Source organism: Nicotiana tabacum, chromosome 14 (genome assembly GCF_000715075.1).
Source record: "Nicotiana tabacum cultivar K326 chromosome 14, ASM71507v2, whole genome shotgun sequence".
In the NCBI taxonomy this organism is placed as follows: Eukaryota; Viridiplantae; Streptophyta; class Magnoliopsida; order Solanales; family Solanaceae; genus Nicotiana; species Nicotiana tabacum.
This window is the reverse complement of record NC_134093.1, coordinates 88017878-88089966: the sequence shown is the minus strand read 5'-3', so window position 1 is coordinate 88089966 and position 72089 is coordinate 88017878. Positions and strand designations below refer to the sequence as shown.

General features: G+C 39.3%; 1 protein-coding gene across 1 annotated transcript; it reads right to left on the bottom strand.

Moving 5' to 3' along the window:
• Positions 1-47556: 47556 nt before the first annotated feature.
• Positions 47557-50918, bottom strand: LOC107818783 (methylesterase 10). The gene is made up of 3 exons (XM_016644833.2): positions 50442-50918; positions 49404-49541; positions 47557-47972 (listed from the first exon to the last, which is right to left on the bottom strand). Exons 1-3 carry the CDS (start codon positions 50808-50810, stop codon positions 47691-47693), a joined length of 789 nt encoding a protein of 262 aa, XP_016500319.1. The 5' UTR covers positions 50811-50918; the 3' UTR covers positions 47557-47690.
• Positions 50919-72089: the final 21171 nt, after the last annotated feature.

Below are 72089 nucleotides of genomic sequence, written 5' to 3'. Positions count from 1 at the left end.
GGGGATGGTTAAATAATCTTTGGCTCGATGGCAAATCGCTGATGGGAAGCAAATCTTGCCATCAAACCACAGACTATTTAACCATTCACAAGTTGTTTCCACCAATGAAGCAAAATATTTGGTGTTCCAATTCGCATACTTCGCATTCGAACACTGGGGGGAGAATAATATAAGATAAAACAACAAAAATGCCACGAAAATTGGGAACTGCTAGAACTGGGAACCATAATGCCTAATCGGGATAGGGGACTGTATCACTAGGCCCGTAGAATGCCACAAAAATCGGGGACTTCTAGAACCGGGAACCATAATGCCTCATCGGGATCGAGGACTGCATGACCAGCCCCATAGCAAAAGTTATTCAAATGCTTGTGACAAAATGAACATGAGACGTCATCTTCAAGAGCATCGTAAACATAAGAGGGCCCTATATTATGAAACCCTCATAGTAAAAGGTTGATTTCGGATGAATTTTATACCTAGAATCAAAATCTATCAGATGAAAGTGTACCCGAAGCTTTAACTAAATCAACGCAAAAGGGTGTATCTTGCGCAACATTTAAGCAAAAATGTTCTTTATTTATCAAAGTGCCAAACTCGATGAAACTATGGCATAATTACAAAGTATAAAAAAAATAACAAAAAGAAAAGAAGAGAAAAAAGAATCTAAGCATTATTGTTGTCGGAACCAGAATGGAGAGAGGGATCTGCGTCTCCTTTGGTGGAGGAAAGCGGATCCTCTACCAGTTCCTGGACTTCATCTTCTTCTTCTTCAACCTCCCCTCCGGTCTTCGAATAATCAGAACCTGTACTCGAGGAATCAACTCCAGTAGGAAGGCATTCTCGAGCAGACAACTCCAGTTCTCGACCTGGGCAATGAAATCGTCTATATTAGCAATGCCCGACTTGGCCTCTTCCAAGGTCTTCTTGATCATATGATATGTTGCATAAGTCTTCTCGAATATGAGGGAATCCTCTTGGTTCTGGAGCTTTGTCTGAAGGTTTTCAATTTCGGCCTGGAGGCCGTTTCTCTCAGATCTCAAGACATCGAGGTGAGCATCGAGCTCAACTTTCGCAGTCGAATGGAGCCGATTTTGGTCCATCCACCTCTTTATACTCTCCTCCAGTCGGGTCCTCTTCTCCTCAATAGCATTGGCCTCCTTGCTTTTAGAACTTAAGTTTGCCTTCAAATTATTTATCTTCTCCTCGAAAGCATACTCGTTCTTGGCAGTAGCAAGCATAGCGTCGTGGAGCTCAATCCACTTAGACTTAGACTCTTGAAGTTTCTCGTGTAGTTGAGTGGCTTCTTGGTTGTGGGCCATTTTAACTTGCTCACTCTGCTTAAACCGTGCCTCAAGCTTGCCTATCTCAGCAGCTTATGCCTCTAACACCAGGAGGCGCGCAACAAGTTGGTCCCTCTCGACCAATAGTTGATCCCGCTCAGAAGAAAATCCTTGCTTGTCAAGAATCAACCTTTGTAGGCCTTCGGAAGCAAGAAATTTAGCTTGTAAAAAAGAATATCAAGGTTAGGATTTCCGTTACAATAGAAGAATATAGAATAAAATATCAGTAAACTAGTTTGGTACATGCATCGCGCTATGTATGTTGTTGTTTATTAGGCACTATCCGGAAATGGGGGTGCATTTTCTTCCAATCTTTATCCGAAGCCAACGGCTTCAGGTAATTTGCATGCTTTACCGAATTGGACAAAAGATGGCACCTATTCGAAGTATAAAGAGTGGCACTTCTCCTCCCTCGAGGATTTGGAGAAGAGGTTGCGTAATTACTCCCTAAATTCCCATGGTCGGGAGACCGGGGAGGGGAAGCACCCATTTCTCGGTCGTTTGTTATCGGTGGAGGAGATGAAGTTAGTGTTGGCAATGAAGGAGCGACTTGTGTCAATGGGTGTGAAGTTGTTGGTGTGGAAGGATGAGAAGTAGTTGCGACAGGGGCAACAATTATTATTACTTGCTCAGGGGCCGAAGGTAGAATAGGCCCGGGGTCCGAACAATTTGACCGGAGACTGCAATGGGGATTGAAAAATGAGAATCGACACTTTCCACCAAGTCCATCTCTTCTCAAAGCGCTTGGGTTTCTTCTACAGACGGGTTTTGAAGCACCTCCAGTTGATCTAATGAAGATCTTTTCCTCCTTTGAAGGAAAGCCTCTCCATTACTAGCTTCCCCTTTATCATCGAGGACAACTGTAACTGTGGCCGGTTCAGTCGTTGTCTTCTTTATTTTCTTATTTTGAGCCCCAGCTGAGGAAGAACGTCATCTTTTTGGCTGCGTTTTCTTTGGTTGGGGACTCCGAGAGGAAGCACCCTCACCCAGAAGAAGATCTGCGGGCACTGCTTTGAGCAAGGGCAATTTGTAGCATCCTCCTGGCCTATTCGGGGTTAGTTAAAATATCGACCTCAGGGCAGGTGACAGAACCCTGTGGAAGTCCTGAATCAAGCAAAAAATGGAGTTAGCAAAGTTACCTATTTTTGTACAAAGATAAAAGGGAGAAGGACTCGATTTACCATTATATTTGGCCTTCCACGCGTATTTGAGGGCCATTTCCTTCCACCGACGAGATTTTGGTATTGTGATTTCCAGAATCTTCTGAACCTACTGGTTCAAGCCTTGAACCCATGGTGATTATCATCAGGTAGTTGGAACAAAAGAAACAGGAAAGTCAGTAACAACGAAAAACAATCTTTTCATGAAGGAAATGGATAAATCAAAAACTAACGAAAGCGGTTCCATGACTCAGGAAAAGGCGGAGTTGTGATCGGGATGATGTCCCTAGTAGATATGATGATGAATCTCTCCATCCACCTACGATTATTGTCACCAATCATGCTGGTAAGAAGAGCGTGGTGGCCATGTTTGGAGAAATGTTTTACTCCCTTACGGAAAACTTTGGGAGAGTAAAGGTTTACCATGTGTGTAATGGTTAGTGTTTTCTCGGTTTTCGTGCATAATTGACAAAGGCAAGCCACCGTTAGCCATATAAATGGGTATTATTGTGCTAAGCAGACCTGGTACCGATGGTAAAATTCCAAAATTATGGGGTCGAGCCCTTCATTCGGCCTCAGGGAAAATGGATCCAAGGTAAAGGGATACGTATAGACATATGTAAAATCATCCTTGGTGAAGGTAACCCGCTCTATCATGTCCGGAGCAAAGATGTCAAGGTTAGGGCAGTTGCAGTCCTCCTTCATAGTAGGAATACTAGAAGGGAGAATGGAGGAGGGGTATCTACTAACAGCCCAAGTCCGTGAAGATATAGAAGGGGCCTTCCCTTGGAAGTCATAACCAGTACTAAGTTGCTTTGGTATGATGGTGCTTACAGTGGGAGGATCAGAATCAACGTTAGTTTCTTTTCTTTGTTTCTCTTTGGGTCTCCAACGAAGAGGAGACCAGAGTTTCTAATAGGGACAGTGAAAGAAGCCATAGTAATAGTATGTCAGAAAAAACTTTTGCTAAGAACGTTGAAGAAGATGGAAAACTTGCTAAGAAAATGCAGAGTAAGTGCAGAGAAGAAGAAGGATTTTTGAAAAAACTTTGGAAGTAAAAGGTAATGAGTAGAAGTGAAGATATAGATGGAAAAATTCGTGGTCATGATTACCTCAAAAATCGGAGAAAATATTTGATGAATCGTGGGAGGAGGGGGGGGGGAAAATGCAAGAAGACTTGCGTCCTTTCAAGCGTCAAAAACTATTCAGGAACTTTCCCGCCAAGAAAGGATCTTCACCAACTTCCCGATAACATAAAGATGTGTCACCGGAAAGCAGGGGGACTATCTGTATGGGATAAAATATGATTATAATAAATGGTCGAATGATAGTATGACACGTGGAGCTAAAGACAGATAAAAAACTAGTAATGTAACAACCAGTACCGGGAACAACAACTATAATCGGCATCGGGTAAACCCCGAAGGGAGCATATTCAACAGGAGCAGATCGAGTGTTTGCCATCGAATAACATTCAATGAGAGAATATTCTCTAATATTAAATGTGCAACCGTTACAGAGAACATTTTTGATCATGACCTGCCATTACAAATTCATAAATGACTCCTTTATTATAGCAAATGGGGTCATGGTGGACAAATAACTAAGTCTGGTATTTCATTTGAGGTGGTGGCTTCTGTAATCAAGAAGTTTGAATGTGACGAAAATAGTTAGCTTGGAATGTAGAGGACCGTGAATGCTTGATTATCGTTTTGGGATGCTATATAGCTTCGAGTTTCAAATGTATTATGATCTTCAGTTAATGCTAATGGAAAATGAACGGACTCTTACAGCTGGCGGATGAGTGTAGACCTAGGAGAATTAACTGATTTCATGATGTATGTGGTTATGGCTCTGCCGTTGGACGATGTCGGTATGAGATTACACAGGTGGGCTATCTTCTGTGAGAAGGTTAGGGGTTGCATGACTTCTGATGAAGTTCCTTTAAAGAGTTCTGCCTTCTATCCAATGGGATGCATGTATTGCGATGTGAGCTTGGGTCGCTGGAAGAAGATAGTATGATTGTCAGGAGGTCGAGTGTGCGATTATGGCTAATAATTTGGAATGTGTAATGATCAGTGCAACAAGAACATATGAGGAATTTTGCTGAATAACAGTGCGAGATCATGGTAACTGAGAAGGAGGAGTCAGTGTGGGCTCTGGATTTATGTGATTGTGACTTAAAGCTAAGTGGGGGAGCCTACCATCAATGATTGAATCTCGTGGTTATGTGCCTTTGAGGTTTATGATTATTGGTACGCTGGTGAATTAGTTATGACTAAGGAAAGAAAACATTAGGGGCAATTCTAGTAAAGAATTTGATGGATGTGTGTTACGTTTAACCTTATTGATATGTGACGTTTGTGGAAAAACTCAAATCTTATACTTTTGGTGGATGTGATGTACAAGGGAAATGATTCATATGGTTGCTTCTTTGAAGTAGTCATGTTCTAACAGAGCACTAGTTGTTTGGTCAAATAATCGGGACTAGATTAGAGTGAGTGATGCTCAATAATGGTTCTAGTGGATTTGAGATTTAAGGTTGCAATACTTAAGGATTTTCGGGTTCGTTATATGGTTGAGGATTGGGTTTCACATTAGAGTGTGAATTTTACTTGGAGTATTTCTATGTTATCATCAGGTCTGCAGTGTAGTATTAGAGAAATGGGAGAAACGACTTTGGATTCGCAGAAGATCTAATCAGCGCAGGTGTATCAGTTAGATACTACTGAGTGCACGAGGAGGGCATAAAATGGCTTATGGGTATTCAGACGACGTGGTCTCATGATTTTGGGTCGCTCCTGATAAGTGGTAATTGAGGTATGTTATGTGTATAATATAGCTATTATTTCTAAGGAAAGTCAAGAGTAAATCGGAAGAAGTTGAGTCAGTTAGTAGTGGTTTGAATCAGCATGGTTAAGGAAATGATCAGTTTCTTTGATATGATAGGACTTTACAGCTGTTCATGGCTACACTTGCAGGCTTGAGAACCTCTGTAAGTTGGCGATTTGATGGGATTCAATCCTGGTGGTTTGGTTATATGCAAAGGGGCCCGAAGGTTTATGACGATATCGGCCACGACTTGAGTTCTGTTTCTTTTACGGTTATAAGGAGTTGGTTATGTGTTGCGATTCTTCTTCTAAAATGAGTTAAGTGAAAAGGTCCTGGCCGATGGAGTGTCTATTCCACTGGTGGTTCAGTATTTATGATGGGATTTTTGCACTCTAGTGTAACAACATAATTGGTACAGTGAGCGGTGTGGAAATTGGAATTTGAGAATCAAGGTTGTGGTCCAATGTTGATTGGAATGTCACAAGCTTAGAAGATGCGGGGGAGAAATTTCAGATGTCAAGAGTATGCTTTAGCTATTTTAGTGTTTGAAGCTTTTCTTGTGGTCATTCCATTAGCGTATATTGATGGTATTGTACTGATTGTGAATAGATTTGGAGCATTTGGAGGCCGAGTCCAGAGGCAAAAGCATTGCGGGGTAGATATTTGACCGGTTTGAGGTAAGTAACACTTGTAAATCTAGTCCTGAGGGTATGAAACCCCGGATTTTGTATCATTCTACTATTTTTAGTGACGCACATGCTAGGTGACGGGCGTGTGGGCGTGCACTGTTGGGCATTTGTGACTTGGTCCGTCCCATAACAACTGTAAAGTTGCATACTTTGTTGAAACCATATGATACTTATATGTTTTAGAACGAATTTCTGTAAATTGGGTTGAATGCCATTATTGGGCCTTGCGCGAATGCTGTTTGGACCCTTAGGGGCTATTTCTTACCATCCTCTCATTGTTTTCGATTGAAAATCTATACCCAGTCATGTTTATACTTGTTTACCGCATAACTTAGTTTTATGACTCTATTTTGATGCATATAAATGTTTTGGGCCGAATACCCTGTTTTACTGAAATGCCCGAGTGGCTTGAGAGGTTTATGACTGAGTGAGGCCGAGGGCCTGATTTGTGAGGATGAGTGTGGATCGGGGCTGCCTGCCTGTAGCATAATTTATTATTATGGCACGTGAGTTATCCGTGCAGATTATAGCGCGTGGGCTGAAGGATCCCCTCCGGAGTCTGTGCACACCCCCAGTGAGTGCAGGTACCTACTGAGTGCGAGTGTTGAGTGCCGAGTGCTGAGTAATTGGGAGGCATGAGTGATTGTGAGGTATGCCCGAGAGGCAAGAGTGATTGTGAGGTATGCCCGAGTGGCATGAGTGATTGTGAGGTTTGCCCGAGGGGCTGTTTATGAGTGATGTTTTGCCCAAGGGGCTGTTTATGATTTCATTATTTTTGCTCACCTTTGCATTTTTCCTCTGTCTGAAAACTGTTGAAAAATATCTTTAAATAATTTTTACTGGAACTGGGTTAAACGAAATGTTTTGATTCAAATCGTGATTTTTAAAAGCATGTGGTATTTTACTGAGATTTCCCGATATGAATGTTATATGCTTTATTGCTCGTCACTACTGCTCAGTCTTTATTTATTGTTGTTACTTACTGAGTTGGCGTACTCACATTACTCCCTGCACCTTGTGTGCAGATTCAGGTGTAGCTGGACACGGTAGCAGTTATTGAGTGTTCTGGTTGCAGATTTCCTTGGAGATAGCAAGGTAGCTGTTTCGCGATCGCATCCCCCTGCTCTTCTCCCTCTTATCTTCCTCTAGTTGTATTTAGCTATTTTTCAGGCTGAGTGAGCCTTGATATTGTTAGACAGATTGTAGTAGATGCCCATGACTAGTGACACCCCGATGTCGGGCTTTTCCTTCCCACTTTTATTTTGATTGGAACTCCTTTAATAAGGTTTTTATGTTAAATAACCTTGAAATTATCTTTAAAATAAAAATATCGATTTGTTTTAGAAATGAGTCGGCTTGCCTAGTTCCACGATATGCGCCATCACGACAGGGGTTAGTTTTGGGTCGTGACAGCTAGGTTCACATTTGCAAACCCAGTGTAATGATTTGAATGTACGCGAGGCGGTACCTCGGTTATGATTTCTTATTGTACGCGAGGCGGTACCTCGTTGTGATTTTGTTGTTTTTCTCATGTTGCAAAAAGTTTTAGTGGGAACATTTCTGTTGTTTTGTTCTTCCTTGTTCTAGCAGTTGTTGTCAGTATATGATCATTTTGCTTCTCTTCAGCTGCTTATTTTATGTTATTTCCATGTTTAGTTTCCAGTATTAGTTCATGCTATTATCTTATTCGTATCAGTTATTCCTCTACTTTCCATTACTATTCGCTCTTGTGATTTCATTCTGTTATTTATATCCGAGTAGGTGTCTTGACCTGGTCTCGTCACTACTCTATCGAGGTTAGGCTTGATACTTACTGGATACCGTTGTGGTGTACTCATATTACGCTTATGCATAATTTTTGTGCAAATCCAGGTACGTCTGCCCGTGCCGGACTCTAGAGTTGATTGAGTTGCTGCTTTGGAGACTTCAAGGTATACCTGCTTCACGTCTGCATGCCTTGAATCAACTTCCCTTATTCTTTTTTACTGTTGTATTTTCTTTCAGACAATGATGTACTAGACTCAATAGCTTACTCCGTAAAGCGTATGACTCTGCTCCACCGTTCTTGGGAAGTGTATGGCTGGGATACTGTTTTTTAAAAGGTTTATATGAGTTTATTAGACTGGTTTTTAGTATTTTGTTAATTATATCTGTTCAGTTGTTATTAAATGTTAGGCTTACCTAGTCGTGGAGACTAGGTGCCATCACGACATCCTTCAGAGGAAAATTGGGATCGTGTCAGCTTTCTACATATTTTTATGCAGATCCAGGTACTTCGGTGTTTTTTTATCATTAGCTAGCGGATCAGGATTTTCTGTTGAGACTCAAGGTATACCTGCCATCGACGCGTTCGCAGGCCTCAGAGTCACCTTCTGAAGTTATTTTGTAAAGTTTATTTCTATTCTAGAACAGTTGTACTTAGAAATTTTCTAGTGAACTCAGTAGAGCTTATGACTTGTACTACCGATTTTGGGATATTGTATCATGTTGGAATTGTTGGCTTTATATAGAAATATATGGTTTATGTTTAATAGTTGTTGGGTAAAATTTTGTCATTTAATTCAGTAGGTGTTTGGTTTACCTAGTCTAGAGACTAGGTGCCATCACGACATCTTACAGAGGAAAATTGGGGTCGTGACAAGTTGGTATCATAGCTGTAGGTTCATAGGTGCTGCGAATCATAAGCGAGTTCAGTAAAGTCTTGCAGAACAGTACAGAGATATCTGTACTTATCTTCGAGAGGCTATAGAACTATTAGGAAACTTCACTTCTTTCATTCCTATCATGTGAGTTTATTGATTTCGGAGTTTGAGCATTTGTCATTCTATTCTCTCACGGATGGTGAGAACACGAGCTGCAGTTACTAATGACGTTGCCCCCGGTGCTGGTGTTGCTAGGTGTTGGGGTAGAGGTATAGGCCGAGGCCGAGGAGGAGCACGTGCTATAGTTAGAACACCTTCCAGAGCAGCAGTTGGGGAGCCACCAGTAGCTTCGAATGGGGGACAAGCGCTGGAGGCGTCTGTTGCTACCCCAGGGCTTCAGGAAACTTTAGCACAATTCCTGAGCATGTTTGGTACATTGGCTTAGGAGGGATGGATTCCAGTTGCACCAGCTACTTCACAGACCTGGGGAGAAGCTCAGACTCCCGCCGCCCATACTCTAGAGCAGCGAGTCCACATTTGCCAGGTTCCAGGTGTCATGCCAACACAGCCTGTTATTCCGGTTCAGCCTGAGGTCAGGCCAAGGGCATCTGAGGAGGAGGAGCTAAGACTTGAGAGATTCAAGAAGTATCGTCTTCCTAATTTCAGTGACTTAGCTTCAAAAGATGCACATAGTTTTCTAGAGAAGTGTCATCGTATTCTCCGCACCATGGGTATTGTGGAGACGAGTGGGGTTGCTTTTACTATATTTCAACTGTCAGTTGCAGCGTACTAGTGGTGGCGGGCTTACGAGGAGGGTAGCCCAGCCGATGCAGCTTCACTTCCATGGACTCTGTTTTCAGAGATGTTCTTGAGAGAGTTTGTTCCCCAGACCCTTCGGGATGCATGGTGCATGGAGTTTGAGCAACTGCGCCAGGGTACTATGTTAGTGTTAGAATATGCTATTAGATTCAGTGATTTGTCCAAGCATGCACTTTCTTTGGCTTCCACAGTCAGAGAGCGAGTTTGCAGGTTTATTGAGGAGCTCAGTTAAGGTATCTGATTCAGCATGGCTCGGGAGTTGGAGACGGATATTCTGTTTCAGTAGGTGGTAGATATCGCTAGCAGATTAGAGGGTATGCGGGGTCAGGAGAGAGAGGACAGGGAGGCTAAAAGGCCTCGTGGAGCGGGAGGATCTACTAATCCCTATTTTGGAGGCAGGGTACATCATGGTAGAGGTTTTGTGGGTCAGCCAATTCAGTTTGCACTTCAGGCTTTGCAGAGTGTTTCAGATATCCATGGGTCCCAAAGTACCTGTACCAGACAACTTCCATAGCCACTTCAGCGAAAAGGTTGCTTTGAGTATGGGCATACCAACCACATGGTGAGAGATTGTCCCAAACTTCGGTCAGATGTGTCACATTGGGGTGTTCATGCTATGCGTTCTACTCTAGTTGTTGCTATACTTGCACCGCCAGTTAGGGGTGGAGGTCAGGCAGGTGGAGGTCACCCTAGAGGGTAGGTCGTGCCCATTGTTAATATGTGTTATGCACCAGATGATGTCCTTACAGGTATGGTTTCAGTTGAGTATAGAGATGCATTTGTATTACTTTGATCCGGTCCCATTTATTGGTAAGATTTACCCTACCTTGCTTCAGATATAGTTGTGTTTTATGATTCTTGTATTCTGTTCATGTGTTCACGCCAGTTGAGAATTTTATTATGATGGTATGTGTCTATTGTTGTAGTTTGGTTGCTATTGTAGGTCATGAGACTTGGGTGGACTTTGTGTTAGTTAAATACAGTAGGTTTTGATATGATTTCTGGATGGTTTGGCCACGATTTATGATCTGGATGTTCTACAGGTATGAGACGTTTGTTTTGTGTTGTGGTTTTGGTTCAACGGGGTTAGTTGGTAGAGTGTCTTAGTTGATGAGATATTTATTTTACTTGTGATCCCGAGTTAAGGAGGGGGACCTGGTGTTCTTTGTGAATGGGTGTGTGGGTGTCGGGCTATGCTCCGCGATGAGGTCTTATTAAGGTAAGATTTGTTATGGTTTTTGTGTGTGTCTTGCTTCTCCTTGTGGATTGTATCCGCAGTATGGTATCGGTGGGGAGTTGTGCCTCTTTGTCTTGTTTGACGGTCCTCTCATGTGTTCCTCTTTTCATATTCAGTCATATTCGAGTTGTGCTTGTTGGGTTTGGATTGCGATGTATGTGCCCAGGTGGCATTTGAAGCGGCTTATTGACCGGATGAGTAGTTATGAGACTCGCAGGTTTCTTGCATTATTTCCAGTGTTGTGAAGGTTTGGAACAAGGTTCTAGTCGATATGAGTCTATTTGCCAGTACTGGGATCGGTGATGGGCAGCTATTGTGGGTAGAGTTATTACTATGTGTTATGTTGTGTGGTTTTGCCTTGTAGGTGTATACATGAGCTGTTGTAGCCAGTTGAGGAATTTATGATGTGTTTGTGTGATAACAGGGCACTTGGTAGTTGTGGAAATTTGATTCTAAGGCTCTTCGGCATGAGTGGAAGAAATAATTTTTGGTTGAAATGGTATTGTTGGTCGGCTATCTTGTTTGAATTTCTGTTTCAGGACTTGGAATAATTTCGTGTTGTCATTTGAAACTTGTCCGCAAAGTTTGGCGACATTCCGAGTTGATTTAATAGGATTCGGATGCGCGGTTGAATTTTTAGAAGTTCTTGAGTTTCATGTTAAATTCATGTGTTTTGAGGTTTGATTTGTGATTTCAGATGTTATCTTGATGATTTGATCCCATGAGCGAGTTCGTGTTATATTTTTAGACTTGTATTGATGTTCGATTTGGACCCCCAAGGGGTCGGGTGAGTTTCAGACTCGTTTTGAAAGGGTTGGAAGGGTTTGGAAATTGCTGGTATGATCAGATGCCTCAGGTCTCGCATTTGCGAGTTTTGGATCGTAATTTTGATGTTAGTTGTAGTCTGCTAGGTTCGCATTTGCGAACCCAGTGTTTACATTTGCGATGGGGCGCCTGGGGGAGCTGGTTCGCATTTACGACCTTATTGGTCGTATTTACGTAGTGTCCATGTTTGCATTTGTGATGATAACAGGGGTGTGAGGGACGTTGCTTTTGCGATGGTTTCTTTGTATTTGCGGGGACCCCAGGTCGCATTTGCGACACTTGAGACTCGACAAAAAGTTGAGGGACGGGAATTTTGGTCTCATTTTTATATTTTGGAACCCTGGACTCGGTAGGAAGCAATTTTAAAGAGGGATTTTCATCTACAAATTTTGGGTAAGTGATTCTAATCTATTTCTAATCATATTCCATCAATATGTCTTAGATGTTTACATCAAAATCATGGGAATCAAAGTGAAGAATTGTGAAACTTTGTCAAGTTTTTGAAAAATAAGAATATGAGTTTTGAGAGTCGATTTGGACTCGGATTTTGAAATTAATCACATATATAAACTTGTGGTGTCATGGATAGTCGGAATCTACCATTGGACCCGGGTTTTGACCGGGCGGGCCACGGGTTGACTTTTGGTGACTTTTGAAGAATTATATAAATATCATAGCTTTATTTATTGGAATTGATTTCTTTTCCATTATTTGATGACATTGAGTTGATTTTGGTTAGATTTGAGCCGAGTGGTGGTGAAGTGTAAAGAAAAAGCTTTTTTTGAGTATTGATTGTGGGCTTTTAAGATAAGTATCTTGCCTAACGTTGTGTGGGAGAAACTACCCCATAGGGATTAGTTTTTTTGTACTATTTGAACTACGTGAAAGACGTGTGCACGAGGTGACGAGTGTGTACACGGCTTATATGTTGAAATTTGACCGGCTTAGACTCTGAGGTTCTTATGTACATTAAAATGAAGTTGTCTTATCATGTTAAATCCTCCATTTCTAAATTCACCCTTGCGTGTCTTATTTGAGGTTGATTGGTTCATGTTCTACCCTTTATTGCCAAATATACTCTTATATGCCTAAATTGAAGTTGTTACCTCTTTTATTGACATGTTATCTCATCCATTGTTGACTTATCCTTATTTGAAGTCATTGTTACATGTATCTCTCTTATCGTTGAGTTGTACTTATTTGGAATCATTGTTACATGTTATCTCTCTTATCATTGAGTTGTTCTTATTGGAATCATCGTTAAATGTTATCTCTCCTATTGTTGAGTTACTCTTATTTGATATCGTTGTTATATACTATCTCTTTCATTGTTGAGTTATTCTTATTTGAAACCATTATTACTTGTCATGCCTTTCATTGTGAGCCCGTTCTTCCGTTGCTTAGTGTTTTGTAATTCTTGTGTTGATTTGCTTGTCGTACTCTCGTGTTATTATTGTTGTTGTTGTACTAACTATTGTTGAGCCGGGGGCTATGTGTAGTTGTTGTATTAAAATTGTTTTACGGAAATGTTGTGGCATGTGGGCACATATGGTGCGAGTTATTATATTATGTTGTTATGTTTTTGGTACACATGATACTGTTGAGAGGATTGTCGAGGTGTTCACACGTGAGTTGTCCGTGCTATTGGTATTATTGATATTTGCATATGCGACGTGACAAGGCAGGCTATATATATATATGGGGAAGAGGGGGAGTTGCGCATGTGGCGAGACAAGGCGGGAATATTATTATGCAGGCGGCGAGATATTACGGGCATTTACTTTATTGTTGCACATGTGGCGAGACAAAGGGGTCTATGTCGGGGATGATTTGTGATAACTTGTGATGGCATGGGGACATTGTTATTGATGATATTTGTGTAATGGTATACCTACCTTGTGTGAATCATGCATTTTATGTTTTGTGGTGTTGTTTCCTATGTGCCATTCATTGTCTATGCTTGTACTTGTTGACTCGAGTTGTGATAGAATACTTATACAAGCATACACGTAATTAATCACTCATATCGGTTTAAGAAGATGAACCCTGATGTTTATTGATCATTTACATATATTCTCGTTTACTTTCCTTTTGTGTGAGAGTTGTACTATTGGCACGTGATTTGTCCGTGCGGTTAGGAGATATTGTTATTGCTGGCACGTGAGTTGTTCGAGCGGATATGAGTTATTGTTACTCTCTTAGCACGTGAGTTGTCCGTGCAGATACAAGTTATTAATGGTATTGGCACGTGAGTTGTCTGTGCTGTTGTGATTGGTAATATGGGCACAAGATGCCAACAGATTTGGGTTCGTGATTTTGGATTATGAGGTGTGGTGCCTCTGAATTTTTTTTTTTTGTATAAATCTTGTGTGAAAGCGGTTGTATATTGGGCTGTTACTTGTTTTCCTTACTTGGTTTTACTAGACTTAAACTCTATTCAGCTTTATCTACGGCGTTATTACCTATTGTGCCTTGTTGCTAATTGTTGCTTCTAGTTTTCTATTGCAAGTATTGTTTTTGTTATTTTTACCATACTTAGCTTTATATTAATACTAGTTAATTTGTCTGCGCTTCACGCGCTGCCAGATAATCTTTTTTATAAATTTAGTGACATAAAAGAGGGGGAAAATTATTAATCAAAATTTAAAAAAGAAAAGAAATTTATACGACATACAAATGAAAAAAATTGAAATAAAAAATATATAAGAAACAAATACATATTAAAACCCGTCAAAATAAAAGTATCACATACTTATCGTAAATTTATAATGGCAGAGTTCTCGTCCCTAAAAATATATCTAAACTAATCAGTTCCTTTTTTTCCTTCACATTAATAGAGTTCCACAACCTATAAACTCTGTCTTTGCAATGTAATCATCCCTAATTATAATCATTCGTATATTTACCTAGTTGTACTATATTCTATGAGAATAATTCTAATTACTATCCATTCATCCTGTTTTAGGTAATAATAAAGGTACATGGATCAATAGTGAATCACACGAATATCTGGTAATATAACTGCAAGATGAAGTGTTGGATTAAAGGTAATCTGATGTTGACATATTTTCTTCTTGTACCATGCAGCTCTACTGAGAAAGTTAGCTTAGGCACGTACATTTGGTCACCAATAACCATTTCAAATTGCACTCATATTCATCATTCAGCAGCAAATTTAAATAATCTTAAATTGCAGTAGCCCCTGTTCTTATGCTTTCTCAGACACTAATACACTCCAATCTCCTATTAGAGTCTTTAACGTCAGTTGTTTGCCCTATTGCTCACAGAAAACAAGTTAAAGGAAGCTTAATATACACCTTAAACTCTATACTGCAGAAAATATATTTAAAAAAGAAAAAATTATAGACTTGAATACACACTAATTATCCAACTTAATTACATAATAATAAAAAACTGTTAGGTTAGGTATATGAATAGAACCAAGAAAATATTATAAATTAATTGCACATAGTAAATGTATATTCTCAACATAAATAAAATAAAGGTAATAAGAAAGCACCACACTAAGATTCAAATAAAGTTTGAAGTTAATATTCCCTTGTTAAGTTACGTTGTTATCATAAAGTTGATACACAAGTAACGTTGCCATCCACAGTTGCCAAATCCTTTGTCTTTTTCTTCATCCACTGTATTTTACGAATCAAAATAACAAACGGCTGAAAATAGGACATAAAGAAGCTCCAAATAGGACATGCTGAAAATATAAAGCTTCAAAAACTCTTAATTCTTAAACCCAAGTGTTGCATTCTTTCCCCTTGTTAGTTATCGCATGTAATAACTTCTCTACTTCACCATCAAGAACTCAGAATATATAGATACATGAAATACCAACCAAACATGAGAGAGATATATAAGCAAAAATTCTAAATTTCAACAGTGGTACATTGCTTACTAACCTCCATAAAATCAAAAAAGTAAATAAAATAAACATGTTATGTGTCACAACCAATCTGATCCATCCATAAAGAGTACATGTTTACCAAAGGACTACTACTTGGCAAGATAAAAGCAAAACACGCCTGCCTATATCATGTCTATCACTTGCATACAATTTGTTTGATGCTGCTACATATTCGAGACATGCACATTGTACATAAATACAGCAAATTCAAACCAAATGACACACCTATATATAATCAATGAGTAAATCTAAGAAATAACTAACTTACTCAATTTTGAAAACAAATGCAATCTTGAAGGTTAGAGAGCCAACCAGATAGGATCGGATACATGTCAAGAAGGTTCTACATGACCACAACAACAAATATTACAGTAAATAAGAGTGATAGTTCATATGAGCATAAATCCTAAAGATGAATGGTATGATAAATGCAAGGTAAAAAAAGATGAACATTCAAATCAACCAAAAGTCAATAACTAATCTTAACAATTAATCCAAGGAAAAAATGTAGGAGGATTCTTAAAAAGGAAAATGTTGTGTGAGATCTTAATATTTTAACATGAAATGCACGTTCAAATAACAGAACACATATATAAAAGAATGAATACAAATTCAAATAAACAAATGAAACAAAGATAAATGTGCTAGAGCACTATCGGAAGCTACATCTAACTAAATGGTTGGATATATTATTAACTAACTCTTTGAACCTAATATATTTGACATAATTCCGCTAGAAATCTATTGTAGTCTGCTTTGACTTTCTTAATGTGTCCCACCTGAACAAACAAAATATGAAAGCAAGTCATTCATCAAAAGGAAAAAGACATAACTAAATAATCTTACTTGAGACAAAGAATCTATCACATCCAGAATCTCATACAGATATAATGCTTGCTCTAGAGCATTAAGACCAAGGACCAACAGCTCCAGGAAGGGCCAATGTATAGTTCTCTAAAACTTGGACGTAACTAAATCTTAGATTCATCAAAATATGGTATTGAATTTGAGAGGAAAGCAAGTGCAACTAACATGATATAAGCAGACATGAAATAAGCTGGTGAAGACTATAAATGCTCAACTTATTGAAAAGAAAACTACCAATGTTCTGTGGATATTATTGTATTTTAAAGTTTTCTTATTCCTTTATATAAATTTTATAGCCTTAATCATAAAAGTACAGTCTAAAATTCTCTGCCAAATGTGCAAACATTTTAAAGCAAATCCTATATTGATAATTAAAATGACTATAAAGTAGGAAACTGTTTGTTTTTTTCGTCTGAATTAAATTGTAGAGTGAAAGGAAGGGTGGAGTTGTGGTAATAGATTGGAAACATGATTTGTATGTAAACCAAAAGGATCATATTCATTAGAAAATATCACGTAGTAAAAGAGATAGGGTAACCTAAAAACTATGGCAAAACTATGGCAAAACTCATGGCAACACAATCATCAATTCATAGTTTTGGTCAAAACAGGGAAAACTAAACCAATAAAATTAAATACTGACATGAGTAGAAGGAAAAGCAAATCACAAGAAAATTAAAAACATACTGCCATTCATACTTGTACAGGTTATTAAGTCTAGTAGGTGTCTTGACTTTCCCTCGTCACTACTCCACCGAGGTTAGTGTTGATTCTTACTAGGTATCACTGTGGTGTACTCATGCTACGCTTTTTGCACATTTTTGTGCAGATCCAGGTACTTCGGAGTTTGTTGATCATTAGCTAGCTGATCGGGCTTTGCCGTGGACACTCAACGTATACGTGTCATCGCGTTCGCAGGCCTCCGAGTCACCTTCTGAAGTTATTTTGTACGGTTTATTTCTATTCCGAAATAGTTGTACTTAGAAATTTCCGAGTAAACTCGGTAGAGCTTATGACTTGTACTACCGGTTTTAGGATATTGTATCATGTTAGAATTGTTGGCTTTATATAGAAATATATGGTTTATGTTTAATAGTTGTTGGGTTAAATTCTCTCATTTAATTCAATAGGTGTTAGGCTTACATAGTCTTCGAGACTAGTTGCCATCACGACATCCTACGGAGGAAATTTGGGATCGTCATATGTCGCATTTGCAACTCCGCATCTATGGAAATATCATTGCAGATTCAGGTATACTAAAGCCCAGCAATTTCTGCTTCTGCGGACACAAAGTGCATCTCCGCTTCCGCTTCTACGGACCCAAGGGCGCATTTGTGCGTCCACTTCTATGAAAAATGACCGCACCTGCGGTCTTAAGTCAACAGACCAAACTCCGCTTCTACAGACGAAATCTTCATCTGCGGTTGCGCACTTGCGCACGATCGTCCACACCTGTGGACCCAGCTTCCCAGCCTAAATCTTGTATCTGCGGCTCAGATACCGCTTCTACGGTGCCACACCTGCAGCCCAACTATCGCAGGTGCAATTGCACCACACTCCAGCATTCTCAGCAATTCCTTCTAAGTGCCAAAAGGTCCGAACTCAAGCCCTCATACACACCTGGGCCCCCGGGACCCCGTCCGAATATACCATCAAGTCTCAAAACACAACATGAACCTACTCGAGGCCTTAAATCACATCAAATAATATCAAATCTATGGGTCACACCCCAATTCAAGTCTATTGAATCAATGAACATTCAACTTCTAAAACTAATATCGAATCATATCAAACCAACTAAAAATGAGCTCAAATATTGTGTGTAAGTCCCAAATGACTCAACGGACCTATACAAACTCCCGGAAACGCAATGCGAACCCCATATCAATGAAGTCAACCCTCGGTCAAACCTATCAACCTTTAACTTTTCAACTTTCGTCAAAAAGCACCAAATCGACTTATGGATCTCCAAATCAACATCTGGCCATATGTCAAAGTCCAAAATCACCATACAAAGCTATTGAAACCATTAAAATTCTGTTTCGGAGTCGTCTACACAAAAGTCAAACTCTGGTCTACTCTTCCTACTTAAGCTTTCAACCTTGGGACTAAGTGTCCTAATTCACTCTGAAACTCACCCGGAAAGTCCATAACAACAAATGAACATACAAGAAAATAAATAGGGGGATGAGGCTACAATACTCAAAATGACCGGCCGGGTCGTTACATTATCCCCCTTTTAAAACAAATGTTCGTCCTCGAATGAGTATAGAGACATACAAGAAGTGCTGAAAATGTGAGAATAACGGCTACGCATATCATACTTGGTCTCTTAAGTTGCCTCCTCGACTGGTTGACCCCTCCATTGAACCTTCACTGAAGCAATATTCTTTGACCTCAACTTTCGAACCTACCTGTCCAAGATGTTCATCGGCTCCTCAACATAAATCAAATATTTATCCAATTCGACTGAGCTGAAATCTAACACATGGGACGGATCACCATAATACTTCCCGAACATGAAAACATGGAATATCGGGTGAATTGCCGACAAGTTGGGTGGCAATGCAAGTTTGTAGACCACCTCACCCACTCTCTCAAAGATCTAAAAATGTCATGACCCCAATTTCCCCCCTTAGGATGTCTTGATGTCACCTAGCCTCTAAGACTAGGTAAGCCTAACATTCAATAATAGCTTAACAGAAATATCGAATTGAGATAATAAAATAAAGTCGATAAGCTCATATTAACTTCCAAAATAGAACATCAACAACATAATTCCCAAAATCGGTGCAACTGGGTCATACGTTGTACAGGATATTCTAAACCCACTACTACAATACTGTCTGATAAAGAAAATAACAGTAATGAGAAGATAGCGAAAGGTGATTTTGAGGCCTGCGGACGTTGAGCATGTATACCTTAAATTCTCCTGAAATGGCTGAAAGATCACTAATGTCCGGCACGGGTAGATGTACCTGGATCTACACAAAAAATATACAGAAGCGTAGTATGAGTACACCACAATAGTACCCAATAAGTATCAAGTCTAACCTCGGTCGAGTAGTGATAAGGCCAGGTCAAGACACCTACTAGGATAACAGAGAACTAAAAGAGTATAGCACAGTCTAAATATGGAAATCGAGCAAGTAAATGACAAGAAAATAGTTCAATAAGGTAAGATAACAACATAAGTTTAAGCGATAAAGGCAACAAGGAGTAAACACATGATGAAACAACAAGAAAACAAATACGGATAATTTCAAGTAAGACTGAAGAAACAACAAGAACTGTTCAATCAACAAGACTTTTTAACATATAGTGCACAACAAGAAATCACAATCGAGGTACCGCCTCGTTTCCACATTTCAAAACTTCAATCACAATCATTCCTTATATCACCGTGTGGGCCATGCATTTAGTTTTGAAAATTATTTTTTTCGAAATAGCTTTATGCATTTTAGCCCACCTTATCTCACTGTGTGGCTTCAAGTAGTTCCCCTACTAGAAACACGCATATCAAGCCCACCTTATCTCACCGCATGCGTATCAACCCCTAGCCTTATACCACCGCATGCGTATCGATATCACAACATAATCACAACTCGCACCACAAGTTCCCATATGCCACAACTTGCCAAAAGATCAACAATACCGATATTTCCACAACAAATAGTTGGTGGCTCAATCACAATGTATTCAATAATCTCAATAATAACAAGATGAATGAGGAATACTCAACAAGGAAAGATACCTCAAGAATTAACAATTTCACCTCAAAGTGATAACGTCTTTTACAACTTCAACACCAACAACTCAACAAGAAGATATTCCGCGAAATAACAACTTCAAGCAAGAGTAATTCAACAATAAAGAGGTAACAAGACAATAAAGAAACTAACAACTTCAACTAAAATATATGAGAGCAAATAGATCAAGTAAGAGGCAGAACAAGTGCTATCAACATCTAATAAAGCATGTAAGATTAGATTAACAAATGTAAGAGTAGACTAACAATGAAAGATATAACATGTTATGACAATTCAATTAAGGCATGGAAAAAGTCTAAATAATCTAAAGCGGTCAAATACCACATATAGACCGTATACACACTCATCACCTCGCGTACACGTCTTCCACATAATACAAATAGCACAATCAACCCAAATCCTAAGGGGTAGTTCCCCCACACAAAGTTAGACAAGATACTTACCTCAACTAGGCCAAGTCAACCCTCGAATATAGCTTTTCCCCTAAAATTATCCTCCACCCAACTCAAATCTAACAAAAATGACTTAATAACATCAAACAATGCAAGAGAAACTAATTACAATAGATATGATCTTTACACATTTTTCCAAAAGTCCACAAAAGTCAACCCCGGAAAAGCCTGGTCAAAACCCGGGTCCAAGGGTAGAGTATGACTACCCATAGCCCCAAGATTTATATATGTGTTGTTTGTTTCAAATCCGAGTCGAAATCGACTCTCAAAACTCAAATCTTAATTTTTCAAAACTTTGACAAAAATCCCAATTTTCCTCTTTGATCCCCATAATTTTGATGTCAAATCTAAGATATAATCATGAAACATAGTTGGAAATTGATTAGAATCACTTACCCAATGTTTATAGATGAAAATCCCCTCTCCAAATTGCCTCCTACCGAGTCTAGGGTTCTAAGATATGAAAAATGAGACCTAAATCCCGACTTTTCTTACTTTTGTTCAGATGCAGATGTCCTCACAATTACGAAGAATTTCTTGCAATTGCGGCATTGACAGACTTAAGGGGGACTTCGCAAATGCGATAGTGGGTTCCCAAATGCGAACCATGTTCCTATCGCAAATGCGACTAATGCATCATAAATGCAAAATGTCCTACCCAGACCCACACTTCGCAATTGCGAACTAGGCATCGCAAATACACCTGACCCCCCCCCCCCCCCCCCCCCCGCAATGTTAAGATGTTACTGGTGCTGGCAATTGCAACATCAGAGCACCAGCACACTAGCAATTTTATTTTCAGTCCAAATCATTCCAAATCACGTTTGAAAATCAATCGAGCCCTTGGGGCTCCAAACCAAACATCCACACAAGTCCAAAAACATCATTCGAAACCGCTCGTGATCAAAACACAAAAATAACATCTGGAACAACGAATCGGACACCAGAACACATGAATTACAAAGAAAAGTTCAAGAATCTCTAGAATTGCGACCAAGTGTCCGAATCCTTTTAAATCAACCCCAAATGACACCAAAATTTTCACACAAGTTCTAAAAGCATAACGGACCTATTCCAAGTCCAAAATCAAATTCCAAGCCCGATAGCCAAAAGTCAATCAATGGTCGTCTGAACCTCAAATTACCAATTTTCGACAAAACAACACAAATCAACCTATGGACCTCCAAATTCGATTTCAGTCATACGATCAAATCCAAAATTATGATACAAACCTATCAGAGTCATCAAAACACCGTTTCGGGGTTGTTTTCACAAAATTCAAAGTTTTGATCAATATTTCTAACTCAGGCTTCTAAGCCAAGAACCAAAGGGTCTAAATCAACCCGAAACCTTCCCGGAATGAAACTAATCAACCCCGTAAGTCATAAAACTAAAATTACACATGTGTAAAGCATCAAAAGGGGAAACATGATGCAAATACACAAAACGACCGATCGGGTCTTTATATTCTCCCCCTCTTTAAAAAAATGTTCGTCCTCGAACGTGCATACAGACATAACTAAAGTGACGAAAAGGTGAGGATAAGGACTCCGCATGTCGTGCTAGGTCTCCCAGGTCACCTCCTCGGCCGGATGACCTTTCCATTGAACCTTCACTGAAGCAATGTTTTCTTATCTCAACTTCCAGACCTACCTGTCCAAGATGGCCACCGGCTCCTCAACATAAGTCAAATCTTTGACCACTTGGACTGAGCTGAAGTCTAATACATGGGACGGATCACCATAATACTTCTGGAGAATAAAAACATGGAACACCGGGAGAACTGCCGATAGGCTGGGTGACAATGCAAGCTTGTAGGCCAACTCACCAACTCTCTCAAGGATCTCAAAAGGACCGATGTACCTAGGGCTCAACTTTTCCTTCTTTCCGAACCTCATCACACCCTTCATGGGTGGAAGCCAGAGAAAAACCCTCTCTCCAACCATAAATGCTACATCACCAACCTTCCGATCAGCATAACTCCTCTGTCTAGACTGGGTTGAATGAAGTCGATCCTGAATCAAATTGACTTTCTCCAAGGCACCTCGAACCAAATCTGTGCCCAACAACCTAGACTCTCCCTGCTCAAACCAACCAATTGGATAACGACACCACCTCCCTTATAAGGCCTCATAAGGAGCCAACTGAATACTCGATTGGTAGATCTTCTTAAAGGCGAACTCTGCAAGTGGCAAGAACTGATGCCAAGAACCCTCAGAAATCCATAACACAGGCTCAGAGCATATTTTCTAATATCTGAATGGTGCGCTCGGACTGCCCGTCCGTCTGGGGGTGAAATGTTATACTCAACTCAACCCGTGTGCCTAACTCATACTGCACAGCTCTCCAAAAATGCGATGTGAACTGTATACCTCGATCGGAGAAAATGGATACCGGCACAACGTGGAGATGAAAAATCTCACGAATATAGATCTGAGCTAGCTGCTCTAAAGAATAGGTAGTAACCACCAGAATGAAATGAGCCGACTTGGTCAACCTGTCCACAATCCCCCATGCAACGTAAAATTTCCTCAAAGTTCATGGGAGCCCAACAATGAAATCCATACTAACACGCTCTCATTTCCATTCGTGAATCTCAAGTCTCTGAAGCAAATCGCCTGTCCTCTAATGCTTGTACTTCACTTGCTCATAATTCAGGCACCAAGACACATACTCCACTATATCTTTCTTCATTCTCTTCCACCAATAGTGCTGCCTCAAATCCATATATATCTTAGTGGCACCTAGATTAATGAAGTACCTCCAACCGTGGACCTCCTCAAGGATCATCTCATGCAACCCATCCACATTGGGTCACACATAACCGGCCCTGCATCTGCAACACCATGTCATATTCGAAGAAACCTCACTGGCATCGTCGTGTTGTACCATGTCCTTAAGGACAAGCAAATGGGGGTCGTCATACTGACGCTCTCTGATGCATTCGTATAAAGAAGACCAAGAAACCACATAAGCAAGAACCCAGATGGGCTTCGAAACATCCAATCGAACAAACTAATTAGCCAAGGCATGGACATCCATGGCTAGTGGCCTCTCTACTGCCGGTACATATGCCAAACTGACCATACTCTCCACCTTTCTACTCAAGTCATCGGCCATTACGTTGGCCTTCCTGAGATGATACAGAATAGTGATATCATAGTTTTTGAGCACCTCTGACCATCTCCGTTATCGCAAGTTAAGATCTTTCTAGTTGAACAGATGCTAGAGACTCCGGTGGTCGGTATAGACCTCACAAGGGACAACGTATAGATAATTCCTCCAAATCTTCAATGCATGGACAATAGCTGTGAAGTCCAAATCGTGCACCGGATAATTCTTCTCATGAACCTTCAGCTGCCGAGATGCGTAGGCAATTACCCTATCATCTTGCATCAACATTGCACCAAGCCCAATACATGAAGCATCACAATACACAGTGTAAAACCCCAAACCTATAGGCAATACCAATACTGGGGCCATAGTCAAAGTAGTCTTAAGATTTTGGAAGCTCGCCTCACACTCCTCAGACCATCTAAAAGGAGCACCCTTCTGGGTTAATCTGGTCATATGTGCAGCAATGGATGAGAAATCATCTACAAAATGGCGATAATACCCGGCCAAACCAAGAAAACTCCGGATCTCAGTAGCTGAAGACGATCTGGGCCACCTCTGAACTGCTTCAATCTTTTTCGGATCTACCCTCAGTTGACACCACGTGAACCAAAAATGCCATCGTATCAAGCCATAATTCACACTTTAAGAATTTTACATATAACTTCTTCTCTCTCAAGGTGTGGAGTACAATCCTCAAATGCTGCTCATCATCCTCCCGGCTGTCGGAATACACCAAGATGTTGTCATTAAATACAATGACAAATGAATCATGATACAACTGGAATAAACTGTTCATCAGGTGTATACATGTTATTATGGAATTGGTCAACCCAAATGACATCACAAGGAACTTATAGTGACCATACCGAGTCCTGAAAGTAGTCTTCGGATTAACCGAATTCCGAATCTTCAGTTGATGATACCCTGACCTCAAATCAATCTTTGAGAACACTCTAGGATCTTGTATTTAGTCAAATAAGTCATCAATGCGCGGTAATGGGTACATGTTCTTCACCGTAACCTTGTTCAACTGCCGATAATCAATACACATCCGCATAGAACCATCCTTTTTCTTCAAAAATAGAACCAGAGCACCCCAAGGTGACAAATTAGGCCGAATGAAACGCTTATTGATCAACTCTTGTAACTGCTCTTTTAGCACCTTCAACTCCGCCGGTGGTGTACGATATGGTAGAATGGAAATGGGCTGAGTGCCCGGCAACAAATCAATACCAAAATCGTTATCTCTATCGGGCGACATGCCCGGAAGATCTACTAAAAATACATCTGGGAAGTATCTCACTATCAAAATTGACTCAACAGTAGGAGTATCAGCACTGACATCTCTCACAAAGGCTAGATATGCATCATACCCCTTCTCAACCATTCACTGAGCCTTTAAAAAGGACACAACCTTGCTAGGAATATAATCCAATGTACCCCTCCACTCTAACTGCCGCAAACCTGGCATAGCACGGTCTTGGCGTGACAATCCAGAATAGCGTGATATGGAGAAAACTAGTCCATGCCCAAGATCACGTCAAAGTCTACCATATTGAGTAGCAATAGATCAACTTTGGTCTCAAAACAACCAGTAACAACTAAACACGACCGATACACCTAGTCTACAACAATAAAATATCCTACAGGTATGGACACATACACATGAGAACTCAAAGAATCACGAGATATATCAAAATACGGAACACAGTAAGATGAAACATATGAATAAGAGGATCCCAAATCAAATAAAACTGAGGCATCCCTATGACAAACTGGAACCATTCTTGTGATGACAACATCAGATGAAACTGCCTATGTCGTACTCAAAAAAGCATAGAATCTGGCCTAGTCCCTCCTTTAGGGCAACCTCTACCCGTCTGAACTCCACCCCTAGCTGACTGTGCAGGTGGAGCGGAAACTTGGAGCAGCAACCATGGCATGTGAAGTCTGTGGACCAGGTGAAATTCGGGGAACCTGAGTAGTTTTTGGAGGTGCACCCCTCCTAAGTTTGGGTCAGTCCCTCACCATATTTCTAGTGTCGCCACACTTAAAACAAGCTCTCGGTGGGCGTGGCTGCTGAAGCTAACTCAGGTCTGGTCGGCCAGACTGTCCACTAAAGGCACCCCGCGCAGGAGGTACACTCGATAGGGGCTGAGCAAAATAGGCAACTTGAGACCTCAAAATAGCCAGAACACCACTAGAAGCTGAAAGTGATGAATGAGCTGGGCGGCTCAAATAGTCCCTGCCATGACGGGTTGCAGCTGGGGCGCGGGCACCACTATATCCAGAATCTCGAGGCCTTTTATCCTCCTTGTATTCTCTCTCACTGCCCCGTATACCCTCCAACCTCCGCGCAATCTCTACCACCTACTGATACGGAGTATCCTTCTCCAACTCTCGAGCCATGCTGAATCTAATACCATAGTTGAGCCCTTCGATGCATCTTCAGAGTCGCTCTCTGACTATAGAAACCAAAGTAGGTGCATGTCGGGGCAACTCACTGAATCGGATAGCATACTCGGACACTTACATGGCACCCTGGAACAGGTGCTCAAACTCCATGCGCCACACGTCCCGAAAGGTCTAGAACAAAATCTCTCAAGAACATCTCTAAAAGCTGACCAAAGTGAGCGAAGTTGCATCGGTTGGGCTACCCTCCTCGTAAGCCTGCCACCACTGATACGCTGCTCTTGACAGCTAGAATGATGTAAAAGCAAGTCCTCTTGTCTCTACAATACCCATGGTGCGGAGAATACAGTGGTATTTCTCTATAAAAGTCTGCGCATCCTCGACAGCTAGGCCACTGCAACTAGGAGGATGATACTTCTTGAACCTCTCAAGTCTCACCTGCTCCTCCTCAGATTCCACTGCCTGACCTCGGGTTGAACCGGAAAACCAGGTTGTGATGGCATAACCTCTGGGACCTTATCAACATGAACACGCTGCTTTGGGGTACGGGCTGCGGGAGTCTGATCTCCTCCCCCAGCCTGAGATGCAGATGGTTCAAGTGGAATCAACCCCGCCTGAGCTAGAGTACCGAACATGCTCAAAAGTTGTGATAGGGTCTCCTAAAGTGCAGGGATGACAACAGGCGCCTCAGGTGCCTGTCCCCTAGCCGGAGCTACTAGTGTCTCCTCAGTCGCTGCCCGGGCAGGTGCTCTAGCTACACCACGTGCCCCGACCCTGACCTCTCGTGGCTATAGCAGGGGGCGCAGGTGTTTGATCTTCAGATCTAGTAGTGCGTGTCCTCACCATATGTGAGAGAATAGAAAGTCAAAGATTCGGATTTCGAAGTCAACCAATTCGCATGATAAGGAATCAAAGAAGTAGAATATCCTACTTCATACTGATCCGCAAGAACTTGCGTATGACTCATAACACCTATGAACCTAGAGCTCTGATACTAACTTGTAATGACCCCAATTTCCCACCTTAGGATGTCGTGATGGCACTTAGTCTATAAGACTAGGTAAGCCTAACATTCAATAATAGATTAACAGAAATATCGAACTGAGATAATAAAATATAGCCAAAAAGCACATATTAACTTTCAAAATAGAACATCAACAACATAATTCCCAAAACCGGTGGAACTAGGTCATAAGCGCTATAGAATATTCTAAAACCTCTACTATAACACTATTTGATAAAGGAAATAACAATAATGAGAAGATAGCGGAAGGTGAATCTGAGGCCTGCGGATGCCGGATAGGCATACCTTGAAGTCTCTGAAAATGGCTGAAAGATTACTAACATCAGGTACGGGCTGATGTACATGGATCTACACAAATATATGCAGAACCGTAGTATGAGTACACCACAATGGTACCCAGTAAGTATCAAGCCTAACCTCAGTCGAGTAGTGACGAGACTAGGTCAAGACACCTACTAGGATAACAGAGAATTAAAAGAGTATAGCACAGTCTAAATATGGAATGAGAGGAAGTAAATGACAAGAAAACAGTTCAGTAAGGTAAGCTAACAATGAAAGTTTAAGCGGTAAAGGAAACAAGGAGTAAACACATGATGAAACAACAAGAAAACAAATAGGGATAATTTCAAGTGAGACTATGAAGAAACAACAAGAACTATTCAACCAACAAGCCTTTTTAACATAGATTGCAAAACAATAAATCATAACTGAGGTACTGCCTCGTTTTCACATTTCACAATTTCAATCACAATCTTTCCTTATATAATCACGTGAGCCTTGTATTTAGTTTTAGAAATCATTTTTCCCGAAATAGCTACACGTATTTTAGCACAACTTATCTCACCGCGTGGCTTCAAGTAGTTCCCCTACTAGCAACACGCCTTATCTCACCGCATGTGTATCAACCCCTAGCCTTATACCACTGCATGCGTATCAATATTATAACATAACCACAACTTGCCAAAAGATCAACAATACTAATGACTCCAAAACAAATAGTCTTGGCTCAATCACAATGTATTCAATAATCTCAATAATAACAAGATGAATGAGGAATACTCAACAAGGAAAGATACCTCAACAATTAACAACTTCACCACAAAGTGATAACAGCTTTTACCACTTCAACACCAATAACTCAACAAAAAGATATTCCACGAAATAACAACTTCAAGTAAGAGTAATTCAACAATAAAGAGGTAACAAGACAATAAGGAAAGTAACAATTTCAACTAAAACGTATGAGAGCAAATATACCAAGTAAGAGGTAGAACACTAAATCGACTCTCAAAACTCAAATCTTCATTTTTCAAAACTTTGACAAAAATTCCCAATTTTCCTCTTTGATTCTAATATTATTGATGTTAAATCTAAGATATAATAATTAAATATAGTTGGAACTTGATTAGAATCACTTACTCAATGTTTGTAGATGAAAATTCCCTCTCCTAATCGCCTCCTACCGAGTCTAGGGTTCTAAGATATGAAAAATGAGACCTAAATCCTGGCTTTTCTAACTTTTGTTCAGTTGCAGATATCGCTATTGCGAACTATCACAATTGCGAAGTATTTCTCGCATTTGCTACACTGACAAACTTAAGGGGAACTTTTCAAATGCGACAGTGGGTTCAAAAATGTGAACATTGTTCCCATCACAAATGCGACTAATGCATCGCAAATGCGAAATGTCCTACCCACATCCATACTTCACAACTGCAAAATAGGCATCGCAATTGCCACGCCTGATAACCCTCTGCTATGTTCGCAATTGTGATGCTAGTGCTCGAAATTGCAAAATCAGAGTACCAGCACACCAGTAATTTTCAGACCAAATCATTCTGAATCACGTCTGAAACTTAACCGAGCCCTCGGGGCTCCAAACTAGATATCCACACAAGTCCAAAAATATCATACGAACTCGATCGCGCGATCAAAAAACAAAAATAACATCTAGAACTACGAATCGGACACCAGAACGCATAAATTTCAAAAAAAAGTTCAAGAATCTCTAGAATTGCAACCAAGTGTCTAAATCCTTTCAAATCAACCCCAAATGACACCAAATTTTGCAATCAAGTTCTAAATAGCATAACAGACCTATTCCAAGTCCCAAAATCAAGATCCAAACCCGATAACCAACAGTCAACCTACGGACAAACTTCTAAACCTCAAATTTCTAATTTTCGACAAAACAACACAAATCAACATACGGACCTCCAAATTCGATTCCGGGCATACGCCCAAGTCCAAAATCACGTTACGAACCTATCGTAGTCATCAAAACACTGTTCTGGGGTCTTTTTCATAAAAGTCAAAGTTCTATCTAACCTTTTTAACGTAGCCTTCTAAGCCAAGAACCAAAGGGTCTAAATCAACCTGAAACCTTCCCGGAATGAAACCAATCAACCATGAAGTCATAAAACCAAAATTGCACATGTGTGAAGCATCAAAATGGGAAAAGAGGCACAAATACACAAAAATAATCGGTCAGGTCGTTACACAAAAAGACCAATATACCTAGGGCTCAACTTTCCCTTCTTCCTAAACCTCATCACACCCTTCATAGGTAAAACCCGCAGCAAAACTCTCTCTCCCACCATAAATACTACATCACGAACCTTCTGATTGGCATAACTCTTCTGCCTAGACTGTGATGTACGAAGCTGATCCCGCATCAACTTTACTTTCTCCAAGGTATCTCAAACAAGATCACTAACCAACAACCTAGCCTCTCCCCACTTAAACCAACCAACTGCAAAATGGCACCGTCTCCCATATATGGCCTCAAAAGGAGCCATTTAAATACTCGATTGATAGTTGTTGTTGTAGGCATAGTCTGAACCCCCAAAATCCATAACACATGCATGTAGCATATCCTCTAAGGTCTGAATGGTGTGCTCGGACTACCTATCTAACTGGGGGTGAAATATTGTACAAAATTCAACCCGTGTGCCTAACTCATGCTGCACAGCTCTCCAAAATTGCGATGTGAACTGCGTGCCTCGATCGGAGATAATGGACACCGGCACACCATGGAGACGAACAATCTCACGGATATAGAGCCAGCTACTCTGAAGAGTAGGTAGTCACAACCGAAATGGAATGTGCAAACTTGGCCAGCCTATTAACAATAACCGACATTGCGTCAAATTTATTCAAAGTCCATGGGAGAACAATAATGAAATCCATGGTAACACGCTTCCACTTCCACTGGGAATCTCAAGCCTCTGAAGCACACCACCCGTCATTTGATGCTCATACTTTACCTGCTGACAATTCAAGTACCGAGCCACATACTACACTATATATTTCTTCATTCTCCTCCACCAATTATGTTACCTCAAATCCTGATACATCTTAGCAACACCTGGATTAATGGAATATCGCAAACGGTGGGCCTCCTAAAGGATCAACTAATGCAACCCATCCATATTAGGCACACATATCCAGCCCCGTCATCTCCGATAGAAACCTACTTGGCATTGTCGTGCTGCACTATGTCCTTAAGGACAAGCAAGTGGGGGTCATCATACTGGCACTCTCTGATGCGCTCATATAAAGGAGACCGAGAAACCAAGCAAGCAAGAACCCGGCTGGGCTCCGAAACATCCAATCTCACAAAATAATTGGCCAATGCCTGAACATCCAATGCTAATGGTCTCTCACCAAATGGAATATATGAAAGGCTCCCCATACTCTTTGCCTTCCTACTCAAGGCATCGGCCACCATATTGGCCTTCCCGTATGATATAGAATAGTGATAGCATAGTCTTTTAAGAGCTCCAACCACCTCATCTACCTCAAGTTCAAGTCCTTTTGTTTAAATAAGTGTTGTAGACTCTGATGATCTGTGAATACCTCGCAAAACACGTTGTAGAGATAATGCCTCCAAATCTTCAATGCGCAAACTATAACTGCCAACTCTTGATCATGAACGTGGTAGTTCTTCTCATGGGGCTTCAACTGGAGCAAAGTGTAAGCAATCACCCTACCCTCTTGCATCAAGACACACCCACCCAATAGTCAAAGCAGTCTTGAGGTTTTGAAAGCTTGCCTCACACTCCTCAGACCATCTAAAAAGAGCACCCTTCTGGGTTAATCTGGTCAAACGTGCAGCAATGGACCAGAAAACCTCTACAAAATGGCGATAATACCTTGCCAAACCAAGAAAACTTCGGATCTCAATAGTTGAAGACGGTCAGGGCCAACTCTAAACTGCTTCAATATTCTTCGGATCTACTTTAATCCCTTCACTCGATACCACATGACCCAAAAACTCTATTGAATCAAACCAGAATTCACACTTTGAGAATTTTACATATAACTTCTTCTCCCTCAAGGTCTAGGGCATGATCACAAAATGACTTTAACTTTTCATAACAAAAATAAAAGAAAGTCAACCTATTCTTGAAATTGAGGTCTGATGCTCATGATCCTCCCGGCTATGAGAGTACACCAAGATGTTGTTAATGAATAAGATGAAGAATCAAGATATGGCTGGAATACATTGTTGATCAGGTGCATAATGCTCCTGGGGCATTGGCTAACCCAAATGACATCACTAGAAACTCGTAGTAACCATACTGAGTCTTGAAAGCAGTCTTCGGGATATCCGAGTTTCGAATCTTCAGCTGATGATACCCTGACCTCAAATTAATCTTTGAGAACATTCCACCACCCTGGAGCTGATAAAAAAAATCGTCAATGCAGGGTAATGGGTACTTGTTCCTGACTGTAACATTGTTTAGCTGCCTATAATCAATACACATCCACATGGAACCATCTTTCTTCTTCACGAAAAAAACTAGAGCACCTCAAGGCAAGACACTCGGCCAAATGAAACCCTTATCAAGCAACTCCTGAAGTTGCTCCTTCAATTCCTTCAACTCTACAGGTTTCATACGATATGGCGGAATAGAAATGGGTTGAGTGCCCGACACCAAGTCAAAACTAAAGTCAATGTCCTTATCGGGTGGTATGCCCGGTAAATCCCTCAATACCGGTACTAACTCAACAGTGGGAGTATCAGCACTGACATCCCTCACAAAAGATAGATATGTTTCACACCCTTCTCAACCATTCGTCGTGCTTTAAGAAAGGATACAACCCTACTAGGAATATAATCCAATATACCCCTCCACTCCAACCGCGGGAAACATGGCATAGCCAAGGTCTCGGTCTTGGCATGACAGTCCAAAATAGCATGATAGGGTGACAACCAATCCACGCCCAAGATCACATCAAAGTATACCATATTGAGTAGCAATAGATCAAATCTGGTCTTATAACCACTAATAGTGACTAAACATGACCAATAAATACGGTATACAATAATGGAATATCCCACAAGCGTGGAAATATATACATGAGCATTCAAAGAATCACGTGACATATCCAAATACGGAGCAAAGTAAGATGACACATATGAGTAAGTGGAGTCCAGATAAAAAAAAACTAAGGTATCCTTGCGACAGACCGGAAGAATACATGTGATGATAATATCTAAAGCAATAACCTCTGTCCTACTCGGAAAAGCATAGAAATGAGCTTGGCCTCCCCCTCTAGGGAGACCACTACCTGCCAGACCTCCACCCCTAGCTGATAGTGCAGGTGGGGCAGCAACTGAAGCAGCAACCATAGTCTGTGAACCCCTCTGGACCTTGTGAAATCCGTAGAGCTTAGGTAGTCTGTGGAGGTGCACCCTTCCTGAGTCTGGGGCAGTCCTCACCATATACCTGGTGTCACCACACTCGAAACAAGCTCTCAGTGGGTGTGGTTACTGAAACTAACTCTGGCCTGGTCGGCTGGACTGACCGCTGAAGGCACCTCGAGTTGGAGGTGCACTAGAAAGTGGTTGTGCATAGTGGGAAACTTGAGACCTAGAAATAGCCGAAGCTAAGCAAAGTGTGCAACTTGAATGAATTGGATGGCTCACATAGCCTCTACCTTGACGGGTTGTAGCTACAGCGTGGCCACCACTAAATCCTCTAGTACCTCGATGCCAAAGGATCTCCCTCCTCTCTCTCTCTCTCTCTCTCTCTCTCTCTCTCTCTCTCTCTCTCTCTCTCTCTCAGTTCTGCATACCCTCCAACCTCCGTGCGATCTCCACCACCTACTGAAATGGAGTATCCATCTCAATCTCTCGAGCCATGCTGAATCTAATAACATAGTTGAGCCCCTCGATGAATATGTGACTCGTTCTCAGACTATAGCGACCAAAGCAGGCACATGTCGGGATAACTCACTAAACCTGAGGGAATACTGCGACACTAACATGGTACTCTGGCGTAGATACTCAAACTCTATACACCATGCATCCCGAAGGGTCTGGGGAACAAACTTTCTCAAGAACATCTCTGAAAACTGAGCCCAAGTGAGTGAAGCTGCAGCAGCTGGGCTACCATCCTCGTAAGCCTGCCACTACCTGTAGGCATCTCCGAATACCCGAAATGTAGTAAAGGCAACTCTGCTCGTCTTCACAATAACAGATCTACTCGTCTTCACAATACCCAAGGTGCAGAGAATACGGTGACACTTCTCTAGAAAAACATGTGCATCCTCAGTAGTTGTCTCTCTATACGTAGGAGGGTGGTACTTCTTGAAACTCTCAAGTTTTAGATACTCCTCCTTAGATACCTCTGCCCTAACCTCGGACTGAACTGTGATAACAGGCTGCACTGGTATAAACCCCCAGGACCTGATCAGCATGGACCTGTTGCTCTAGAGTGTATGTCGCGGGAGTCTCGACTCCTCCCCCAGCCTAAGACGTAGCTGGTGCAAGGGGAATCAATCCCTCATAATCTAGAGTGTCGAACATGCTCAAAACTTATGTTAGGGTCTCTTGAAGTCCAGGGGCAACAACAGGCGCCTTCGGTGCTTGTCCCCCAACTGGAGCTACTGGTGGCTCCTCAGTCGCTGCTCGGGCAGGTGCTCTGGCTGCACCACGTTCTCCTCCTCGACCTCTACCCCGGCCCCGGCCCCAGCCTCTCACGGCTCTAGCAGGGGGAGCGGGTGTTTGATCTCCCGATCTAGAGTGTGTGTCCTCACCATCTGTGAGAGAATAGAATGACAAAAACTCATATTTTGAAATCGACAAGTTCACACGATAAGGGATCAAAGAAGTGGAATTTTTCTAACATTTCCATAGCCTCTCAAAGATAAGTACAGACGTCTCCGTACTGATCCGCAAGACTCTACTAAACTTGCTTATGACTTGTAGCACCTATGAATCTAGAGCTCTAATACCAACTTATCACGACCCTAAAATCCCACTGAAGGTAATCGTGATGGAACCTAGTCTCTAAGACTAGGTAAGCCTGACATTCACGAATAACTTAATAGAAATAAGGAACTAAGATAGTAAAATAAACCGATAAAGCTCGTAATAACTCCAAACCAAAAACATCACAAACAATATCCCAAAACCGGTGGAACTGAGTCATAAGCTCTACAAAAATAATCTAAAAACCTCGAATACAACACTGTCTGAGTAGAAGATAAACAATAGTAAAAGTAATGACTGAAGGTGACTCTGAGGCCTGCGAGTGTCGAGCAAGTATACCTTGAAGCCTCAGAAAATAGTTGTATGATCACTGGCGTCCGGCACGAGCAGATGTACCTGGATCTGCACAAATATATGCAGAAACGTAGTATGAGCACACCACAACGGTACCGTGTAAGTATTAAAACTAACCTCGGTAGAGTAGTGACAAGGATAGGTCAAGACACCTACTAGGATAAGAAAAAATGAACAAAGTATAGTGTAGTTAAATAATGGATGACGAAGAAATGAATGAGAATAAAGCAATTCAATAATGTAAGCTGACAACAAGTAAGGCAAATGAAGAGATAACCAAAATTGTTCAACCAACAAGCCTATTTAACATAGAATGTACAACAAGGATCACAACCGAGGAACCACGCCTCATATCCACATTTCAAAATTCAAAATCACAACCTTTTCTTTTACCGCCGCGTGAGCCTTACATTTATAAATTTTGCAAACATTTTTTCCGAAATAGCTACACGCACTTTAGCCCCCTTATGTCGCCGCGTGGCTTCAAGTAATTCCCTTTAGCAACACGTGCATAAATCACATCTTATGTTGCCGCATGAACATTAACCCCTATCCTTATATCGCCGCATGCGCATCAACATCACAATACAATAATAACTTGCACCACAAGTTCCCATATGCTACAACTTGCCAAAATCAACAATACCTAAGTTACCACAACACATCTAGCCCATGGCTCAATCGCAATGTGAACAAGAATCTCAATAATAACAAAATGAATGAGAATTACTCAACAAGGAAAGACATCTCAATAATCAACAACTTCAACCTCAATATGATAATAGCTTTCATAACGTCAACTTCAATAACTCAAAATGAAGGTATTTTCACGAAATGAAAATTTCGAATTTAAATGTACAACATAAGCTTAACAACGAAAGAGATGTTATGAAATAGTATCTACATTTAAATGCATGGAATAACTCAACACGAAAAGACATCATATAATAACAACTTCAAATAAGAATAATTCAACAATAAAGGAGGTAACATGACAATAAGAGAGAAAACAAAGGCAATTAAGGTATATAAGAGCATGTTTAACAATAAGGTATAGAGCATGTGATAACAACATCAAGTAAAGCATGTAAGAGCAATTTAACAATGGAAGATATAACAAGATATTATAATTTCTAATTAAATGCATGATAGAGCCTAAGAGTCTAGTTCGGTCAAAATACCACACATAAGCTCGTGTACACACAAGTCACCTCGTGTATACATCTTTCACATAATTCAAATAACACAAACCAACCCAAGTCCTAAGGGGTATTTTTTTCACTCAAAGTTAGACAAGATATTTATCTCAAACAAACCAAGTCAATCCCCTAATAAGCCTTTTCCACGTAAATCTAACTCCGGACGGCTCGAATCTAGCTAAAATAACTTAATAACATAAATACAAACCAAAAAAAATAATTCTGGATAATAAAGTTTCAATCTTAAAGAAAATCAAAAAGTCAATCTCGAGCACGCACCTCGAAAATCGTCCAAACTTATAAAATCCGAACACCCATTCCGATACGAGTCCAACTATCACGACCCAAAATCCAACTAGTCGTGATGGCACCTAACCCAACCCGCTAGCTAAGCAAATTACCAACTATCCAATTCCAATGAAATTAATAAGGCAATTAATTAAAAGAAAATAGATAAAACCAATACATTTCCCCAAGAACTTGTAGTACAAATCATGAGCTTCTAAGAATAGAATTTACAAAACTGATATGAAATAATACATCATATGTTCGAAATGTACATGAACAGACTGTTATAAATCTAAGGCTACCATGAACAACGGGCAGCTACAACCGGAACGCAGGTACATCTTCAAATCCAGCTCCCAACACACAGAGCAACATCAGCAGCCAACATCTGCACGCAAGGTGAAGAAGCGTAGTATGAGTACAACCGACCCCATGTACTCAATAAGTAACAAACCTAGCCTTAGGTTGAAAGTAGTGACGAGCTTGTACCAAGGTCGGGTCCAAAACCAATAGCACATAACAGTCCATAACCACGTAAAGCAAATAATACAAGAAGTAACTCAGAAATAAAATGCTCAGCTAAATCATGATTTCAAAAAAAATAGTTTTTCCTTTCAAGTACATCAGTGAAAACCCAAATCGTTTAGCAAAGTTGCCAAAAATATGAATAAGTATGAAAACAATAATTTTCCCAAAAATTCTTTCAATAATAAATGAGATGTTTCATTTTCTTTCCAGATAACTCGTGTAAAACAAAAGCATCACTATGCCCATCTGTCAACATGTGTGAGAAATCATGAATGATGTGATACTGTACAGCATGAGGAAAATATATTTTTATGCATGTATGTCATGTGTGCATGTCAATGCGATGCAACTCAGTGATAAAATCATATGCATACTCTCAGAGTATCATTTCATTCAGTCCTCCCAGTCACTCAGTTTTCCAAGTCACTCGGTCATCCCAATTGCTCGGCACTCGGCACTCGCACTCAGTAGGTATCTGCGCTCACTGGGGGTGTGTACAGACTCCGGAGGGGCTCCTTCAGCCCAAGCGCTATAATCTGCATGGACAACTCACGTGTTGCACGGACAACACACGGGCTATAGTATCAATATATGTATCTGCACGGACAACTCACATACTATAATAAAGTCTATAAGGCCTGCTGCAGGCAGGCAGCCCCGATTCACATAATAATAAAGTATATAAAGCCAATATGGTCTGCTGCGGCATGCAGCCCGATCCCATAATTATCCTCACAATCAGGCCCTTGACCTCACTCAGTCACCAATCTCTCCGGTCTCTCTCTCATGGGCTCACAATGTCATACAAATAGCCCGAAAATGATGATATGATGTATCAATAAATAACAACAGAGACTGAGATATGATATGTAATGACATGAATATGACTGAGTATGAATTTGCAATTTAAAACAAATAATTCAAAGCAATATGACCTCTGTGGTTCCCAATAATACTGGCACATAGCCTCAACATGATTTTTAATATGATTCTCAACTCAATTTCTTTAACATAAAACTACATAGATATGCCAAGATTATTTGACTACAAAATTCCACGGAAACAATTATGTCACAATTTTCATGGTGCACGCCCACACGTCCGTCACCTAGCATGTTCCTCCTAACAATTCACATAATATATATATTCATACATATATTCAGTGTTCATACCCTCAGATCCAAGATTAGAAGAGTTACTTACCTCGAACAAGCCGAATCCAATGTCGAGCAAGCTAAACAATGCTCCATAAATTCCATTCTGCACGTAATAACTTCCGAACGGCTCGAATCTAGTCACAATTAATTTGATTCAGTCAACCCAAATTATAGGAATTTATTCCATATCAAAGTACTAATTTTTCCACAAAATCCGAAATTACACTCAAAAATCACCCGTGGGGCCCACGTCTCGGAACCCGACAAAAGTTTTAAAATATGAACGTCCATCCAACCATGAGTCCAACCATACAAATTTCACCAAATTTCGACATCAACTCGACCCTCAAATCTTCAATTAAAGTCATTGAAAATTTTTACCATTGCAACCCAATCTTTACCCATTTGAACTCAACAATATTTCCATAAACCTTATTGATATGTATAAATAATACTATTACACCCAAGAATCATACTCTTAATCACCCATCTTTACCCAAACTCGAAATTGAAGACTAGGGGTTAGAACCTTACTTCTTGGGTGAAGATCTTGTGATATTTCCTTATTGGATTTCAAAGCTTGAACAAGATATTGATGAACAAAGCACTTGAGCTTCTTCCTCTCTCTAGAACACTCTCCCTTCTCTCTAAAAATGTCAGATTTTTGCTCCAAAATGAGTCCCAAAGCCTATTTATCAAAATGGGGTCGGGCTATTAAAATAAAATAATTAACCCTCCGAAAGCAGGTCTGCGGTCGCATAATGGACCGCAGAATGGGTATGCGGGTCGCAAAATGGTCACAAAAATCAGTACCCAGAACTGGGCTGTTCTGGTCCATTCTACGACCAGTTTGCGGTCGCAGAAGCACTTTCGCGATCGCAGAATTATTCTCCGATCGCAGAATTGTCGCAGAATCTCAATTTTTCCAGCCTTTGGTAATTTAGTCATAACTTCTTGTAGGAATGTCCAAATGACGAACGGTTTGAAGCGTTAGTAACTAGACTCAAAGATCTTTCATTTTAAAGGTAATACACCATATAACACTTCGTATCATGAGATGTATGCTCATTTGAAGTTAGATTTTATGCGAACTCATTGAAACTTTAGTCTATTATGAAATTTCCAAGTTCTACATTCGATGCTGAAACCTATCGAATCAAGTCCGATTGATCTCAAATTTGTGCACACAAGGCATATATGACATAACGGACCTATTCCAATTTTCGGAATCAGATTCCAACCCCGATATCAAAAAGTCAATCCCCCGGTGAAACTTTCCAAAAATTCAACTTTTGCCATTTCAAGTCTAATTCTACTACGGACCTCCAAATAATTTTCCGGACACGCTCCTAAGTCCAAAATAATTATACGGAGCTATTGAAATTATCAGAATTCAATTCCAAGGTCGTTTACACATAAGTGGATATCCGGTCAACTTTTCCAACTTAAGTTTTCAATTATGAGGCTAAGTGTCTCATTTCACTCTGAAATCCTTCCGGACCCGAACCAACTAACTCGATAAGTCATAAATCAACTGTAAGGCATATATTGAGCAGTAAATGGGGGAACGGGGCTGTGATACTCAAAACGACCTGTCGGGTCGTTACATTCTCCCCCACTTAAACATACGTTCGTCCTCGAACGTGCCGAGAGTTGTTCTTAACCTTCAAATCTCTATTCCACCTTACTACGCACATACCTGGGGGGTGATCTCACGTCACCGTATTCTATATAGGCCTGACCACACAACATAACTGAAAATCATTAATTTAACCTTAGCCCAAAAACCATAGAGCCAATTTTCTAACATCCAAAATTCTTTTCAAGACCCGAATCTCACATCTACACATTGAATAAGTCTGAACAAGTTTTATCTAGCCATAACCATAATCCCAAATATAATCACATAACATATTACACAACTCGCATACTCGTAGCACCATTTCTGATCATAGTAACTACTCAAAACCAACCAAGTACTAGTATAAAACCCTGCATTCAACAAAACCTCATTCTGAAACCTTCGTACACTGCCAATTATGAAAGAAACAATCAAAAACTCATAACCACTCATCAGATCAACTAGCCATGGAGCCTCTCGCCCAAACCAGAACCATAATCCTCTCCTAAGCCGACTTTCAATATTATCCTCCCGAATATACCATAATCAAGCCTGATAGTAGCCATTCTAGGTCCAATGACCTTATATTATTAAACACCACTATCCCACAGACACGCCACATCAATATAACTCAAGCCACAACTGTGCAATCTGTGTACCCAAATATGGGAGATGTCTCAAGGAAGAGAACTATATTGCAAGTTCAACAAGCACCACCACAACCGCAATGTTACAACCAACTCCTCAAATTTCGTGAAGAGGATAACCGTAGGTGCATGTGCACAATTGTAGAGGAAGGAAATTAATAGATTAGATAAATTATTATAGAAATAGAATTCCCACACACGGCACAGACAACTCACGTACCAATAATATGAATCGCCCGGCATGGTCACAGGCCTCCAATCCCAGCACTAAAATTACTAACAGATCTTCCATTCATGATAATCCCATGAGGAATACTTTCATAATTCTTCCGTGCCACAAAGCAATAATTTGAATATCAGCAGTCTATCAACCAGGTGAGTACTGCAATACCGATGAACATCCGTAAGTCAAAACACAATGCGCCTTCTGAAATGAGCACCCTTATCAGGAATTACCGAGCAGTTATAACATTCATCGAAATATTTGAAATTGACCATGCTGTCCAACATTCGTTACCTTCTCTTTAAGACTGAACTGTAGCCTTGTACATGTGAATCCTTATCCCGCACAACACACTATATCTATTATGCCATCATGTGACAAGCACAAGAATCCCATTATCAACTCTGAGTCACCAGCAAATTACATACCTGGTTAGTTAGAAACCTTTTTCTTGCTTCCTTCCAGGAGGAAATCACAATACACAACACGTTTCCTACACCAGTAGAAAAAATCCAATTCAAACCATGGTAGAAACCATCAAGAAAACTTTGAAATCTATCTGCACATAACCAAGCTATTAGAACTAAATTCCTCTAACTCGAGCAAACCACGTAGGTCACCAAACCCAAGAATATTGCCACTAAAACATCTGTAGAGCCTCACCACATCATAATTATCCCTATAAATACCACAACCGAAACACCCACTCTGAAAATACCTTTTTTGAGTCTAAGGGAGTTTCATTCACCTTCCTGAAACCGAAATATAAAATCCATAAAAATGCCACAAGTCTCGACACCATCCAACTTAAATCTCAGATTTTAGCCACAAACAAATCCGCCAAAGATTCTCAATTGTTACATATTAATCTCGAATCCATTAGAACATTCTCGAGAGTCACCCCCTTTGTTCAAATCCACATTACACCGCCCAAATGGGCCAAAAGACACATGCCACATTAGAACAACAACACTCAAAGAAGTAACTCTACTTTAATACCACCTATTAAAAACATACTTCGCGCGCACTACATCATTCACAAATAGCAACTCAATCATCCCACGATTTTCATATACTCATAAGTGCAATATAACCCGTATCCAGAAATTTCCTTATTCGAGTCATCCTCGATCTCAACTTCTACAAGTCATAACAAACCCACCAGTATGCCTCGGCCTAAAACTAAACCTTTACATATAACCATGAAATTGAATTATCAATAGCAGGCACCCACACTTGGCTCAAAGCCATAGATTAAAACATTCCATAACTCATAATACCAATACTCTATTACTGCCATAATACCACAATCAGTTCAACGAAACTTCTTCTCAAACTCATGCAACGCCAACCATAAAAATACCCCAAATCATCTGCTAAGCTCGCAATCATTTTCTTAACACTCAAGTCAACTTTCTCAGTCAGATTCAAATTCAAATCTCCACACATACGCCATGCTGGATGAAAAGAAACTCTCCACTCACATATAAGGAACATACCTACGTAGATTACTCCGCAGGGGATAACCCACATACTTAGCCTCAAATTGGTATCTTGTTATACCCTTTCGCAGTCACAATTATTACGTAATCACTTAATCTTTCTAAGTACAAACTTATTAACAAGACATGAGAATTTAGTTTGTCCCAGAATTTAACAACGTGAAAGATCTTTCAAAACATTTATACTCGAGACTGTACATTACATCAAATCGAAAATCAAGCACACAACGGCCTTTCATTTATATTTCAAGGAAACACTTCTCGTCATATTCAAATCGGCTTAACACATCCTGCGGTCACATCATACCCATCAAACAGCCATTCCACCGCTCATCGAGCCACAAATTCCACTCGTAGGGTCATTACCGGACATATGAGTCCAATTGTACAAGCTACAACTGAAGCTACCGAGCTTAAGCTACGGTCTAACCATGGCCTCAAGTCCTCTAGACTGGCCCATCACCAAAACACAGAATACTCACCTCGAACCTCGTTCATGGAATTACAAGCCGGCGATGCACAGCTGATACCGAGCGCTCATGTGCGCATACGAATGTGTGGAAGGAATTCAAAGAGTTATATTTCAAGCTGAATCAATTTCGCACGATAAATAAAGAAAGATGGGAAATTATCCTAAATGCCCTGTAGCCTCTCAAAGATAAGTATGAACGTCATCATACCGATCCGCAAGACTCTACTAGACACTTGCTCATGACTTATAGAACCTATGAACCTAGAGCTCTGATACCACCTTGTCACGACCCAAAATCCAACTAGTCGTGATGGCACCTAACCCAACCCGCTAGCTAAGCCAATTACCAATTATCCAATTCCAATGAAATTAATAAGGCAATTAATTAAAAGAACATAGATAAAACCAATACATTTTCCTAAGAACTTGTAGTACAAATCATGAGCTTCTAAGAATAGAATTTACAAAACTGATATGAAATAATACATCATCTATTCGAAATGTACATGAACATATTGTTATAAATCTAAGGCTACCATGAACAAGGGGCAGCTACAACCGGAATGCAGGTACATTTTCAAATCCAGCTCCCAACAAACAGAGCAACATCAGCAGCCAACATCTGCACGCAAGGTGCAGAAGTTTAGTATGAGTACAACCGACCCCATGTACTCAATAAGTAACAAACCTAGACTTAGGTTGAAAGTAGTGACGAGCTTGTACCAAGGTCGGGTCCAAAACCAATAGTCCACAACAGTCCATAACCACGTAAAGCAACTAATACAAGAAGTAAGTCAGAGATAAAATGCTCAGCTAAATCATGATTGTTTTTTAAAATATATTTTCCTTTCAAGTACATCAGTGAAAACCCAAATCGTTTATAGAAGTTGCCAAAAATATGAATAAGTTTGAAAACAATAATTTTTTCAAAAATCCTTTCAATAATAAATGAGATATTTCATTTTCTTTCCAAATAACCCGTGTAAAACAAATGCATCACTACGCCCATCTGTCAACATGTGTGAGAAATCATGAATGATGTGATATTGTATAGCATGAGAAAAAATATATCTCTATGCCTGTATGTCATGTGTGCATGTCAATGCGATGCAACTCAGTGATAAAATCATATGCATACTCTCAGAGTATCATTTCACTCAGTCCTCCCAGTCACTCAGTTCTCCCAGTCACTCAGTCCTCCCAATCGCTCGACACTCGCACTCAGTAGGTACATACACTTACTGGGGGTGTGTATAGACTCCGGAGGGGCTCCTTTAGCCCAAGCGCTATAATCTGCACGGATAACTCACGTGCTATAGTATCAATATCTGTATCTGCATGGACAACTCACGTGCTATAATAAAGCCTATAAGGCCTGCTACAGGCGAGCAGCCCCGATCCACATAATAATAAAGTATATAAAGCCAATATGGCCTGCTGCGGCGTGCAGCCCGATCCCATAATTATCCTTACAATCAGGCCCTCTGCCTCACTCAGTCATCAATCTCTCCAGTCTCTCTCTCATGGGCTCACAATGTCATAAATATAGCTCGAAAATGATGATATGATGTATCAATAAATAACAACAGAGACTGAGATATGATATGTAATGACATGATTATGATTGAGTATGAATTTTCAATTTAAAACAAATAATTCACACCAATATGACCTATGTGGGTCCCAATAATACTGGCACATAGCCTCAACATAATTTTTAATATGATTCTCAGCTCAATTTCTTTAACATAAAACTACATAGAAAATGCCAAGATTATTTGACTACAAAATTCCACGAAAATAATTATGTCACAATTTTCATGGTGCACGCCCACATGCCCATCACCTAGCATGTGCGTCACCTCCCAAAAATTCACATAATACATATATTCAGTGTTCATACCTTCAGCTCCAAGATTAGAAGTGTTACTTACCTCGAACAAGCCGAATCCAATGTCGAGAAAGCTAAACAATGCTCCAGAAATTCCATTCTGTGCATAACAACTTCCGAACGGCTCGAATCTAGTCACAATTAATTTGATTCAGTCAACCCAAATTATAGGAATTTATTCCATATCAAAATACTAATTTTTCCACAAAATCCGAAATTACATTTAAAAATCGCCCGTGGGGCCCACGTCTCGGAACCCGACAAAAGTTACAAAATATGAATGCCCATCCAACCATACAAATTTCACCAAATTCCGACATCAACTCGACCCTCAAATCTTCAATTAAAGTCATTGAAGATTTTTACCATTTTCAACCCAATCTTTACCCATCTGAACTCAACAATCTTTCCATAAAACTTTATTGATATGTATAAATAATACTATTACACCCAAGAATCATACTCTTAATCACCCATCTTTACCCAAACTCAAAATTGAAGACCAGAGGTTAGAACTTTACCTCTTGGGTTAAGATCTTGTGATATTTTCTTGTTGGATTTTAAAGCTTGAACAAGATCTTGATGAACAAAGCACTTTAGCTTCTTCCTCTCTCGAGAACACTCTCCTTTCTCTCTAAAAATGTCAGTTTTTTGCTCCAAAATGAGTCCCCAAGCCTATTTATTAAAATGGGGTCGGGTTATAAATATAGAAAAATTAACCCTCCGAAAGCAGGTCTGCAGTCGCATAATGGATCGCAGAATAGGTATGCGGGTCGCAAAATGATCGCAAAAATCGGTGCCCAGAACTGGACTGTTCTGGTCCATTCTGCGACCAGTTTGCGGTCGCAGAAGCACTTTCGCGATCGCAAAATTGTCGCATAATCTCATTTTTTCCAGCCTTTGATAATTTGGTCATAACTTCTTGTAGGAATGTCAAAATGACGAACGGTTTGAAGCGTTAGTAACTAGACTCAAAGATATTTTATTTTATAGGTAATACACCATATAACACTTTGTATCATGAGAGTTATGCTCATTTATAGTTAGGTCTTGTGCGAACTCACTTGAAACTTTAGTCTATTATGAAATTTCCAACTTCTACATTCGATGCCGAAACCTATCGATTCAAGTCCGATTGACCTCAAATTTTGCACACAAGTCATATATGACATAACGGACCTATTCCAATTTCCGAAATCGTATTCCAACCCTGATATCAAAAAGTCAATCCCCCGGTCAAACTTTCCAAAAATTTAACTTTTGTCATTTCAATCCTAATTCTACTACAGACTTCCAAATAATTTTTCGAACACGCTCCTAAGTCCAAAATAACTATACGGAGCTATTGGAATCATCAGAATTCAATTCCGAAGTCGTTTACATATAAGTGAATAGCCGGTCAACTTTTCCAACTTAAGTTTTCAATTATGAGACTAAGTGTCTTATTTCACTCCGAAATCCTTTCGGGCCCGAACCAACTAGCCCGATAAGTCATAAATCAACTGTAAGGCATAAATTGAGTAGTAAATGGAGGAACGGGAATGTGATACTCAAAATGACCGGTCGGATCGTTACACCAACCATACAAAAATTATCCAATTCTGACCTCAAATCGATCTTCAAATCCCTAAATTATGGTTTAGAATTATTTTTAAAAAAATTCCTAATTTTTCCAAATCAAATCACTAATTAAATGATAAAAACAATGATGAAATCATTAATAATAAACAAATCTGAGTCAAAAACACCTATCCCGATCCAATCTTAAAAATTCCCTCCAAAATAGCCCGAAACCGAGCTCTCTAACTCAAAATGTGGAAAATAAAATAAACCTTCGTTTCAATCCTTCTTCTACCCAAGCCTTCCGCTTCTGTGCTCAAATTGTCGCATCCGCGACTCCGCATCTGCATAAATATCATCATAGACGCAACTACACTAAAACCCAGCAATTTTCGCTTTTGTGAAGATAGGGCGCATTTGGGCTTCCGCTTCTGTGAAAAATGACTGCACCTGCAATTTTAAGTCAACAAACCAAATTCCGCTTCTGCGGAAGAAATCCGCATCTGCGATTGCGCACCTGCACACGATCGTCCGCACTTGTGAACCCAGCTTCCCAGCCCAAATCTTGCATCTGCGGCTCAGATGCCGCTTTTGCGGTGCCGCACCTGCAGCCCAACTATCGCAGGTGCAATTGCACCAGACTCTAGCATTCTCATCAATTCCTTCTAAGTGCCAAAAGGTCTAAACTCAAACCGATACACACCCGGGCCCCAGGGACCCCGTCTGAATATACCATCAAGTTTTAAAATATAACACGAACCTACTCGAGACCTTAAATCACATCAAACAACATCAAATCTACTAATCGCACCCCAATTTAAGCCTATTGAATCAATGAATATTCAACTTCTAGAACTAATGCTGAATCACATCAAACCAACTACGAATGAGCTCAAATTTTGTGTGTAAGTCCAAAATGACACAACGGACTTATACGAACTCTCGGAACCGTAATCCGAAGTCGATATCGATATAGTCAACTTTCGATCAAACCTATCAACCTTCCAAACCTTCTACTTTCTAACTTCCGCCAAAAGGCACCAAAGCAACCAACAAACCTCTAATTCAACATCCGGCCATACGCTTAAATCCAAAATCACCATACGAAACTATTGGAACTATCAAAACTTCATTCTGGAGTCGTCTACACAAAAATAAAACCCCATCAACTCTTCCTACTTAAGCTTTCAACCTTGGGACTAAGTGTCTTAATTCACTCCGAAACTCACCCGAAGCCAAACCAAGCATCCCGGTAAGTTACATAACCACAAATTAACATAGAAGAAATGATAAATAGGGGAACGAGGCTACAATACTCAAAACGACCATTCGGATCGTTATAGCCACCCACATTGTTAGAGTATTATGGCAACCGAATCCCGCAACTAGCTTCTTCTTCTAGTGCACAGCGCCCCGCACCATCACTTCAGCGATCTCCATACTCGTCCCGCCTAACCTGGGCTCTGATACCCGTTGTTGGGCTCAACCAGTCCAAAGACACTCTTAACATAGTGTGATATTGTCCGCTTTGGGCTAAGCCCGTACGGTTTTCCCCAAAATGCCTCGCACCATTAAGAGATCCCTACACCTTACATGTAGGCTCCCAATCTTTTCAGCTACCAATGTGGGACTTTTGTTCACACATCCAATACTCAAAATATACTGCATCATCAGCAAGAAAATACAATCATACTATTTTCTCATTCTCTTTTTTTAGCAAGAAGGAAAATTAATATATAATCTATATACTTTAATTACAATAAAGGCATTGAAGACCTATATGAGGAATGATACATTTTTTTTTCATTGAGCTAATTAAATATGATCAACATTTATTTAATTTTTGGAACTTACTTTTTGAAAAAGAAAATTTAAAACTTTATACTCACTATAAGGGTATTTAAAAAAAGTTAATTCAATGATAATTGTCAGCAATTTCCTGCAGACAGAGAGAAAGCTTCTTAGGTTGGGATATCATGACCATATGGCCAGCTTTGGCAATGGATTTGACTTCATTTGGAGGGCTCTTCTGAATATTATATATTTGGAATTCTTCTTCCATGATTGAATCATCTTGGCACAACACGTAAACTCTTCTCACCGACCCATATTTCTCTTGTGTCAGCAGCCCTTCCTTTGACATATCTTCTGTGAAAAACTTACCTGGTCTTATCAACATTTTTGCCAATTCCAAGTCCTGAGTTGACAAAATAGCAAGTCTCTCAAGAAAATTTTAAATTTTTAGCTACATGCAACCTTTAAAATTTCAGAAATTACACTGATATCTTCTTCATATACTGGTATATAAATAGCTACTTCCTCCGTCCAGACTTTATGTGACAATGACACAATTCGTAGTACAGGCTTAAAAATATCTAATTTTCGATGTGACTTCGGACTTAAAATCTTCGAATTCTTTAAAATAAAATTTATATATTTAAAAATATATATAAAGTTCTATAAGTCACAATAATTAACATTTTAAAATATTTAAAAAGCATATAAAAAAATTACTACCAAAGAAAAACTTTTTTAACTTTTTAAATAGTAATTGTGTCACATAAAATGAGAGAAGTAAAAGGTTTTACAGAAAGAAAGAAAGAACAGTTTAATTCTTCCTAACCATTTGTTTTATTTTTAGTTTGAGACATCAACAGCATTTAAAAGATTGATTAAAGATACATATGATCTGAAAAATTATTTGGGTTCGATCGAACTCGTAAGTCGTAACCGACACTCTAGCTTCGTCCTTCGTATAATGCATGCAATTACAAGAAGCTGACCCGGCTCCATGAGTTTGTCAATAGTAGCAAATTCAGCATTAATAAATTCTTAGCATTTGAGGGGTGTCTCTCTTTGCCTGATTAGTGAATGTCAATTTCTCAAAACATTGTCGTACGTAGTTAGTATCGGTCGTTAGATTCCCACTTCTCTATCAGTTGTACGAGGGGTCAGTTTCGTTGGGAAATAAGTTGTCCCATAATTAATTATATCGAGATTAGTTATCGTGGAATTTGTTATTTTATCCTCTTATAGGGATTAAAAAACACTACAATCTCGGAATAACTAATCTCAGAATTAATTATACCACGATTTTATCCTAGCCAAATATGGGATAAACTCATCTCAAATTTAATCCCGGAATTAATTATCTCTTATCCCTCGTACCAAACGAGCCCTTATTAGTTTAATTTGACACGTTTTTTGTTGCAATGCATCATATAGTCATCGATAGGTTATTCTCGTATATGTTTAATATATGTGCATTAATAGTACAAATTAATTTTACTACATCAATTAAACTAACATGATGATATGAGTTAAATTTAAAAGAAAGTAGTGAGGATTCATATAGTCGATTTTCAATTCGATTGGGACTGAGACTTTGTTATTATCGTTGTACCAATTAAAATAGCATACAAGAAAATGTAATTATCTATAATAAGTCTAATGTGATAATTTAGAAAATAAAATAAATGGAATACTTTCACAGAAAAAATTATTGATAGCGTATTTTTTTTTATATTATTATTTTAGTATAAAAGTTAAATCAAGTTAAGAAGGACAGGCATTAAATCCTTAAAATTAAAGCAAATGCATGTACATAGTAGACAATTAAGAAAATAACCTCTGTTTGGCAATGTTTGTAAAGGTTAGCTTGCATGTATTGTGAGCCAAAAATAGCTGATGTTGGTGGATTTTCCATTCCTTGGTCGAATGTCAAATGACAATCTATGAGTGACTCCATTGAAGTCCTCCTAAAGAACTGCAATGTAACCCCAAAAATTTGGCGAAAAACAAAATCAACAATATTTCATTCATCAATTATAAAGCAAGAAAAGAATATGCATGAAATTTCCCTAGAAAAGATAGACATGTAAAATAATCTTGAATAAGAAGTGTATTTTAAATGTTGTAACAAATTACTCTTTTCACTTTTTTCGATTACTAGTCTCATTGATGGTTATCTATAACTACCTTCTTTTGACATGATAGACTGTAAAACAATAGACATGTAAAATGCCTCTTGAATAAGAAATGTAGTTTAACATGTAAAAAGTTACTGTCTTATTTTTCATATTACTTCCACTTATTGTAGGTTATTTGAAACTATTCTTACGTGATCTAATAGTATAAAAACTTTATACTATATAGAAATTAAAAATATTATTAGGTGGATCCGCCCATAAGGAATATTAGATGGCCCGCGATCCTATTATTAATTATTCCTCCGCGTAAGACTCTAGAGCTATCCTATATTTTATTTTATTTTTTCAAACCCCCGTACGATCTATAGTGTTTTCACACTTCCCTCCAGCGTGACTCGAACTCAGGACCCAACGGTCGTGGGTGGAGTTACTTTGACCATCTGAGCAAGCCTCAATTGTCTAGAGCTATCCTATATAAAAACACCGTTAAGGTATTTACGAAGAGGCTTTCCATCATAATAGAACGGCTAAAGTTCAAAGGAATTTTTTGCATCTAGGAGATTTTTAAGCTGTGAACAAAGGGAATCATTTGCTTCATGAGAATTCCCCACTGCAAGTGACACAAGTGATTGCTGCAAATCCATTTTCGCTAAGAATAAAACACTAAGTCTCCTAAACTAATATTTACATTTTATAATAGTACTACAAGGTTTAAACTCAAAATGAATGCAAAATACCTCTTGAATAAGAAGTGCAGGCGGATCTTTATGATTGGGCATATAAGCAGTAATGAAAACTGCTGCTGAGATTTTCTGAGGGAAAGCTTCCATTGCAAGAGAAATGCAAAGGCCCCCATAACTATGACCCACCAAAATAACCTTTTCATCATGAGGCAAAGAGACCATAAAATCTATCAATGGCTTAACGTAATCTGATATCGAAACAATTTCTTTGAGTTGTTTCATATTAACCCCAGAAGCACCAAGGTCTAAAGAAGAAACTTTGTGATCAGCCTTTTGCAAAAGGTTGACAAGTTTGTACCAGCACCAAGCGCCAAGGCAAAATCCATGAACTAGAACGAAATGCTTCTTCAAAATTTTCTCCATATTGTAACTTCTTAATTGAGGAACGTTTAGTAGTGTCACGGAGAGGAGAAAAAGCTTCTTAAAAGCAAGACAACAAAGACTTAACTAAAGGCGGGACATAATGAAAGAGAAAGATCCATAAAGATAATATTTATATTAGTTGAAAATATATTTTATTCTTGATAGAGAACTTTTAATATTATTATAATATTAGAATTATAATTGAGCTGGAGAAGTGAGGATATATATAGCTAGTCACCCAAACTTATAAGACTAAAATATATTCTCTCCGTTTATGTGGCAATATTTTATATTTAGTCTGTTTCAAAAAATAATAATAATTTGTTCGTAATTGTTAATAATTTAACTTTAAACTTTTATTTTTATCTGTAATGAGATAATTTATAATCACCAAAATATCTACGGTTTATTCGATATCATACCATAAGTTTCAAAAGTTATTTGTTTTTAAAATTTCATACCTATTCAAACTTTGACACGTAAAGTAGAAGAAGCAACAAAGGAGGTTATTCAAATGGTCAGTATCCCATTTACAACTTTAGGGTCTTGGATTCGTCATCAAAGAAAATAAAAAAGAGTAGAAAAAGCCGTTATTGTTGTTGGCGAGTATTCTAGGCTCATTAGAAAACACGCCTTTGTGGTCCAAGCCATTTAAAGTAGTAATGGTCCTATACACACGTACTCGGTCACGTATTCATACCAGACAAACGAGAGATAAGGTTGAGAGTCTAATAGACTTCCAACTGCCTCGAATTCTTGGATTAACTAACAAGATTCCTAGCTAGAAAAAGATTTGATTGAAACTAAAAAGAGTTTTTAAATTGTGTTAGAAAAAATATTTTTTAAAGTTAAAATTGTGTTTAAACATGTATTTTATTTGAAGAAAAGTTAAAGTTTTATGAGTGAAAGAAAATTTTTTATCCAAAAACTACCCTAAACCAAGTTTTTGAGAACTTGAAAATTATTGAAATATTTTTTTTTTCAAAACATGATCATATTTCATAAACAAACAATATTTTTAAATTTTTTCTTAAAAAAATAAAACAAAAATTTATGGCCAAATAGGAGACTAATCTTCTCCCAAGCAATCTCCTTACTTTTTAATTACTCTATCCTTACGTTAGGCTTAATTTCCATATTATTTTCAATATTGTATTTGAGTAATTCTGGATACTAGGTGTCACGCCCCTTTTCTACCCCCAAAAGATAAATGTGTTATGCATTATGGATAGTGGGTTAAAGAGTTTCTCCAATTAAAGTGACAAACTTGAATAGAGATTATTTTATTTAAAGAGTCGCCACTTGGAATTGATTTTTTGGGTGTTCCAAGTCATCTTTTGTTTGAATCTCTAGTCAAAGGAAGATTTGACTCTTTTATTATTGGTCTGTAAAACAATGTCCGGGTAAGGAATTCTGTTGATCGGGGAGAAGGTGTAAGGCATTCCCCGAGTCCCGTGGTTCTAGCACGGTCGCTTTATTGACTACAACTTGGCTTGAATTAATTTTGGATAAACTGTGATTTATTGGTTTCCATGTTTTATCTATCGACTTTTAAAATATGGAATTATCTTTGAAACGAATCACATGTATGAATCCGTTTTGTTTATTGTGCCAAAATCATGTCATGCGAACGTTTTACACAATCACGACAATAAATTAATCGCGCCTAAAGCATCCTACGAATATTCATGAATGATTTTTTCTAAACTAATTTGAGAGCATCAAGTAGATTAATTACAAAAAAAAAAATGGAGGCTAGCTTCTAGATTGCCATGCAAATGGGCTAACTCTAAAAATGGATCAACAACATGACATATGGAAATGGGCTTGGCATAATTTCAGCTTATAGGCCCAAAATTTCTTTCTCTTCAAGGTTAAACCCATAATCAATATAAAAAGCCCGAACCTTAAATGTATTCCTAGCAACTTTCTTGCTTCCCAGATATTTGCATTAGAACAAAAACGTCCTTGCATAAGAAATCAAAGCTAATAAACCAATCAGCATTTCAATAAAAAAAATCAAAGGAAACAGTAGTATAGTCTCGTGTAGTCACTAAACAAAACATATACATGAAAAGAAAAAAAGAAGAAGGCAATAACTCAAAGTAGTAAAACAGAATAAAAGAACAAAATTGGAGATGGATTGAACACTAACCCAAACAACAAAGTAAGGAAACATGATAATTATTAGAACAAAGTAGTAAAAGAATAGAAAGAACGGACCTTTGGTATAAATCAACGAAATTGGAATTACAAGAGGTTAAACAACTCGACGATTCTTGACCGGTGCTTTCGCCGGCAGAGACGGACGGAACCGGCAACTCGAAACCTCAACGGCGACCGCAAACTCCACTTCGACCCCCCTGTTTACATTCAAAGTGGGGCTGTTCGGGGGTGCTTTAATGGCTGTTTCGAGCTGGATTTTGGGTGAGTCTTAGGTGGCTTTTCAAGGTGGTTAATGGTCCGCTTTCAGCTGGATTTTGGGACTGATTTTCGCTGAAGTTTATGGAGTTGTTTTGGAACTGTTTTTGTCCTGTTTTAGGTGCTGATTTTGCTATGTTTTAAGAGTGATTTCAGGTTCATTTTTTGAGTGCTTTTGGGTAGTTGTGGACTGTTTTTGAAGTTTTTTTTTTGTGGCTGTTTTTAGCAGCATTTTTAGCTGCGATTTTCAAGCTGAAATTTCAGCTTTTTATGGCTGAAAACGAGCTGGAGGTGGGTGGCTTTTTCAGCTGCATTTGTGGCTGTTTTGGATGGGTTTTGGTGTGTTTTTGCTGTTGGGTTTTCTGCTGATTTTCTGGTCGGTTTGAGGGCTATTTTTGCTTTCTCTTTTGAGCAGAAAATAGGGGCTGGTTTTGTGAGTGAGAGACAAAGTGTGGAGGACAAAGCGTGGGGGACAAGCGCGGGGGACAAGGAAAAGTGGAGTGGGGACACGTGTGGGGGACAAAGAGTGGGGACACGCGTGGGAAGATGTGAGCGAGAAATATTCAAGCACATTAAAAAATTAGGTGCTCACAGCATGCCCCTCTTTGCTTGGATACATTAAAAGTTTTCAGGCAAAGATAAAGTGAGCTGTGTGACTAAGTTTTGACCATATCGTTATTCAAAAGAGGAATAAAATAAAAGAAAAAAGTGCAACCGAGTCTTGATTTTGGATAGCTTACATATCCCCCGGTTATAAGGGAATCAGGACGCGTGTAGTTCAAGGAAAGTGATGGAATGATCAGTTGGAGAGTCGAGTGAGGTTTCGTCGAGGCTTCGGTCTGTGGTCTTGCTATTACATCAAAATTGAAAGAAACTAAACAAGCCTATCAACTATGAGTTACAAGATTCCTGTTATAAGTCTTTTGAAGCTTGATCTTGAAACTTGACCGGTTGTTCATGCCAACTCTGATCTGAACCTTGATGCTTGCTAGCTGTAGGTGCTAGTTCATTCTTCTACGGCTTCTTTTGAGCAAAACGGAAAATGTGAAGCTCGTAACTTCAGCCGTGTCTTGAGCAGTCGATATTCCTTTCCATCTGCTTCTGCATTTGGATTCACTTCTTTTCCTTTTCTTTTCTTTATTCTGGATTGAGACTTCTTCTTTTGTTCAGCTCGAACCATATGCCTCGAGGTAAAACCTGCTCAGACATCACAACAAACAAACGAACAAAATTTTTCTGCCCCAGTTTTCACTAGGAAAATTTCGTGAGTTATTGTAACAAAATTCTAAACTACTTCTTTATTGAAAGAAATAAAAAAAAAGGAATAGTGTACCCTAAAAAGGTCATGATCCCAAAAGAATATCTCAACTAAGTATTGGTGTACCTTATGTTGGGAAAATATGGCAAGGTAATGGGATACCCTATATTGGCAATGATATCAGAGAGTGGTGTACCATGCATTTAAGCTCAAATCAACTGGGGAATGAAGTATCCTATGTTGGATAACACAGCTAGGGATTGGTGTAGCCTATATCGGTAAGGAGATCGGGGATTGGTGTACCCTATACTGAAAAGAAAATGTAACCAGGGTTTGGTGCCCTGTATTACTAAAAAGGAAATATAACCAGGGGTTGGTGTCCTGTAGTACTAAGAAGGAAATGTAACCAGGGATTGGCGCTCTGTATTACTGAAAAGCAAATGTAACCAGGGGTTGGCGCCCTGTATTACTAAAAAGAAAATATAACCAAGGGTTGGCGCCCTGTATTACTGAAAAGGAAAATGTAACCAGGGGTTGGCGCCCTGTATTACTGAAAAAGAAACGTAACCAGGGGTTTGCGCCCTGTGTTACTGAAAAGGAAATGTAACTAGGGGTTGGCGCCCTGTATTACTGAAAAAATGATGAATCCCCGGGGAGAAAAGGGTCTACCTGGGTTAAACTATGAAAAGAAAACCTGGGCGAATAGTACTTCTACTCGGAATATGAGTTGTATCCCCCTAGACAAAAAGTTTCTACCCGAGTTAAACTAATGTAAAACAACATGAGCGAAGAGTACTTCTACCCGGAACTATGAGCTGGATTCCCCTAGGCGAAAAAGGTTCTACCTGGGTTAAGCTACGTAAAACAACCTGAGCGAAGAGTACTTCTACCCGGAACTATGAGCTGGATCCCCCTAGGTGAAAATGTTCTACCTGGGTTAAGCTAAGTAAAACAACCTGAGCGAAGAGTACTTCTACCCGGAACTATGAGCTGGATCCCCCTAAGTGAAAATGTTCAACCTGGGTTGAGCTACGTAAAATAACCTGGGCGAAGAGTACTTCTACCCGGAACTATGAATTGGATCCCCCTAGGAGAAAAGGTTCTACCTGGGTTAAGCTACGAAAAGTAACCCTAGGAAAAAAGTACTTCTACCCGGAACTATGAGCTGGATCCCCCTAGGTGAAAAGGTTCTACATGGGTTAAGCTACAAAAACCAATCCTGGGCGAATAGTATTTCTACCCAGAAACTATGAGCTGGATCCCCTTAGGCGAAAAGGTTCTACTTGGGTTAAGCTACGAAAAACAATCCTGGGTGAATAGTACTTCTACCCGGAAACTATGAGCTGGATCCCCATAGGCGAAAAGGTTCTACCTAGGTTCAGCTACAAAAACCAATCCTGGGCGAATAGTACTTCTACCCGGAAATATGAGTTGGATCCCCCTAGGCGAAAATGTTCTACCTGGGTTAAGCTACCTAAAACAGCCTGGGCGAAAGGTACTTCTACCCGGAACTGTGAGGTGGATCCCCCTAGGCGAAAAGTTTCTACCTGGGTTAAGCTACAAAAACCAATCCTGGGCGAATAGTATTTCTACACGGAAACTATGAGCTGGATCCTCATAGGCGAAAAGGTTCTACCTAGGTTAAGCTACAAAAACCAATCTTGGGCGAATAGTACTTCTACCCGGAAATATGAGTTGGATCCCCCTAGGCGAAAATGTTCTACCTGGGTTAAGCTACCTAAAACAGCCTAGGCGAAAAGTACTTCTACCCGGAACTATGAGTTGGATCCCCCTAGGCGAAAAGGTTCTACCTGGGTTAAGCTACAAAAACCAATCCTGGACGAATAGTATTTCTACCCGAAAACTATGAGGTGGATCCCCATAGGCGAAAAGGTTCTACCTAGGTTAAGCTACAAAAACCAATCCTGGGCGAATAGTACTTCTAGCCGGAACTATGAGCTGGATCCCCCTAGGCAAAAAGGTTATACCTGGGTTAAGCTACCTAAAACAGCCTAGGCGAAAAGTTCTTCTACCCGGAACTATGAGCTGGATCTCCCTAGGCAAAAAGGTTCTATCTGGGTTAAGCTACAAAAACCAATCATGGGCGAATAGTATTTCTACCCGAAAACTATGAGCTGGATCCCCATAGGCGAAAAGGTTCTACCTAGGTTAAGCTACAAAAACCAATCCTGGGCGAATAGTACTTCTACCCGGAAATATGAGCTGGATCCCCCTAGGTGAAAATGTTGTACCTAGGTTAAGCTACCTAAAACAGCCAAGGCGAAAAGTACTTCTACCCGGAACTATGAGTTGGATCCCCCTAGGCGAAAAGGTTCTACCTGGGTTAAGCTACAAAAACCAATCCTGAGCGAATAGTATTTCTACCCGAAAATATGAGCTGGATCCCCCTAGGTGAAAATGTTCTACCTTGGTTAAGCTACCTAAAACAGCCTAGGCGAAAAGTACTTCTACCCGGAACTATGAGCTGGATCCCCCTAGGCAAAAAGGTTCTACCTGGGTTAAGCTACAAAAACCAATCATGGGCAAATAGTATTTCTACCCGAAAACTATGAGCTGGATCCACATAGGCGAAAAGGTTCTACCTAGGTTAAGCTACAAAAACCAATCCTGGGCGAATAGTACTTCTACCCGGAAATATGAGCTGGATCCCCCTAGGTGAAAATGTTCTACCTGGGTTAAGCTACCTAAAACAGCCAAGGCGAAAAGTACTTCTACCCGGAACTATGAGCTGGATCTACCTAGGCAAAAAGGTTCTACCTGGGTTAAGCTACAAAAACCAATCCTAAGCGAATAGTATTTCTACCCGGAAACTATGAGCTGCATCCCCATAGGCGAAAAGGTTCTACCTAGGTTAAGCTACAAAAACCAATCCTGGGCGAATAGTACTTCTACCCGGAACTATGTGCTGGATCCCCCTAGGCGAAAAAGTTCTATCTGGGTTAAGCTACGTAAAACAACCTGGGCGAAAAGTACTTCTACCCGAAAATATTAGCTGGATCCCCCTAGGCGAAAAGGTTCTACCTGGGTTAAGCTACAAAAACCAATCCTGAGCGAATAGTATTTCTACCCGGAAATATGAGCTGGATCCCCCTAGGTGAAAATGTTCTACCTGGGTTAAGCTACCTAAAACAGCCTAGGCGAAAAGTACTTCTACCCGGAACTATGAGCTGGATCCCCCTAGGCAAAAAGGTTCTACCTGGGTTAAGCTACAAAAACCAATCATGGTCAAATAGTATTTCTACCCGGAAACTATGAGCTGGATCCCCATAGGCGAAAAGGTTCTACCTAGGTTAAGCTACAAAAACCAATCCTGGGCGAATAGTACTTCTACCCGGAAATATGAGCTGGATCCCCCTAGGTGAAAATGTTCTACCTGGGTTAAGCTACCTAAAACAGCCAAGGCGAAAAGTACTTCTACCCGGAACTATGAGTTGGATCCACCTAGGCGAAAAGGTTCTACCTGGGTTAAGCTACAAAAACCAATCCTGAGCGAATAGTATTTCTACCCGGAAACTATGAGCTGCATCCCCATAGGCGAAAAGGTTCTACCTAGGTTAAGCTACAAAAACCAATCCTGGGCGAATAGTACTTCTACCCGAAAATATGAGCTGGATCCTCCTAGGCGAGAAAGTTCTATCTGGGTTAAGCTACGTAAAACAACCTGCGCGAAAAGTACTTCTACCCGAAAATATTAGCTGGATCCCCCTAGGCGAAAATGTTCTACATGGGTTAAACAACATAAAACAGCCTAGGCGAAAAGTACTTCTACCCGGAACTATGAGCTGAATCCCCCTAGGCGAAAAGGTTCTACCTGGGTTAAGCTATGAAAATGAGAGGTATGAACAATAGTTATGCATGCTAAAAATAAAGGAAAGTGGAGATTTTGAGGAAACTTACCTTTGGCGACATTCGACCTTTAGAAATCACCATTCTTCACTATTTTGTTCATGCTGCAAACAAAGAAAAATTGTGAGTTTTGAAAATAGTGGTCAGTTTGTGGCCCTGATGTCTTTGGAAGCTTGGCTTTGTGCCCATATTCTTTTGATGATGATTTCAACCTGCCACTAGATGTTTCCTGAATACCACTAGCATGTCTGGCCCCAGAGAGCCTTTGACTTTTCAAACTTTTACATGACGGTTGGTCGTGTGGGACTTAACCTTTTCAACTTTGTTTTGCCTTTGTGGAATTTCACTTTCGACTTCTTTCCTCTGAAATTTTCAATTTCTGAGAATTGGGGAACCTTTAGCTTTTCAAACTTTGCCAAAACGGTTAGCCACTTGGGACTTCACCTATTCAACTTCATTTTGCCTTGTAGGCACTTTCAATTTGATTTCCTCTTTACAAGAGTTTTTGATTTCTAAGCATCAGCCGCCATGGCCAGTCGGGGTCGACTTGATGTTGCTGCCGAGTCTGGGTGCCTTTTTTGCATATTAGCTTGTATCAAACGAAGGCCCTGTAAATCAGTCTTGCTATCCCTTCTTTGCCTTAGTTTTGGAACAGAGTTAGACCAAAATGGATTCGAAGAAAAACAAACAATGGAATGGGCAATGAATTTAGACAAGAGGTATCCCTTTCGGGGAGGGAAAGAATGACTTATCTGGAGTATATGCGGACTTCAATGAACATGACATGTCTTTTGGACTTGATGTCTGATTTGTGTAAACCGTCCGACTCTTAGAAATTCATTACAACTTTTGCCTCGAAACCTAGAAACCTTGCCCAGGATTATCAATACCAATGGCTGTGAAGATCCTCTTTTCGATCCGTAGTGCCCTTTGCGGGTTTTCACCAGCTAAACTCTCTCAATTCTCTTCTCACCATCGCCTTATAGTGCCCTTTGCGGGTTTTCACTAACAAGACTCTCTCATTTTCATTTTCTTTGCTCGTCATCGCCCTATGGTGCCCGTGAGGGTTTTCACCAATAAGACTCTCTCATTTTATTTCTCTCATTTTGGTGGTATTAGATCCAAGTGATTGTATCCTCCAATTCTTGAATATTCTCATTGATTGATCGGAAGGACTTGAAAAGGATTTGGGTAAAAAGGATTTGGATTGAATTACAACTTTGGAACCTCTCAGGCGAAACCATCGCCGAACCATTATAACACCTGCCCCAGTTTCAACTTTTGGGGGAATGTAGATTTTTATTTTGGTGTGACTGAACCCCAGAGAGAGGCTGCCTACGTATCCTTTCGAAATCAAGTCGAACGTAGTTCTATTAACATGAACTTGTTTGATTTTTTTTTTCTTCTTCTTTTTTTTCTTTTTTTATTTGTTTTTCTTATTCTTCTTTTTTTTAAATAACATCTTCAGGTTCCAAAGAGGGTAATCAAAGAAAGGTAACCGGCTCAAAAGGGTTAGCAAAGGGTTGATGGTGTTTGAATAGCGAGAATGAAAGCCTTCATCACCCCAATCAGAGAACATTAATGCTATATAGAGGGTCAAACATAGTACCTTTTGACTGCATCCGCGTTGACGGTTGTTTCAGGTACACTTTTTTCGTTGCTTCCCAGGTACAACACTCTATTTTGCAGTACTCTCATTACAATGTATGTACCTTTCCAATTTGGAGCCAATTTTCCTTTAGCTTCTTCATGAGTTGGGAGGATACGTCTCAGAATGAGTTGTCCTATTTTAAATTTATTGGGCCGCACTTTCTTGTTGTAGACACGGACCATTTTTTTTGGCACAACTGCCTGTGGTAAATTGCGGCCAATCATTTTTCATCCATCAGTGTCAATTATTTCAATCGGTTCTTGACCCAATCTTTATCCTCAATCCCGGCTTCAACAATGTTCTGAAGAGAGGGAATCTCAACTTCGTTCCAATTTTCTATTTATTTTCTTACAAGCCTTATCTTCAAAATATTTTATTTCTTGATCTATTATTTCGGTGTCTGACAACGTTTTAGGATATGGGCATGAAGTCCACAAGCATGTCATGTCATTAAAATCTGCATTAACAGAACTAAAAAGAGAATAAGAAAAGTGACAAGATTAAAAAAAGAAACATTCCCCGACAATGAAATATTATTTTCATTTGATTTTTTTTTAAAAGTTTTTAAGATACAAGGGTTTACATCAAAAAGCAAAGCAGTGAAGTAAAATATTCGGATTAGATCCTGAAATAATTCGTACGCAGAAAAGATAGCAAGACCGGCTACGGAGACTCCCATATGACAGAGAACTTTTCAGGTTTGGCGCCCGTTTTTAGGTTTCTCTTCTGTCTCGGCAATGGCTGCAATGGCTTTCAGTGCCAGATCAAATTCCTCATCTTCACAGATCATTCCGATTACTGAGCCATTTGTGTGAGTAGGCAGAGAATTGTTCATCATATTAGGGGTCTCTTCATCCCTAAGCACTATTTCCTTGACCTTGATGAGGTCTTTCACTGCTCTCTTAAGAGTCTAACAGTCTTCTGTATCATGTCTCACTGCTCCAGAGTGGTATTCACATCTAGCATTAGCCTGGTGCGAATGGGACTCAAGGTTTGACCGGTTCGGGGCTACTGGCCACAGTAGACCTAGCCTGACTAGCTTTTGGAATAAGATCGAGTATGATTCACCAACAGGGGTAATCCATCTCGGGAGGCTCTCTCTCTTCTTCTTTTTCCCTTTTTTTCTTTTTTTTTTCATATTTTGATTTTTTTTCTTCTCTTTTTGTTGTTTTTCGCTTTTTGTTTTTCTCTGTTATTTTTTGTCACTCTTTTCTTTCTTTTTCACTCAATTTTTTTTCGATTTTGTTTTTTACTCAATTTGCTTATGGCTATGATCGAATCCGATGGGGATTGCCTACATATCATGATGCCGCATGAATCAGATCATTACATAGTTAAGAAATACCGGGAACAAAGTACATAAGCTAGCTCTTTTTTTCTTTTGGAATGTTTGAAAAGAAGAATTCTTAAAGGAGAAAGAAAATATATATTTTTTGGATTTTGATTTTTTTTTTTGTATTTTTTGGGAGAAAGACTTCTAAAGAAGGAAAAAACATATTTTTGGATTTTGATTTTGATTTTTTTTTTAATGAAAGACTTCTAAAAAGAAAGAAAATATTTATTTTTTTCAGTGAGAATCAGACACGTGTAGTTCGGTGGATCAGAAATAAAATAGGTAAACTAACGCTTTTTATATACAATTAATCCGACAAAATTTTCTAGTAAAGAAAATATTTTTTTTAAATTTTTTTTTTTTTTTTTTTGGAATTGGTGAAAGATAAACTTCTAAAGTAGAAATTAAAAATTGGGGGGCGAAACCGATGAGGTTTGCCTACGTATCTCACATCCGGTGAGAATCAGACCCGCGTAGTTCGGTCGAAATTGACTATGTTCTTTTTTTTTATATGAAAACTAATCTTTAAAAACCATATGCACTAAACCACATCATATTTTCTCTCTTCGTTCAACCCATATATGCTAAAGTCGGTCGACAAGAAAGCCTCCCAAATAATGTAACAAGTAGCCCATAACATGACATAATGGTCTCAACAAGGTACATGTCCTAAAACAGAGCTCGGCCCATGAGTCGAGCGCTGCTAAATCAAATGCACATGATGCAAATAAAGCGTAGCCTACTAGGGATATTCATTGCTTGTGGCTTGTTCTTCTATGTTTGTAAATACTAAAGGAGATGGTATCTAGACCTGGCTTACCCGGGCGGACAACCTGAGCCGAGGAGCGTCAAACATTACCAGTAGTAGAACAACAATGGCTAGCTAACGGCTCTCCCGCCTAAATATGTGTGACTAAATCCTTCACCAGAAGCTGGTAGGCTAACTGGCTTTATCTCAAGACAGAAATTTTGTGATGCGGGTAGGCAAACACAACGTAACTAATTATTAGAAGACTCAGTGGGATGCGAGAGTGGATACAATTTATATGTACAGTTCAACAATATTAAAGCGGTAAAAAGTGGACAAGTAGCACATTAGGCCCAAATAAATCACAATATATATAAAAATTAATAAAGCCAAAAAAGTCAATGTACAAGCTCGAATTCTTGGGGCGTCCCCACCAGAGTCGCCGGAGCTGTCACACCCCTTTTCTACCCCCAAAAGATAAATGTGTTATGAATTATGAATGGTGGGTTAAAGAGTTTCTCCAATTAAAGTGACAAACTTGAATAGAGATTATTTTATTTACAGAGTCGCCACTTGGAATTGATTTTTTGAGTGTTCCAAGTCACCTTTTGTTTGAATCCCTAGTCAAAGGAAGATTTGACTCTTTTATTATTGATCTACAAAACAAAGTCCGGGTAAGGAATTCTGTTGACCGGGGAGAAGGTGTAAGGCATTCCCCGAGTCCCGTGGTTCTAGCACGGTCACTTTATTGACTACAACTTGGCTTGAATTAATTTTGGATAAACTGTGATTTATTGGTTTCTATGTTTTATCTATCGACTTTTAAAATATGGAATTATCTTTGAAACGAATCATATGTATGAATCCGTTTTGTTTATTGTGCCAAAACCATATCATGCGAACGTTTTACACAATCACGGCAATAAATTAATCGCGCCTAAAGCATCCTACGAATATTCATGAATGATTTTTCCTAAACTAATTTGAGAGCATCAAGTAGATTAATGACAAAAAAAAATGGAGGCTAGCTTCTAGATTGCCATGCAAATGGGATAACTCTAAAAATGGATCAACAACATGACATATGGAAATGGGCTTGGTATAATTTCAGCTTATAGGCCCAAAATTTCTTTCCCTTCAAGGTTAAACCCATAATCAATATAAAAAGCCCGAACCTTAAACGTATTCCTAGCAACTTTCTTGCTTCCCAGATATTTGCATTAGAACAAAAACGTCCTTGCATAAGAAATCAAAGCTAATAAACCAATCAGCATTTCAATAAAGAAAATCAAAGGAAACAGTAGTATAGTCTCGTGTATTCACTAAACAAAACATATACATGAAAAGAAAAAAACAAGAAGGCAATAACTCAAAGTAGTAAAATAGAACAAAAGAACAAAATTGGAGATGGATTGAACACTAACCCAAACAACAAAGTAAGGCAACATGATAATTATTAGAACAAAGTAGTAAAAGAATAGAAAGAACGGACCTTTGGTATAAATCAACAAAATTGGAATTACAAGAGGTTAAACAACTCGACGATTCTTGACCGGTGCTTTCGCCGGCGGAGACGGACGGAATCGGCAACTCGAAACCTCAACGGCGACCGCAAACTCCACTTCGACCCCCCCTGTTTACATTCAAAGTGGGGCTGTTCGGGGGTGCTTTAATGGCTGTTTTGAGCTGGATTTTGGGTGAGTCTTAGGTGGCTTTTCAAGGTGGTTAATGGTCCGCTTTCAGCTGGATTTTGGGACTGATTTTCGCTGAAGTTTATGGAGTTGTTTTGGGACTATTTTTGTCCTGTTTTAGGTGCTGATTTTGCTATATTTTAAGAGTGATTTCAGGTTCGTTTTTTGAGTGCTTTTGGGTGGTTGTGGACTGGTTTTGAAGTTTCTTTTTTGTGGCTGTTTTTAGCAGCAGTTTTTGCTGCGATTTTCGAGCTGAAATTTCAGCTTTTTATGGCTGAAAACGAGCTGGAGGTGGGTGGCTTTTTCAGCTGCATTTGTGGCTGTTTTGGATGGGTTTTGGTGTGTTTTTGTTGTTGGGTTTGCTGCTGATTTTCTGGTCGGTTTGAGAGCTGTTTTTGCTTCCTCTTTTGAGCAAAAAATAGGGGTTGGTTTTGTGAGTGAGGGACAAAGTATGGGGGACAAGCATGCGGGACAAGCGTGGGGGACAAGAAAAAGTGGAGTGGGGACACGTGTGAGGGACAAAGAGCGGGGACACGCTTGGGAAGATGTGAGCAAGAAATATTCAAGCACGGTAAAAAATTAGGTGCTCACACTAGGCTCTGTAATGACGATTTTTAGGCGATTGATAAATCTTTCTTTCGCCCTTCATGTTTTCGCTGAGCTTTCCATTCTTTATTATACTCCTTCTACTCCATTTTAGGTGAGATTATGGGCGGATTTAGGGGTAGAAGGGAGTTTTCGAACCCGCTTCGCCGAGAAATTACACTGTATATATAAGGCAAAATCTGTTTTCTACCTCTATATATTATGTTTTGAATCTCCTTGACACAATCCAAAATCATAGTTGGTCAAGGGGGTTCAAAATCTTTGTGAGGTCATTGGTTCAATTCCTACTAGCCACAATTTCTTTTCATTTTTTCACTTTCTTTCTTTTTTGAACCCCATTAGCGGAAATCCTACCTCCGCCACTGGATGAGACGATTCAGAGTTAAACTATCTAATTTTTCGTGTGATTTCGGGAATAGAATATTAAAAAAATTTAAAAATAAAATTTGTATATTTTAAAAACTACATAAACGTATTATAAGTCACGATAATTAATAATTTAAGGCATATAAAAAAAATCAATAAAAAAGCTGTTTCACTTACCAAATAGTCATCATATAAATTGAAACAATTGAAAGAAAAGTGGTGCCAAAATAAAAGGCATTTAAAGTAGTAATGTATAGGACCATTACTGCTTTAAATGGCTTGGACCACAAAGGCGTGTTTTCTAATGAGCCTAGATGACTCGCCAACAACAATAGCGGCTTTAAGAGCACCATGTGTCTAAAATAAACACATTAATTCTTCCCACTATTTCTTAATCTCAAAGCAGGGGCCGACCAAGTAATGTCGACAAAAATGTTAGTCAAAAGTGATAATTACACAATGTGTTAATTGCGGGTCATTTATGATGTATGGTCATGCGTTATTCATACTCAAACTTTCACATTTCGCGGGAGAAGAAAAACTTATTTATCACCGGTGTTTATATTTATTCAAATAAATAACGTGTTTCTTTCTCGGATCCCGCTTGCGGGCTTAAATTGGGTTTGTTGTTATTAAACATAACGTGTTTATCGCATAAATTATTATCAGGCTTTCTTACTTTTTGTCACTCAACAAAAATATATTAACTTCAATATGATTTGATGTAGTGCTGGTTAAACCTTTTTACTCGCATTCATCTCCCATCCAGAGTTAAAGATTTAAAGTTTAAACATTTAGGATTCTGTTTCTTTTTTTCTACGTTTAGGACCCGTTTGGCCATAGATTTTGTCAAAATAAACTTGAGTTTTAGTTGGCAAATGTTAGTCCCGCCAATATTGCTGTATTTGTAAATAATAATCCTGAAAAATATAAGTTATCGTAATGAAACAGTAATTAATTCGAGCCCACTGAATTTACAGTGTTTTCTTAAGGAATTTAATCCCCTCCTAGTACCCAAGGTTATGGATTATTTCCTCCTAGGATAGAACGAATCACACACTGGTGTAGCGGTACTTCAAACCCCAATGTTTCAGCGAACACAAAGTTCGGTAGCAAATCACACTTACAGTTGCTTTGTTTGAAGTTAAAACAATGCAGAACAAAGGAGTAGAAACTCAGAAAATCGTATGGAAATGCTGAGAGAAAGGAGTGCAATATATAGCCAAAGTTGAGCGTTTTCAGTTTGGTGTATTTTTTTTCTTCAACAGCTGCTGCACATATTTATAGCAGTCAGCTTTGAAGATGAACGACCCTCCACCCTCCATGGTGGAGCATGCACTAGCTTGTTTGTGGAGCAAGCACTTGACCATGATGGGAAGAGCATTAGGCGGCTGCTATTGCATCTGGTGGTCAATACACGGATTGGAACATATCCGTTACAAATGCGGATAATCTTACGTTAATATTTACTATTAACAAATAAATTTGGTCCAAAAAATTAATCAATCAATCGATCAAATCCGAAGCCGAAGACGAAGCCGAAGCCGAGCCGAGCGAGCGACGACGACGACGGCGCGAGGCTTACTTTTTTCTTAACTCTTTAAGAGCTACAAGAAGAGCAATTATATATATACCCACTAAAAATCTTTTCCTCTTCCAATATGGGACAATGTCTCATTGTCAAGAGGGGAAAACTTAAAAATTTTACTCAAAAATTTCATTTTCCCTCCATTTCCCATTCACCCTCATTTTAAGACTATTTCATCTTAAATAACAAAAACCTCAACAATCTCCCACATGAATGGGGAATGGCTATATCACGGAAGTATGCATGGAAAAACTGTGTGATTCGCAAGCAAGGATTAATCTCATCTGGATAAGTAGGTTTCCCTTTGAACTTTCCGTAGTGAACTTATGTCGGATATACTCGGTCAATCGGTAGATTTGATATCTTTGAACCGTCGATCTTTGGTGTATACCTAGACAACCATAAGTCACACAATCAACCCTTAACCGTTTTTGGTTCTCATTGTTGTGTTCGTTTCAGCCATGAACACCGCCTGGTTTCATAAGTACGTAGAGAACTGGCCTTACAAAGTTCTCCTTGAAGCGGCTAACACTTCACACTTACATAAGTGATTCCTAAACGTGTCATCCTGTAGATACACTATTTGATATACCCCGTAACAAATTTAGAAATCATTAAAAAGCCTTAATGCTTTATCCTTGGTACTGAACATTGTCTCATCACGAGAACGGACTAAAATTTTATTTGATAATGTTGAACCGTCATTAATGACTTTGTTTGATCTCCTTGAACCTAGATCTTGGGATCTCCAGTCTTCTAGGTAGAGTTACCGCCACAATGACTTGTTCTCGGCCATAGCCCCATTCCCCTTGATGATTTCTCAACTACCTCTCTAGTTAGGCCTTTTGTAAGTGGATCCGACACATTATCACTTGACTTTACATAGTCAATCGTGATAATTCCTCTAGAGAGTAATTGCCTAACGGTTTTATGTCTTCGTCGTATATGACGAGATTTACCGTTATACATAACGCTCCCAGCCCTTCCAATTGCCGCTTAACTATCACAATGTATGCATATTGGTCCAACGGTTTGGGCCAAAATGGAATGTCTTCCAAGAAATTCCGGAGCCATTCAGCTTCTTCACCGGCTTTATCTAAGGCTATGAATTCAACCTCCATTGTAGAGCGGGCAATACATGTTTGTTTGGACGACTTTCAAGATACCGCTCCTCCACCAATAGTAAATACATATCCACTCGTGGACTTAGAATCAGTTGAACTGGTGATCCAATTTGCATCACAGTATCCCTCAATCACCGCAGAGAATTTACTGTAGTGCAAGTCAAAGTTCTGGGTATGTTCTAAATATCCCAAAACTCGTTTCATTGCCATCCAATGAGATTGGCCTGGATTGCTCGTATATCGACTCAGTTTACTTATAGCACAAGCTATATCTGGTCGTGTACAATTCATGATATACATTAAGCATCCCAACACACGAGTATAATCCTATTGTGATATGCTTTGGCCTTTATTCTTTGCTAATGCAAGATTCACATCAATTGGAGTCTTTGTAACTTTAAAGCCCAAGTGCTTGAATTTTTCAAGTACTGTCTTAATATAATGAGATTGTGACAATGCCAGACCTTGAGGAGTCTTATGGATCTTAATTCCCAGAATTAAATCAGCAACTCCCAAGTCTTTCATATCAAACTTGCTATTGAGCATACGCTTAGTAGCATTTATGTTGGCAATGTCATTACTCATTATCAGCATATCATCCACATATAGGCAAACAATGACTATGTGATTTGGAACATTTTTAATGTACACACATTTATCACATTCATTTATCTTAAAACCATTTGACAACATTGTTTGATCAAATTTCGCATGCCATTGTTTGAGTGCTTGTTTTAGTCCGTAAAGAGACTTAACAAGTCTACATACCTTCTTTTCTTTACCTGGAATCACAAACCCTTCAGGTTGTTCCATGTAAATTTTTTCCTCCAACTCTCTATTTTAGAAGGCCGTCTTAACATTCATTTGATGAATTTCAAGACCATACACTGCAGCTAATGCTACTAACATCCGTATGGACGTAATTCTTGTAACTGGAGAGTATGTATCAAAGTAGTCTAGACCTTCTCGTTGTCTATACCCTTTGACTATGAGTCTTGCCTTGAATTTATCAATAGTGCCATCGTTTTTTATTTTTCTCTTAAAAATCCATTTAGAACCCAAAGGTTTATTTCCAGGAGGAAGATCAACCAATTCCCATGTATGGTTGTTCAATATGGATTCTATTTCACTATTGACTGCCTCTTTCCAAAACAATGATTCCGAAGAAGTCATAGCTTCTTTAAATGTTTGAGGCTCATTCTCCAATAAGAAAGTCACAAAATCTGGTCCAAATGAAGTAGACGTTCTTTGACGTTTACTACGTCTTGGATCCTCCTGATTACATGTACTTTCTTTTGTTTCTTCCCGAGGTCGTTTAGATCCTTCACCAAACGACTCACATTCCTTTTTATACGGATATATATTTTCAAAGAACTCAGTATTATCTGATTCTATAACCGTATTATTATGAATGTCGGGATTTTCTGATTTATGAACCAGAAATCGATATGCTTTACTATTTGTCGCATATCCTATGAAAACACAATCAACGATTTTCGGTCCTATCTTTACCCTTTTGGGTTTAGGAACTTGCACTTTTGCCAAACACCCCCACACTTTAAAATAATTCAAGTTGGGCTTCCTTCCTTTCCATTTTTCATATGGAATGGATTGTGTTTTGCTATGGGGCACTCGATTTAATATTCGATTAGCCGTAAGAATGGCTTCCCCCCACAAGTTCTGTGGCAAACCAGAACTTATCAACAACGCGTTCATCATCTCCTTTAATGTGCGATTCTTTCTTTCCGCAATCCCATTAGATTGGGGCGTGTAAGGGGCTGTTGTTTGATGAATAATTCCATATTCTAAACATATTTCTTCAAAAGGAGATTCATATTCACCACCCCTATCACTTCTTATCATTTTTACTTTCTTGTTAAGTTGCGTTTCAACTTCATTTTTGTATTGCCTGAATGCGTCTATTGCTTCATCTTTACTATTCAGTAAGTAAACATAGTAATATCGAGTACCATCGTCAATAAAAGTTATGAAATACTTCTTTCCACCACGAGATGGTATTGACTTCATGTCACAAATATCTGTGTGAATTAAGTCTAAAGGATTTGAATTCCTTTGAACTGACTTATAAGGATGTTTAACATACTTAGATTCCACACATGTTTGACATTTTGATTTTTCGCATTCAAACTTAGGCAGTACTTCCAAGTTAATCATTTTCAGCAAGGGTTTATAATTGACATGACCCAAACATACATGCCATAAATCATTTGACTCAATAAGTAAGAAGAAGCTGAAATATTATTATTGTTTTCCACAACCATTACATTCAGATTGAAAAGGCCCTCGGTGAGGTAACCTTTTCCTACAAATATTTTATTCTTACTTACGACAACCTTGTCGGACACAAAAATGCACTTAAAACCGTACTTAACAAGAAGTCCAGTAGAAACTAAATTCTTTCTCATTTCGGGAACATGAAGGACATTGTTCAAAGTCATGACCTTGCCAGAAGTCATTTTCAGAAATATCTTCCCATATCCTTCAACTTTTGCTGTTGAAGCATTTCCCATATAAATTGTCTCTCCGGGTCCAGCAGGAGCATAAGTAGTAAAAGCTTCTCTAACTGCACAAACATGGCGAGTGGCTCCAGAATCAAACCACCACTGTTTAGGATTTTCCACCAAGTTACATTCAGAAAGCATGGCACACAAATTATCAACATAAGCATGCTTTACTACCATGTTTGCTTGACCCCTTTTCTTGTCTTTCTTCGGAGCACGACACTCCGTAGATTTGTGTCCGATTTTCTCACAGTTGTAGTAGTTTCCACTGAACCGCTTCTTGCTTGGATTGTATTTCGGAACAGAAGCCTTCTTCCTCTTTTTGTTATCTTCAACAATATTTGCTTCCATTATTGTTGAATTTCTATGGCCTCTCCTTTCAGCAGCTTTATTGTCCTCTTCAATTCTCAACCGAACAATGAGATCTTTAAGGGACATTTCCTTTCGTTTGTGTTTCAAATAATTTTTGAAGTCCTTCCACAACGGGGGCAACTTCTCAATCATTGCTGCTACTTTGAATGCTTCATTGATGACAAGACCTACAGCAAGTAGATCATGAATAACCACTTGCAATTCCTGGACTTGGGTAATAACAGACTTGCTATCTACCATTTTGTAGTCCAAAAATTTTGCGGCAACGAATTTCTTCATCCCGACATCTTCAGTTTTATATTTCTTTTCAAGCGCATTCCACAATTCTTTTGACGTCTCCATGCCACTGTATACATTATACAGATTATCATCCAGTCCGCTAAGAATATAATTCTTGCATAAAAAATCAGAATGCTTCCACACTTCAATCACGATAAAGCGTTCATTCTCTGGAGTTTTATCTGGCAGATCAGGAACATCTTTCTTGATGAACTTCTGTAGACATAACGTAGTTAAGTAGAAGAACATCTTCTGCTGCCAGTGCTTGACATCAATCCCGAAAAATTTTTCGGATTTTTCTGCCGGTGCCAACGCCAGTGTTCGGCTTGTCGATGCGTTGGCAGTCACCGTCGGAACAGCTTGATTTTCGCTTTTAGTCGTCATTTTTTCTGTAAAAGAATGACACAAACAAACGTTTAATAAACGTTTTCAAACTAGAGTAAAAATCACGTAGATTTTAATCTCCAACAAAACGCCACTCTCCAAAACGGGAGTACAAAAAACCACAAAGGTTTTAGTTTGCAGAATAATAAGAATAACACAAATACAGAAATAAATAATTAAATTCTTTAAGCTTGTTAGTCCCACCAATATTGCTGTATTTGTAAATAATAATTCTGAAAAATATAAGTTATCATAATGAAACAGTAATTAATTCGAGCCCACTGAATTCACAGTATTTTTTTAAGGAATTTAATCCCCTCCTAGTACCCAAGGTTATGGATTATTTTCTCCCAGGATAGAACGAATCACACACTGGTGTAGCGGTACTTCAAACCCCAGTGTTTCAGCGAACACAAAGTTCGGTAGCAAATCACACTTACAGTTGCTTTGTTTGAAGTTAAAACAATGCAGAACAAAGGAGTAGAAACTCAGAAAATCGTATGGAAATGCTGAGAGAAAGGAGTGCAATGTATAGCCAAAGTTGAGCGTTTTCAGTTTGGTGTGTTTTTTTCCTTCAGCAGTTGCTGCACATATTTATAGCAGTCAACTTTGAAGATGAACGACCCTCCACCCTCCATGGTGGAGCATGCACTAGCTTGTTTGTGGAGCAAGCACTTGGCCATGGTGGGAAGAGCATTAGGCGGCTGCTATTGCAGCTGGTGGTCAATACACGGATTGGAACATATCCGTTATAAATGCAGATAATCTTACGTTAATATTTACTATTAACAAATAAATTTGGTCCAAAAAATTAATCAATCAATCGTTTGACCGAAGCCGAAGCCGAGCCGAGCAAGCGACGACGACGACGGCGCGAGGCTTGCTTTCTTCTTAACTCTTTAAGAGCTACAAGAAGAGCAATTATATATATACCCACCAAAAATCTTTTCCTCTTCCAATATGGGACAATGTCTCATTGTCAAGAGGGGGAAACTTAAAATTTTACTCAAAAATTTTATTTTTCCTCCATTTCCCATTCACCTTCATTTTAAGACTATTTCATCTTAAA

What these genes read in the sequence shown, in the direction of transcription:
- LOC107818783 (XM_016644833.2), bottom strand. Translation starts at nt 50,810, where the DNA reads ATGGAGAAAATTTTGAAGAAGCATTTCGTTCTAGTTCATGGATTTTGC. An exon ending in CTGCACTTCTTATTCAAGAG is followed by an intron (nt 49,542 to 50,441) that starts GTATTTTGCATT and finishes GTTACATTGCAG; the next exon opens with TTCTTTAGGAGGACTTCAAT. An exon ending in ACAAACATTGCCAAACAGAG is followed by an intron (nt 47,973 to 49,403) that starts GTTATTTTCTTA and finishes TTGTCAACTCAG; the next exon opens with GACTTGGAATTGGCAAAAAT.